Below are 68349 nucleotides of genomic sequence, written 5' to 3'. Positions count from 1 at the left end.
CATGTTACATCTATTCGTCGACCCAGATCAAGGCAATCGTATATCTGAAGCGAAGAAAAAGCACAAATGTAATATATCGTAAAATGGTCACACTTGAAATGGAACTGTTTTCTCGCCCAAACTCTTCCTTACCTGCGTCGCATCGACAATAATTACTTTCTTGTTGAGCCCGATTGTCGGAGGCGAGTGTGTGAACCAGTGAAGGTTCGATTTTGGATCCTCTGACGACCCCTCCGCCATTGCAAACAGGATAGGACCGTCGTCCAGCGGTGGCAACGTGAACGTCAGTGTACCGGGCACCCCAGGAATGCGACTTCCCGCGGCCAGCCCACTGCCACCAACGAATGCCGAGCTAAAACCTGACGCACCACTAGAGAGCATGGACGATGGAATGGGTGGCTTGTGAACGAAACCACTTGCTAGGCCAGAAGTCGACTCGACGCTTCCCTGAGGCTTCAGCGTCGAGCAAGGACTGCCACCGGCAGTACTCTGGCTTTCATCGTCCGCCCCAGCTGAGCTGTCGTTTCCGCTACCACCGGCAGCTGCTGCTATCGTTTCGGCCAACACCTCCCGGAATGAATCACGCTTGTTTATCTGCAGTGCGGCCCAGTCGATGCGATCCTTGCTCGTGCTGCCAAGATTTCGCTTCGCTATTGTGCTCCGTTCACGGACGCCTGTCGTCCCCATCGCCATGGCTTCCCGTTCGGCGTCCCTTTCGCGTATCAGAAAGCTCGCTAGCAACGTCGAGCTGGTCGGTTTGTTGATGCTGGCCATACTGCCCCGGTTTGCGGCGGCACCGGAAATCGATATGTTCTGGCTACCGTACGAGAGAGTGCCAGCCGTTCCTGAAAGCGTATTATTCGGTGTCGGAGTGTTGCAGTACACACCCTGCATTTCCGTCATTTCACCATCAATGACGGCACTACCGCTGCTACAACCTTCCCGGCAGCGCTGTCGAATGCGCTTCCAGCTGCGAATCAACATTAACTGGATTTTCTCCAGCGTTATCTCCCCGCCGATAATGCGACACAGCTGCTCGTTTGTCTCGGCATACGACGTCGTCAATGGTGACACGTAGATGGGGTAACCGATCGGTTGATCGCACGACGAATTGATGATGTTTCGCAACGCCTGCTTTGCATTTTGTATACTGCCTCGCTCGGGGTTTCGATTGCGCAGGTAAATCAGCTCCTGCTGCTGTCCAGCCCACAGTCCTCGCACGCACTCTCGGTTCAGCTTGATGACTCTGAACGTCAGAAAGCGCTTGGTCAGCCGGATCACACGATACTCATCCGATCCATCGTCCATCACGTGCCGCAGGGCAAGCAGATTCGGTGTCCCTCGAAGCACGGCGTTACGCCAGAGCGGATCTGCTTCGTGCGATATGACAAGCTCCTTCGTGTGGAAATCGATGGCATTGTACAGGGTGTTGAAATCGTCGTACTCATCCGGACAGAGGAAGTGATCCTGGTGGAGCTTTAACGACATTCGTACAGCCGGCGCGACGACACCGTGTAGCAGCTCCATGTCTGCGAATACCCATTCGTCGCGGGGACATGTGATTCGAAAATCTCCCTTAAACAGCGCATGCAGCCCATGCAGGAAAAACTCTACGCCACACGACGAGCTGTGACTTGCTGTAGCCAGCGTACGACGAGCCAGTAGTGCTAACGACATACACAACGACGTCACCAGCGAATCGCGATTCTATCGAGAAAAAAAGGATATCGTTTATTACCGTGAAGAACCAAAACCGCCCGTTTTTTCATCGCCCGTCATAATCTGCAAAAGCTTTGTTGAACTCACCGATTTAAAAAACGTCGAATTATTCGTTGAACCATTCGTTGTTGTGTTGGAAGGACCAACACCATTCGCCTGCGATTCACCAGACGCTCCGTTCGAGAGCATTCCCGCAGCGCCGTTGTTGCCATTAGTTCCACTAGATTCGCCACATTCGGCCTTATTGGCACCAGTTTCCATACCCGTTTCCATCCAACCATCCAACATTGTTGAACCGGACGCAGCCGTGTCTCCCGAAGATGGTTTATCAGCCTGACTGTTACTATTGTCTGCCTTACCGCCGTTAACGTTCGTTGATGATGAAACGGCACAGTTCATAGCCGATGTTGCACTCCCAGTAGGGACGGTAGTGGTCCCTCCAGCAGCTCCAACCCCAGTGGCCGCAGACGAAGCAGCACCAGTCGCACCTTTTTTCGGTGTACGCTCGTTCTGTGCCGCCTGTAGCTGTTGGCGCTTTTTATCACTGCAAAATTGTATCCAATCACCGTAAACGCACCAGAAGCTGAGACGCGTAATGCCAGCCGCTCGGGAATCATAATCGTCGTCTAGATTGATGTTGAAAACCGGATCCAAATCCACAAACTGACGATCTGTTGTGTGTTCGAGCGCTTCCTCAATCGCCTGCGATTGCAACCAGCTCATCAGCTTTGGCGACCGGAGTGTATAATAGATGATGCTCTGAAAAATAAATACGTTAGTTAAAAATGAAACAATCGAGACACACAACGAAGGGAACACGCCCAAAGGCTTACCTTAACGTAATATGAGATCAACACCTTGCGAAACTCAAACACCTGCATGGTGGCAGTGGCCGAGTTATCGGAAATTGAGTAACCCTCTAGCACATACTTTGACGCCATCACCTGCCAAGCTAACCAGCGCGTCGTGAACATGGCATTGGCACTTAACATACGCGGCAAGTGGCCGATTGTGCAGCAGCAGCATCCTGTAGAGAAACAAATAATTAACAAAAAACCATTCATTTGAGTAGACAGTCAAACCAAAGATACGGATAGAAAAGGACTACAAGTGTACCTATATTTTCTTCCACTTCCTCCGAGATTGCTTCGACTTCACGCTGTTGGCAGTAGGTGCCACGGAATTCGAGCCCACGCATTTGAAACGTACACAGTCCGTTGCCGAGCTCGATGATGTGCACAAGGCAGTTTAAATAGTCTGAGGCAAGCACTAAAAAAAGAACACGTAACCAGAACGTTTAGATGCATTCAAAACTCGCGCAAGCACAGTTTCCTTACCGAAGCAATCTCCTTGGCTCACGTTGCCCCATCGACCCATAAGCAAATCTCCGCACAGTGAATGCTGCAACGATCGGGTCAGGTGCTCGTAGAATATGCTGTTCAGATTATTGTCATCCGCACCGAGGTCGCGTTCTAGCTGCGAGCTCAATCGAGTATTAGAATGATCAATACGGCGTGTGTTATAGTCGCGCTCCCAGAACTTAATCGGGCGTACGTATGAGGTGAGAAATATGGCACTTCCTGTAATCAAAGACGGCATGAGAGTTAATCGAAATATCGCACAAGAAACAACCGGCCTTACCAAGAAATGGATTGAGTGGTGTTGAGAGTATAGCACTGATTGCCGTCTGCAGGAACAACATAGCCGAGTGTGGAACGCTGAATGGTTGGGCAAACGCATGGAAAGCTGAGCCCCACGTTATCTGCCACGGTGCTATGTACGTTACAACGAATTGTAGCTGCAAAAAGGAGAACGAATGGAGATAAAGTGCATTTAAAGCATTAGTGTGTATCACAAACGTACAATCAGGGGTGATCTTGCACTTACCTTTAGCAAAAATTCCGCAATCTTTCGGAACAGTATCGAAATCAAAAAATAATCCAAAAGAAACGTTTCACTTGACATTTTGTAATCCAGTCGAAAGAACAGCACAGTAAATATGAGAATCACATACTGACTGCCAGTGTCGGAGTACGCGTTGCGGACACCTGTTGGAGAGATAAAAAAAAGTTGTTCAATCATGTTCACAAAAAAAAAAAGAAACAGCTCGCATCCCACTTACATTTCAGGCTGCACATTACGATCAGGATCGACCCAAACGTTAAACCGAACTTTTCCACAACCAAACCACAATCGGCCGTCAGCGCACTGACGAATATCAACGGGTAAAGTATGTTGCGCTCGAAGAAACACAGCACCACGTACATCTTCTCGAACCACATGATGTTGGAGATTTTGTGCACCTCGAAAAGACCGAACTCTTCCGGCTTGAGGATCGGTTTGGCAATGCAAAGCCATGGCAAGTGTTTGCGCAGCTGCGGCACGATGTAGTGTATCAGAAAGCCAAGGATACACGCACCCGAATGCAGCACGTGATTGATCTCCGGTTGCAGCACCGTGAACACCGTGCTACAGTGCAGGCTAAACATGGCCACCGACAGCACCACGCACACGACGGCATCGTTCTTCAGTCTAGCTGTCACCGTATCCTGCAGCTTCCTTGGCAGTGGATCATCGAGTTCTTTTGCGTTCGCCTCACGGCCCGCTTCCTCGTCGTAATCGCGGTTCATCTCGTCAGTCGAACGGGCCGATCCGCCAGCACCTTCCCCGGTCGATTGCCGCTGTGCTTCGTCCTTCGCATCATCACCCGAGTCGGATGATATCTTCGAATCCTCCTTGCTCGAGGAATCATCATAGTCGGAGTGGGCCAACAAGCTCGACTTGATCACAGCCCAGATGTACGTGTAATCGCTAGCACACCGTGACAGGTGATAGGATACCATCACCAAAAACGCACAGTACATCGAGAATAGCACGTGTTGCGTTCCGGTTTCCGATAGTGCGCCATACACCAACCCGAACAGCAGCGTGCAAGCGACGAACGACCGCACCACGGATAGAAAGGATGCAAGTAAACTGCAGGACGCGTTGCTGCCGAACAGATGCATGTCGATCTGCTCCAAGAAGTACATCGTGAACGTGTTGATTTGTGGAAATAATCCCAAGCTGAACAGGAACGGAAACGACAGTATCACGACCGAAAGCACGCTCTGGGCAGACTGCAGGAAGGCTACCACCGAGATCGGAAAACCAAACAGCACGATCGAAGTGCTTTCGCGGTCAAGCACCAGCTCGTACTCCTGCAGTAGCTGATGTACGCCCAGCAGCAATCCACAGCACAAACAGAAGTAGATCGGGCGCGAATAGGTGACGGTTTTGTTGAACCCGTGTATCGGAGAGGCCGCATCCGGCTGCACGCTCTTCAGCAACGAGTACTGACTGCCGGCAATCACGAAGCAGAATATGAACGCGTACAGATCCTCGTAGAACTTCAGGTACAGCACCAGTGAACCCAGCAGGGACACGAGCGTGCAAAGGGCGATCGCTAGAACCACCTGCACCCAGCTTGTATCGCGATCGAACAACGCCAACAGCTGCAACCGGTTCATCGATATGTTCAGATGCTCCCGAAAGCACAGGAAGTTCAGCGAAAACTTGTAGTACCGCTTTGGCCGCAGCTTTGGGCCACCCTCACCGAACATGGAGTGTGGCACCACGTCGATGGTGCTGTGGGCCCTCGACAGACTGCATTCAGTGGAGGCGACGATCGTTTTATCCACGATGCCACTGCCCGAGTTGATTGAAGCCGTGTTAAAGTCATCTCCCGTGGAAGAGATGGTCCCTGCCGTTGGACCACCTGATGTTAATCCACCAACACCACCGCTACTGCTGCCAGGCATACCGCCAATCGCCACACCCGATACACCAGCACCGCTCGTCGAAGGACCACTGATGCTGATCGTACGACGATGCAGATGATGATGATGCATGTGGTAATGAGCATGCATGTGGTTCAGCGCACCAAAACGCTCCTTTATCACATTCGCGGCACAACGCAGCCAGCGGTCGGAATCATCCGTGACGTAGAAATTCAAAGGCACCTCCCCGACGGTTCCCGGCATCAGTGCATCGTTGCAGATGCCACCCCGAGCTCCACTCGATCCGTTTCCGGTGGCCCCGCCGATGGCATTTCCGTTGCTTCCGGCTGCTGCCGCTGCCGCCGCTAGGGACTGCAACCGAGCTTGCTGGTGTTCGAGCGCATCCAGGCAATAGTTGCAGTTGTTATTGTCGTCATCCCTCCAGTAGTCACCTCCGGCAGTTCCGGCGGAAGTCGCCGCACCGGCATGCGACAACGACGCAGTACCACCGTCATTCGTCGTTCCACCGTCGGTTGATTTAAGCATCCGTAGGCGACAGTTTAGCTGACGATAAGGGCGTGCTGGTAAGGGCGCCGGCCGACGAAACGTTAAACTGGCCGTTTGCTGCTCGGAAAGCGTTCGGTTACCAGGCAAATAGATCGGCGGAATCGGCACGTCCGAGCGATAGTTGAGAAACGTGATCAACGGTGCGGCCGTCGAGTTTTCCGGTATTCGCTCGGCCAACAACCGCTGGGAAAGCGATCGGTTGTAGATCTTGCTGCTCGTGGTGGGATAGTTTTCCTCCACGCTTAACCGGCGTGCACTAGCACTCCGTCCGGGAGGTGAAGTTTTTGGTATCGCGCCAAGATTCCGCTGCGGGGGTTGCTGCAATTGCGTCACCGAAAGGGAACCGGCTGCCTCTTCCTCAGACACACCCGCCGCGCTCGGCTCATCGTGCGTCCTCGTTTTGCTGCAGCCGGGAATCTGCGGATCGGATTCACTGGCAGCGACCGTCTTCGGTGGAGATCCGCTCCCGTCGGTTCCACTCTTTGGCACTTTGCTATCCTTGGTGATGAGCAGATCCTTTGAGCTAGCGCTCGCCTGCTCCCAGTCGCTTGACGAATGGCAACCGGTCTCGTCGAACGCTTTCATCGGCGATCGAAGCAAATGATGGTGTTGATGAAGATGCGCCGTCTCGCTGCAGCTGATCGTCGGGCTAGAGGACGTTTTCTTCACCTCGCTACCGATCATCTTCTGAGGCACTATGGTGCAGCAGGCTGCATTACGCGCTTCCACGATCGCCGACATCCCGACCGTGCCAACCTGCTGCTCGGAGTTAGTACGATGAGCGCGTGGTTCCAGTAAGGGCGATCTCGATCCGGCATTCGTTTCCGTGTCCGAATCCGTCGACTGCAACCCACAATCCTGGTGCTCCACATCCGACTCGATGCGATCGTCACCCGGCACACCGTCCGCTTCCGAAACTCTCCGTTTCTGTTCCGCCTGCTGCTGATGATGCAACCGGCGAATCCGATCGTGAAGCGTCAGATCCTCCTCACTATCGCCTATCGTTCGGTCGTCCTTTTTCAGGTCTTTGTTGGCATAATACGCGTCACTCGCTGGTGCTACATCCTCAACAGTCAGACTGGAACGATCGTCGTCCAGCTCGCCATCGTCCCCTGCCTCTTCGCCATCATCATCTTCGTCCACCACCTCGTCATCTTCATCCTCGTCCTCATCGTCCTCATCATCGTCCTCGTCGTCCACTAGGCCACCATCCTGGTCGGAATCGGAATGCAAATCAAACCGCTGCACCGGTGGAGAGTTCTCGTACACACGCCCACCAGCGGCACCTCCATTTCCCTTGACCGGAGTGCTCTCATCCGATTGTTCCGCAATCGGGTACACGGGTTCACTCCCACCGGCTCCCGTCGTTCCGGGTAGCGTCAGCTCATCCACCACTCCTTCTTCAGTTGCGCCACCGAAACTGGTTCCACCACCGCCACCGCACACATCCACCAGACCGGTTCCGGTGCTGCCATCGTTCGATTTCGTAAACAAGTTCAGGTACGGATTTCGTGATAAGCACTTGCTGGGCGGGGGTAGCACCGTGTGGCGCGGGTTACGCAGCGTCTGGCCTCCGATCACCTCCACGCTGTTCGGGTGTGTTGGTGTGAGGTTCGGGATCGAAGCTGGACTGCACGTCTCCAACGCGGCACTCTTTATCCGCCTCACCGACGTTAGCGATCGAGGAAGCGGTCGTCCTGTGGCCGTTCCACTTCCACCGTTAGTGGCATTCGAATGCCGGCGTCGCTTTCCGGACGCATTATTACTACCCCCTGCGCTACCGATACTTCGTCCCATTCCTGTCCTCGTTCCCCCGACGCTCTCCCCTACGACTCCACTCGTATGATTACCACCCACCGCCCCACTGCTGCTACTAGCCATCGTTGGCAGCTGCAGCGCGGACATCGTACTGCTGGAATCCCGTCGAATGGGTGTAGCTTGGTGCAGATGGTAGGTGATTTTGCCCGCGGAGTCGTTTCCACTACCCGTGTCCGCTATCGCAAGCTGGACGGCCGATTTCGTGTAGCTGTGGTCCATGTACATGTCCGGATCACGGTTCTGCATCGCCAGCATGTGATGATGGTGGTGATGATGATGATGATGCAGCTGATGGTGGAACAGCGACCCAGCCGATTTGTTATTCTGGTCATCTGAGCTAAGGTGCCGCTGCAGCTGCACTGCACCCTCGAGTCCTTCCGTAGCCGGGCCAACTCCCGGCCGGCGTCGATTGCGCGTACCTTCCGTCACCTCACCACCGATTTGACCGCCCAAATTTAGCTCATCCGCAAACACATTGCTGCCACTCAGCTTCTCCGAATCGAGCGATATTTGCCGCTGTAACTGGCTGTTCATAAAGCGCTGCTTTCGCTTCGATTTGTACTGATGCCGCCGGAGCGATGCGTTCGATTGTGCTTCCAGCATCCGCGAGGGGATTCCGGCATCGCCCCTCGCTCCACCGACAGTCCCCGCGAGCGGCAGATCGCCATACTCGCGCGTCATTTCGCGCATCACCGTCTCGAACACCATCTCCGAAAAGCGGTCCTGGTTGGGTGTGGAAAGTGACCGCTTGTGCGTCCCGCTACTACAACCCTCGCCCGTGTGCGTCGGTACCGAACCCCCAAAGCGTACGATCGGTACTCCAAAAGGTGTCTCATTGTTTGCTTCCGCCACTCGATCGCTCCGGAAGCAAGCATCACTGCAAGCGGCCGATGCAACGACGGTACTAATGTCACTGGCTCCTCCATTGCTTCCGCCAGGTGCTGCTGTCCCCGTACCGGAACTGCTCCCAACCGGACGCGCTGCAGCACCACTCAACCCGCTGTCACTCGACTCGGAGCTATTCTTGCGGTGCACGTCCACCTTCAGATCGATCGTACTCGTCACCTGCTCCTGGTAATCGATCGAGATTGCACTGTTGGCGTAGCTGTTCTCATCGCTGTGATGTTCGACCGAGGTGCGTGAGGACACGTTCACCGGGGGCGTTCCACCGACCACCTCCACCGTGCCAAGGATTTGCATCTCGATGCCGGGTTCGTCGTCCCCCGAGCCACCAATGCCGGCACCTGCCTCACGGGGTGCCTTAGAACCGGCACTGCCCGGTTTTTTTAGGTTCGTCTCGGACAGGGTACGTGCCCGGTCGTACATTCGATGCAACGCCACATTCACCATCTTGAAGAACGTTATGATGATGGCGATCAGCACGCAGTAAATGCTCCACACGGCCACAGTGGTAGGGAAGTACTGGAATAGAACGAAACGTTAATTGAGGAAGCTTTCATACAAAAGGTAAGCATAAATAACGTCAAGATTTGTGTTGGAAAACCATCCAAAGAGGAGCTGTTTTTAAAGCCGGAGAATTTCATATGAATTCTATGCTTTTCATGCTTAATACTGATGTTTCTGTGGCACACCATCATGATGGCAAAATGGCAAAAGATATCTCGCACTCGAGAGGATGCTAAAACATCGACTTTCGGAATAGCCCAAGCGGTATAAAGCATCCCCCAGCAGGCTGCTTTGTTCGACTCAGCCAATGCAGCATCCTGTTGCACTTTCCCGCCCGTGCAAGTGCTATTGAAAAACTACACCTGCAACGTAAACAAGAAAAATCAACCAACAACATCTAGCGTGTAGCTGCCGAACGGCTGTCTAGCTCTCTCACTCTCTCTCTCTCTCTTTCCTTCAGCTTGCTCTCGTCTGCTCTCCTTATCACTCGCTCTCCTGCAGCTAAAGGCAACACGGAACGAACGGTCGTCGGTAATGCGGTGGCCACAAATAACGTACACCAGGATGCACTGCTGCTACGGCACGGCCCCAACCCAAGAACGCAATGTTCGGCACGAGTTACAAAAAAAATGAAAGTGCAAACAGGTCCACACAGTGTCGAGTGAGACCTGCGAGTGAGGTGTAGCCCACCCGCGTACCGATGGAAAAACTGGTCAGCGTACGAAACGGACGGCAGACAGGTTTTCCCCCTGTTCGTACAGCGCGCGGACATTTTGCTCATAAATTGAGACTAGTTTTCCACCGGTTCGGTGTGTCACCCGAACTGCAGTGCGTTTTATTTCGCGCAGCATTGGGTGAGAAGAGAAGCGAAGCGACAAAAAAAACTGGCCCCAAACCGGACCGGCAAAAAAGATTACAATTGGCACAGATGAGAAGCAACAGTTCCGAAAAACAAAGAAACCGGCATTTTTACGAGCTTGTGCCGTTGTTAGGATGCAGCTCAAAGGTGTGGAAAATAATAAAATAAATTGAGTGAAACCAGCAAAACAGCTAACGGATAATGCAGCGTCATGTTTGCATTGGTTCACACCTGTTCACCATGCCACATTAGCAGCTCATCATATTCGATAATCCGGCCTTTATGCAAGATAAAAAAAAAACAAGGGAACCATGGCACGCATCGGAAAAAATGGCAAACCCCAATGGGCGAAGGGCTGCTGTCCCTAATGTGGGTCCACATCGGGAAGAAGCGTGCGCTCGTCTCTCAAAACATCATTATGAAACAAGGCCATGGTCAAGTGTAATAACGTTTGCCGTGGACTCCGCTTCGCAAACACCAGCCCCCGTTCGGTGGTGGAATCATCTTGAATCAATCGGCCACAGAAGCGCCCGTCTGAGCGCTGCGTGTATCTTTGTTCTCGCTCGCACTCTCGTGCTTTCTTTGCTTTAGCGAAAACGAGGATTACGTGAGCCCTTAATCAAACGGAAGGTGCAAACGCGTAATACTCCCTCCCGCTGTCATATATGTCATAAAGCCCGCTTCAAGCCTACTGGATGAGTTTGAAATGCACACACGTTCTTCGTTCGAGCTATCGGTGCTGGCACGTTACCCATGATATCAATGCGTGGCCTACTTCGCAGAGGGGAAAACTAATTGGGCCAAGATAAACAAATCAACCACGTTAGTGTGGCGCGCGTTCCCATTGAACGGGGCGGCTCGTAATCGGTTTTCATTTCGATTCTTCCGCATCACGTGAAGAAAAAAATTGTCCCTTCGATGTGGTGCTAAGTGATGGAACCAACCAAACGCTGCACTTCTCGCCGACAATGTTTATCAATTGATTCGATGGGAGGCGATTGTTCAGCAGTTTCTTCCGCGTGTCATGGTGGATGGGGGAGTACCCCCAACGGCGACACATTCTCTCTCTCTCGAGACGAGGCGCCGAAGCGTGCGTTTCTATTAGGGGACGGATGATGATTCATCCATTGAAGGACGTACGTCGTGCAGGCGTGTGGGCACTTACCATGTAGATGATGAACGGAAGAAATAACAGAAACAGCCAGATGTACAGATGTACGGCATTGCAGAAGACATTCTGATGCACGTCGTAGTACCAGCCGCCGGTTAGGCTGGCCAGCACCCCCTGGCGCAGGATTTTCAGTGTCTGTGAACCCATCGTGCCTGCGTGCTCATTTCATGCTGCCGTGGGAAGGCCACCGCTTCTTCGCTGTCCTGTGGCCGCCGTTCGGTGCCGAACTGACTGGACTAAGGCTAATGACCAACCAGCGTTCGCAGGCGTCTACCATTCGAGCATTCCTTCGCTAGCGCACCAGCCTGGGATGTGTGTGATGTTGCCGCACGCAGATGGTCGCTGGCGGACACCATGGGGAAATGGGCAGACGGCCCTGTTTTCACGCACAAACCGTGCCGATGCTTCCGCTCTCGATTTGGCCTACGGTTGTGGCACTTGGTTGTCAAATCAAAAACAAACTCTTCCCGCAACTCGCAAACACAAACACGCGCCGTCTCCTTTTCACACCCGCACCACTTCCGTGAGCACGTCGTTCGAACGCGTGCCACCTTCTGCTTCCGCCCCAGCTATTCCACTTTCTTTCAATGGCTCCTTTCTTTCTGCTCGTCGGCACCGTTCATGGTGCAAACCGTGGATGCAGATCGCGCGCACTTCACTCGTTTACGCTTATGTGTTTTTACGCTGCTCGCCACTTGCCACTTGCCACTTTCGAGTGATGCTTCCGAGCACTCTCTTTCTTCGAACTCGAGCCAGCTTCCTTAAGGAAACGGTCGGTGGATTGGCTTGGCCCCCGGGAGCTGCCCCGGTTCCTATCCGATCGCACACCGTGGTACGTACGGTTGGTTTACTTCACGTGAGTCACGGATAATGCGCCCCCCAGCCAAGAAAGAATTCCGTAGCTGGAGGAGAACCGTACGAACCTGCACGAAGATGTTGTAACGCGCTGTTGTGCTCCGATTTAGAGCAAACTAAACCCCCGAAGCAAATGTGCCCTATCACCGAATATTGATGCACCTTTGCGAACACGTGGCGAGGTGGAAATATTTCTCGTTTCACTGTGCGTCGGACTGTGGAGTATTATATTCCTAACAATCGCGAAGAATTACGGACTATTTCGCACACGGTTTCAATTGCTCGCGTTTTACTCCTTTCTTTTCTTTGCTTTGCTTTTTTCTTCACTGTGCTTTTCTTCGAACGCCCTTGACAGCTGCAACCGCTGACAGTTATTATGCGAGTTGCTGTCACAGGAGCTATTGTTGAGCCCCTTCAACAGTCAAATCTGGTTCCAACGTTTAAAATATGTTTATTTGTTTCACAAGCTAATTTCAATTACTTCTTTCATAACCGGATTGTTAATTTTTTAAGATTTTAATTCGCATCTCACTGTTTAGTGTGTTTGAATTTGAAATTACACTAAACACGTGCATCAAGTTGTTTTTATACCATGTCACAGGTTTCTGCCGATTAAAACGGGATTCTTACTTATCATCTCTCGGCTAATACTATTTTCGTGTATCAGTGTCACTAAATATTAGTATAACACCTCGAAATGCAACAGAATATCATCGAAACGTACAGAGGCACCACGTGCGGCACAATCAGCTGATTCACGATGTGCCGCTGTAAACAGTTTCTCATGACCCAAACGTAAACAACTGCCGTTTGCTTACCATTCCACTTATCTTCTCATATCAACAATATTCTGCCAAAAAAAGAGGTTCATCGTTTCACACGTTCGAGCGTGTGCTTAATTCAGTCAAGAATTTGATACGTAGCTGTTGTGCACCTTCAAACGATAAACGATAATCTTAAACATTGCTCAATTGCTCTTCAACGTAGTTTCTCCGTGTTTCATTGCGAGGAAATAGAAAAACAACGTTATTGCAGTATTAAAATTTGCCTTCACCTCACGACGTGTTATCGTGTATTTTGTTTAATGTGTTCTATTTTTGGTTAATCTTCATCTGTGTCCGATAAGCTGTAACCCAATCTGTGCGTCTAGCGTCCAGATTGACAAATTTCATCTTCATAAAAGGTACTAATTTAAGCCAATCATCATTAATTAACGTGTCTAAAAAACTGTATTCATCATTTTGATTCGATTTCCAGAGCGATATTATCTACAGTTTTTGGATTGCCACCAGAGAAGGTCATTTAAAGATCAATTGAGTAGATTGATTGTACTGTATTTACGAAAATGTCTTCCGATGTGAAAGAGTTTCTACGCCAAGCCGCGATGCAAGTTGGTGCGGGCGGATCTGCAGGCTTTGTGGAAGTTTGCATAATGCATCCGTTGGATTTGGTCAAAACTAGGCTTCAACTGCAAGCTAGTCCTGCATCTGGTGCTACAAAAGCAACTGTAAAGCAACAGACTATTTTCGTGTTTGAATTCCGTTGTTCCAATTGCTGATCTCTTGTTTCAGACGTATTATAATGGCGTATTTGATTGTATCCGGAAAATGGCTAAATCGGAAGGATTTTTTTCACTGTATAAAGGCATTCTACCTCCTGTGCTGGTCGAAACTCCGAAACGTGCGGTAAAGTTTTTGACCTTCGAGCAGTATAAGCGTTTCTTCATGTTCGGTTCTGACAAACCGACGCCCTTGGTAAGCCAAACATCGCTATATATATACTATATGGCAATAACTTCAATGGTAATCGTAGTAATAATGCTATTATGTACTAGACATTCTCTTTAGCTGGACTAGGCGCGGGTGTTACTGAAGCTATTCTTGTCAACCCATTCGAAATGGTTAAAGTGACCTTACAAGCAAATAAAAACAAGTAAGCAAATACACAGCATTTTATTGAAAAATATATCATTTTACAGAAAAATAACCTATGTTCCCTTCTTATTTTTAGGATGGGACAAGTACCCAGTACATTAGCTGTTACCAAGCAGATAATCAACGAGTCAGGGTTTGGACTGAATGGATTGAACCGTGGTCTTACAGCTACCATCGGGCGGAATGGTGTTTTCAATATGATTTATTTTGGATTCTATCACAGCGTTAAAGGAATAATTCCCGAATACAAGGTAAGATGAATCCAGCTCGGTACACTTTCCACATCGCTATCGACATCGAACATGTAGTACACAACATGTTTGTGTTTTATCAACTTAAACATTTGCATCATTTACATATGTTTCATGTTTCGTCCGCTTTAACACAACAGCTGCCCATAGGGTATGGTTAGGGAGGAATGGTAAGTGGGTTGCTTTGGTTTGTTAATATCAGTAATAGAATAGTTATGTTGTTGATTTCTTCCCGCCCCAGCTGGCTCTAGCGCTCTAACAAGTTTTTGTATGTTTTCTGCTTCAATGACCCATCAAACCGGTGTTTGCCTTTTGCAATCAGATTTATGTAATGGCTAAATTATGGCCTATGTCTTAGTCACTTCCCGAGTTTTGCTTCCATTCATACGTCCAGTAGCCATCTGTAGCATACCACTTTTGTTTGGTCCACATGCATTATGCACTGCACGAATTTCTCTAGCTTGAACGAAATATTATTCCATTATTCCTGCATGTCCACCACCAGGATCCTGTACAGGAATTTCTGCGTAAAGTAGGCATCGGGTTTGTCAGTGGAACGCTGGGATCCATCGTGAATATTCCTTTCGACGTAGCAAAGTCTCGAATCCAGGTCAGTGTGACGAATTCATGCTGTTTCAGTGCTTATGTGAAAGTGCAATAAATTTGTCTTTATTTTTTTTTTATTTTTTATCTCACAGGGACCTCAACCCATACCGGGACAGGTGAAGTACCGCACCACCTTCGGCTCGATGGCGATCGTAGCTCGAGAGGAAGGTTTTGCTGCGCTCTACAAAGGTCTCACTCCCAAAGTGATGCGCCTAGGGCCGGGAGGTGCAATTATGCTCGTAGTTTATGACTATGTGTACGCTTTTCTGGACGATTATTTCAAGTAGTTGCGTAATCTATCAACCCAACGAAAGAAGAGAGAATCGCAAAGGAAGACATTCACACAACATGCCATTAGACAAAACCATGCGACAGCGACGATCGTCCGTTTTTCTTCGCTGTGCTTTTGAAGCGTTCGCTTTGTCTCATAATAACGTATAATCGCATTTATCTTCAAATTCAGGTGCATTTGCAACATACGGGTTTTGATACAAAACATATTATTGGTCTTTATATCGTTTTTGGAAGTAACTTTCTATCGTTAAAATTTCGTACGAATCATCAAAAGAGTATTATTCTGGTATCCATGTGTGACATGTCGAATTTTTGTTGTTTTTTTACATTAAAAGTTGATGTATTGTTTAATAAACATAAAATTGTGTTGATAAAATTATTGAGAAAACGTTTTGTTCGAGGGAAACCAAAAAAACACCATTGCCTACCGCAAGTAAAATGACTGAACAATACTTATTGAAAGAATTATTTTATTTCAGCTTTTGTACAATTACTCTAACATCACATGCATGCACAATTCTTTTAACGATGATAAATTAGATAAAGGTTCAGGCGGATTTGTTCGATGCCTGCTGATGGGCTCCTATTTACAAATGATGTGATGAGGAGAAATTTCGGATCATAAAACACCCCCTTCCCGGGTGTCGATTCATTTCCTAGTTGATGAAACAAGGCAATTGGCTAATGCACCCCCTAGCTAATGTGGCAGTCAATACCGATAGTTTCCAAACGACTGCGACTGGTAGTTCGATGCTGCCGCTTCCGAATCGTCGTGGTACGTCACAAAGTCGTAGTGATTGTCGTGCAATTTCACTCGACTATGGGATTTCGGTTGAGCAACTGCACCAGCCCCTACTGTTGGGTAATACAGTTTGTTGTCGTACACCGGCTGGTTGGTGGGATAACCTTGGCTGAAGGTTGCCACAGGTTGTGCTTGGAACGCCAGACCAGGCTGGTGTTGTGGCGGGAAGAACACGTTGTTGCCAAAGTATTGGTGCATCGGGAAGGAGTGCTGGAAACCCGCTCCAGGCCAGACGGCTGGCTGCACGTAATGTTGGTAGCTCACCAACGGTATCGGTGTTGGTTGGAATCCTTCGTCACGCACGTCATTCCGTACGCTCAGCTCTGTATCGGAAAGCGTGTTCACGGAGGCCGGATCGATGGGGGTTGCTTTTGAGCTTGTAGAAACCGCAGAATCGTCCTGTGGCGTATCACCCGTTACTGGTGCATCGGTGTTGGGCTCTTCGGCTTCAGAGACTCTGACTGTAGGCTCATGGCCATCGAGCTCCAAGGGTTCGGTTGGGGCTACTGGAGCAGCCTCGGGTGTGGTCGTTTCATGTGCCTCAGTCGTCGTTGTGCTGGTGGTGGTCATCTCTTCAGGCTCTTGCGTACTACTCAACAGAGACACCCGTGTCGGTTCCAAGGATTCTGCTTCAAGCGCTTCACTCAAAGGATTCGTTACTTTTTGCGGTCGATCCTCAATCCACGTGGGTAGATCGTGCTGTAACGTGGGCTCTCGTTCGGAGGACATTGGTTTCGGTTTGCCCCCACTAGCGCCGGAGAACTTTCCCGCCGATGCCTTCAGGATACTCGTCAATGGCAGCGCAAAGGCATTGTCCTGCTTAGGCTCGATCTTTTTCGTGCCACCGCTGAGCCCGAGAAAGTGTACAAAATGGTTCACCAAAAACTGAATCGTCCGTCGGTTCCGCCGCAGGACGACCTCCTGCTCGTCGGATTGGTCACACATGCCGCCCGGAAGCAAGATGGCCACCGTGACCAGAACGCACAGAAACACGGCACACCTCATGGTGGATCGGAATCGTTCAATTTGTGGCACACTCACGCACAGCCCATTCAGTTTGCTGACAGGACACCCACGATCCTCGATCCTCGCAATTACACGGGTCGGCGTCTGATCCGGAGCACGGTCACAAGTCGACTGATTAAACTACTTCCAGTGCCCATAGCTTAATAGAATGGTTCCTTTGGGTCGCTTCAGTTGCAACCCTCCCATTGCCGTGTCCCTGGCCAGATGCTGTCCATCCGAATCATTTCACTGGTTAAAGCCCACTTTTTAGCTTCGGCCCCCTTCACTTTGCTGCCCTCGTGCTGCCGGAGCATATATACATATGCTCGCTGGGGCCCCTTCGCACCGGTGCACCAGCCCACCCCCAGGTCGCATGTGTGCGACTTTGGGATTACTTTTATTGCTTGCGGTTTGCTTTTTTTTTTGTTTACGTTTTCGTCGGAAAGTAAAAACCCCACCACTGCGAAGGGCTGTATGATTAAGCTGACCGGTGAAGCGTGCGCTGGTCCTCAACCAAGAGAGAACTGCCGCCAAGCATACCGTGACCGGGTTGCGTTTGGAGGTGGACCTGGGGCCACCGCCCATCTGGCCAATTTCATACAAAGTGGAAAAATTACTCCCAATATCTTACCAGAAAAGCTAAACCATCGGTGTCTCTCGTTTGCTCACTCACTCGCTATCGGCTTCACGCTGCTCCGTGCCAACATTATTCTTTCATATGCTGGTCTAGAACATAGACAACGGTTGGGTGAACGCGCGTAGGACCAAAGTCGAAAGTTGTCCTGTCACGAGCAATTTCCTGCGGCGACCTGCATTCGGCGTAAAAATTTTGATCCGAATACTAACCGGCTTTTAACTGCCAGAACAGCAGTACCTGCGCGACGGGTATTAGAATTAAACATGCTGCGAAGAGATCGTGTGGCCGAAAACTAGTTAGATTCATTCAAGTTGATTACGAACAGCAGAAATATGACCAGAGGATTTGTCGAAGTTTTTACGAAATACCCGGCTTCATGTAGGTCATTTTACGATCGCAATCAATTGCGGAATCAAATCGGTATGCTTACAGTAGTCGTTGTTGCATCCATTTGAACATTTTTATGGATTTTTTATTCCAATCATGGGTCTATAGTTCATTTTTTCAATAAATGTCTGATTTATGGTGCCATGGATTTAAAGCTTATACTCATTTTTAACACAATTCCGTTGCTTAATAGTTCATATATTCCTCACTCGTTTACTGTGTTTCCGTTTCTTTTTAGGATTTCAAATTTGTTTTAAATCCTGTTCTATTCACATTGACTTCAACATATGTAACGAATGCTTGTTTTATAATATCTACTACAACCGTTTTTGGAAAGCAAACTATCTTGTAAACATCCTCTAATCTTTTGCCAACGAATGATCCTGCAAGTCTTGCACCAGAGTCCGCGCTGGTATATAAGATAATGAACCGCACAAGCAATTATAGGTCAGCGGGCACATAAAACCGGCTCTGAAAGATGTGTTTTAACCACCGTTAGCACTCTATCACGTAACTGCGTCCCAAATTTATTCACAGCAAATTAGGAAATGAGTAACTACTAATCTTGTGTGAGGGGAAATAAAAGACTTTGAACGTAAACGAAGAAACAAAGTGGTTCAAAAAATGTTGTGTCGTTAATCTATTTTTGTTTATTTTGATGGCAACGACAACCAGACCATCTTTGTTGGGACACTTGTTTCGATCTAATATATTCCGTAGCACAAATGTATTTTTAAGTGAAATGTAAATTATGAATCATACCTTTATTCAGCTCCATTATCGTCTAAACCTACATTTGCTAATGGTTCTAACGCAGCGGCCAAAAAAACGCCTGTCGCAACATTTAATGTGAGATTGTTGCTATGGTGACTAGCAGGAAAAGTTCGCCTACAACGCATCTTAACACCTTTGAAGTTCTTACACCAGAACCTTCGTTCGTGATAAGTGGTTGCTTACATAATAGGCATTGGAAGCTTCACCCTGTCGACTTTATCTCCTGGCGCCCGCTTATGCTAGGAACACTGCCGAAGTAAACAATCATGCCAGAATCGCGCATAAATGATTTATACATAAAAAAAGTGAATGTAAAACAATTTTCAATGGTCCCACCGTCACCTTCGTCAAGTCCAGTCGAAAGGAAACGTGTGCCCCCAGAGATATCGAGCATGCAGAGAAACGAAAGTGTCATTTTTAGCGGAGAATTTTGAACATAAATATTTGGTTGAAAATAAAATGAGCTTTTTTCATACTACCATCAAACGCTAGTCAGCCACATCCGTTTGCTCTTGCCGGCTAGGTGTCTTTTCGTTTCACCCTCCCAACAGTTCGGTAGCGCCCAAACACTAGTCGAGCCGGTCAGGCTGCACGGTGGCCACCGCATTATGTGTCAGATCGATGCAAGTGCGTTGCACGCGGGCGTCCACCCGGCCAGCCCACCCTGGATCCGGTTTTTATGCGAATTCATGGTCAACCACCAGACGCTCGTCAACATCGATCCGTAACGACCGACGGAGGCGTGATTTTTTCTGCCTTTCTTTGCATATACGCCTCACGGTTGTAGAACTAATTTCGGGTCGGCTAAACGTTCAGATCAAATCACCTGCACGATCACGTCCCTGATCGGTGTCCCGCTTCACCGTGATGGATTAATGAGGCTCTTGCGTTTTTTGTTTCTTTCATTATCACTCCCTATCTAGCGCTCCAAAACGTTTCCGAGCCGGGCACAATTTTAAACCGGCACGATAACTTTCACATCCCCAACCCGACCGTTGACGGGCGCGAGTAAATAAAGCAGCAAGCAACGCTCCAAATCGAGAGAACCGTTCTACCATGGAACACCCGGCAAGGACTCACCACAGTGACCCTGAATGCACCGGTCTGTTCCTCGGGCCAGGACAGGAATTGGTTCACCATCGGAACCCGCACATGACTCACGGAGGCCAGGGCAAATCCGTCCATTCAAAGCGAGCGTGAAAGTGAAAGCATACGATTTTTTGGGCGATGGTTTCTCTTTCCTCTCCTTGAAACCCGCGTGTCTGTGTCGGCGGAAATGCATAGGAAAGGCGACGGTGTTGGTTTTTTTCTGGCGCACAGCCTGGGTGAACTGCATTCTGAGCGATCGGCATGAAAAGAGTTGGCTGCAGGTTCTGGAGCTTCAAGGATGCGGAGAGACAAAACGCGGCGACAGCAAAAAAGCGCATGAAGTGACGTGAGGCGATTTTGTATTCACGTTGGGAAACAGCCCAAAACTTTCGGTTTTCTTCGCAAGGTCTTACACGTTTGTCTAAAAATAAAAGCAAACAGGAGGAGAACCGAATTAAGGAATGTCGTCACACTGACTTGCAAAATTTGTGGTAAGAAGTCGATCAGTGGAAAAGGAAATGCGGATTTGTGGCTATAAAGAATTCAATTTTCACGTGTTCAACGCCTTTTCACAGAGCATTGCTCACTCTAATAGCTTTCTATTGTTCCGATCGGTTGATCAAATGGCCACTTCGAATGACAGCAATGTTTTAATTCCTCTAATTGAGCGCTAATCAATTGATTTAAAATTATCAAACCGTCGTACGCAAGCCATAAAACATTGGCTTATCGACTGCTTGTTTTATTGCCGTTTAAAAAAAAAGCCACGCCGGGAGTAGCTTCATCAGAGCCATACATAAATCTGACATTGATGGCGCGCCTGCTTAATGTTCGATACTGCACGAGTAACTGCACCTTACGCAACGTTTCGACAACTTGCCATCGGGATAATAAACTTGTGACCTAGCCGTGGTCGAGGCGGAGGAACTGTGGCAGTCAATCTACCCGGCGTGGTGAATCAATTTAAATATAAATCACTTCCCAACAGCCCAAACAACGTTGCGAAATGGCCGAAAAAACGAAACGATTCCGCATGCGAGCGATCACCACCGCCTGAAATCGATCGCTGCTCGCAAGTGGAAGCGACCAGCTGATGCGCCAGGGCGCTTGTCTCAGCAACACACGATCGGTGTGCGGAAATCGTCACCAAAATGCAACTTCAACATTACAACATCCCCTTCCGAAAGGTGGTGTGATGGGATGAGCGAGTTTTGCACCTTCCAGACACGGTTTTGGCCGATGCACCGGCCGATGCACCCAACCAAACACGCTGCCGCTCCATTCACGGGTATGCAAAGTGTCCGTTCCGTCCGTTTATGCTACTCCAGCTGGAATGCTTGCCGAGCTTGATCCGGTTGCCGGAATGTGTCCGTCGAGCTCCTTCGGCACTCAGGGCACGTACCAGCGGGCAAATGGGCGGATTCACGGTGAAAATTAAACACACACGCACGTCCACCCGCACAACCGCCTGTGTGGTTCAGTCGACGGCTAAACACTTGGCATGCACCGAACGGTCACTTTTCTTTTCGTTTCATATCGTACAGGGTAGAGCAGAACCGGGGACTCGCGAATGAGAAGGGAAGATGGTCCCCGCTTGGTAGGGAAGCCACCCTCACGGTTCAAGCAACACCTCGGGTCCATCTGATCGCAGGGAAAATGGTGGATCGCGTTATAAATATGACCCACCGGGAGCAAAGCCGGCTCACTGTGCAGCTGGCCTTCGGGTAGGTCATCCAATTTTCCACCATTTGCCACTTGGTGTTTTTCGGGGGTGTTCGTCTACTCCTTGCGTGCGTGAGTGATCGTGTGCGTGTGTGTGATCGGTGGTGTGATAAGTCGCAGTGTTAGATTCTACTGTATTAACTCATCCGACAGTCTGGGGACTGGGCCAAAATGAGCCGAAAGTTGGTGCTAGTGTTGCTTCTGGTCGCGTTGGTCACATTAGACCCGACGTCCGCTTTACAGAAGAAGAAAAAACGAGGCATTTATCACGGGCTGCACGGTTACGCAGGACACGCCGTTCTTCCTTTCCACGCTGCGCCAGCACTGCACAAAGGCTATCATCCTAGCCCGTACGCAAGGTTCCCCGGACTACTCCACAAAGGCTCGTTGGGTGGTGTTTTGCCACCCGGTTACGCTCTCTTTCCGGGTGGTGCAAGTGTCACCTCCTACCAGCGTAACTTCCCGCGCTATCCTACCGTTTACGGTGCGGGTCTTTATCCTGGATTTGGTGTTGCACCGGTTAAGCCATTGGCCGGGTTTGCGCCACCCCTAGCACCTGGATACACCCCACTGGCTCCTGCACCGGTGGCACCGGCTCTTCCTGCATACCCAGTCCCTGCTGGACTCCCAGCTGCTGCCGCTGCCGCTTACCCACAGGCGTACGTGCCGTTGGGACTTCCGGCCGCGACCGGAAACACCCAGCAAACGTTCTTCGCCACGTACCCACAAAAGCCGCTCATCCCAGTGGCGGTTCCAGTGCAACCGGACGTATCCGCCAAGGTTCCGGTCGTCGTGCAGAAACCCTTTTATACGGCCTTTTCGACGGTGGTTCCGAACGGAGGACTACTTCCGGCCGGGGTGTACAATCCCGGACAAACCATCGCCGTTTCGAACGTGCAGCCACAATTCGTAGGTGTCCCCGTGGCCACCGGAAGTGCAAGTGGCGTTACACCAGCCATCGCTACCACACTGACCACTGGCACGACACAAGTGACGCAGGCACCGTGGCGTCCCGTCGTTGTGAATCAACCCGCTCCACCAACACCGACACCACCATCGAACGCGTATCTTCCATCGTACGCGACCCCTCAGGGACAATTCTACGCCATCAGCAGTACACCAGCACCGATACTGCACGATCAGCAGACATCCCATCACCAGTCCTTGCTGGATCTCGATCAGGGTAGGTAGCGACGCTGGTTGATCTCATCCCTTTGACGAGGTGGATCACTTATTTCGGAGACACTGTCGTTTTTCGCAGGATCTCTCCACCAGCAGGATGGAAGCGGTGCGTTTAACGGACAGCCGTACGATGTCGCCTCGAACCACGGCCGATACACGGGACCATCGAGCTACGACGTCGACATCACGCACAACGGATACCAGAAGAAAAAGAAGTAGACGGCCCGCCGAGCGCCATTAGTCGTAGGTTAACCAGTATATTGTTTTGTTACGAGATGTGTAGTTTAACTGTGTGTTAGAAGCGTGTGCGCTTATTTAAAACGAATAAATTATTTTCCGACCATTAATTCGACATAAAAGCGGTGTTTTACTGTGCTATTTTGAGTTAGTTTCGTTCGTCGATTCAAAAGACTTCAACGAGCAAAAGTAAGCGACGAACCCCAATTGCCTGACATTTTTCAACACACGGAAGCGTTAACCTTGCGGGAACGCTTAAAAAATTGCATGTGAGAGGTAACCTGAAACTAGAAGATGTGCAGGTCCTCGTGATCAATTTCACCTAATTTTTTGGACGGTCAAATTAAATAATTTTCAAACAATAAGCGATGATCTCACGCACCCTATGCTAGACGATGCGGAAGTGGGAAAGTTAACGAAGCGAAAGGGCGTGCGTGATTTCATATGCATGCGGCATGCTGCATAATTTCCTCCCCATATTCGATAGTCACCTCGATTGCATATTAAATTAATAACTTTTTCTCTTCCGATTAGTTATTTCCGTCACGTGCGCGTGCGAGTTTGGCGTTCCGTTGTCAAACGCACGTTGGTTAACATGTGTTTGCACTCCATCGTAGGATTTTATGTATAGTTTCGAACTTAAAAAAGTTGTAACATATATTTGTGGACAATCAAACTGCAAAGTAATCACTTTGAACTGCTTGGTGATTAAAGTTAACATTTATCAAAAGTCAATGAATCGATCTAAAGCTACATGTGATGCTTATTGCATACGTTTTGGGCGTTTTGTAATGATATCTGCAAGCTTGCGTTACACGACGTAACATCCTTAGTTTGTTCATCGTTGGAGCATCGTTAGTTCTACGTGTTTGAAGCCTAATGCATCTCAACTTGTTCTATATAGCCTATTAAAATTACAATAAAATCTATCACGACTTTAAATGACCCATTATTTAACCTGCAAAAGCGTCTAATAGGTCTCGTTCACTTGCTTCAACCGCCTTGAAATGGTATTACATACAACATCCGCACTCTGACTCGACTAGCATTGCTACAACCCGATTCCGATCATTTGATGCTTCCTGAGAGACTTGAGAGAGAAAATATCTCTCCCCTTGATCACCGTATGCCACGCTACACGCGGAAAATGTTTAACGCAGCAATTACGACGCAATCTGCATGCACAATCTGCGTACGGTATTTTTTTCTTCGCTTTTGCACAGAAAGTATGCACCCCTTCATTCATGAAACAGTTCTAATTATACTCCCAATCAATCGACGTTCGACGGTTCGACTCACTATTGTAGTAATAGGAAGAGAAATTGCACATTTTTCCGGTTTATGCAAACGCCCTCTAGAATGATGAAAGAATTCTTGGGAAATTAAAGTTGGTTATTAAAATAAAATCAAATGAAATGAAAAATAAAATACGTACACTATACATTATAATTTGCTTGTTGAGTATAGTTATCGAAAAGAAACATTTTTGTTGTCGAAATAATTTATATTTTCAATTTCAAGAGTAGATTAAATTGAAGTATTGCATGCAAGTAGAAAACAGCTTTGTATTCATCATCGTTTTTCAATTGATTCGGTATAACCATGATTTTTTTATTAGTATTAGATTTACATAGCTATAAAATGCGATAAATAATGAAAACAATGGCTGAAAATTGGATGTTGATCTTAAAAATTACTTGTGGAAAGTATTTCTCAACGCTGCTGCATAACTTTTGAGTAAATGTATACACCAGTTTGTTTTTACGTAAAAGTTTTTGTTTCCTTTCGTTTATTGTACTGTACAAACGCTAGAGACTAAAGTAAAAAAAGAGTAGTTGTAATAACACAGTAGAGGCAAAATAAAGTAGAATATAAAACACGCATAACGGTAGTCGTATACTTTCGAAAGTATTCACAGCATTCGGTCGGGTCAAGAAAGGAATTTTGATGGGGCCGAAACTCCACCAGTGGTGGTACCACGGGGGAAAACAATTGCCAAACCACCCACCGGAACCAAATCCCCCCTCCGCAAGTGATCACAAACTGCATCCAGGGAAGGCCATCTGAAGGCCAGGATCCTGAGCTTCCACATAGCTTCCGCTCTCACACAACACAAGATCAATGCATGATCCTGCGGTGGCTAAGGATGCACTCTAGGGGGCCACATTACCGGTTCCGGAGGAGCAGTTCATTAAGGCGCTTAGTGGAATCCGTAGCCCACACCGTACGGGTAGCCGGAGTAGCCACCGAGGTATCCCGAGTGGGAACCGTAGTATCCCGGGTACGATCCGTAGTAGCCGGCGTGCGATCCATAGCCGAGTCCGTTAGCGTATCCACCGTATCCACCGTATCCTCCCAGACCACCGTAGTATCCGTGACCGGCCAGACCCGGGTAGCCGGAGTAACCGTAGCCAAGTCCACCGTAGATGCCACGCTTCTCGGTCACCTTCGACTCCTCGGCACCATAGACGGCGGCGATGGCCAGGACGATGAACAGAGCAATCTGGTCAAGGAGGGAAATGTATCGTTAACACACACGCACACAACACACTGGAAAGGCACTTGAGCACTGGATGGAGGCAGTAGCGATGGGAGAGACTTACGAAGGACTTCATGGTGATGTTGAGTTGGTTGGTTGGTTTTTTTGGGCGAGCTAGTCGAAGTGGAAGACTGTGAGGGACAGTTCTATGCGCTGTGATGGCAAGCTGCTGTTTGATGCCGTTGTTGGAAATTGCCATTACTTTTATACGAAAAACCAGGCACCGGAGCTTCCAATGGGGGGTAGAATTTTCCGCCCGAACCCCCCTCGCAAATAGGGTCTCGTTGCACCGGCACCCCAGGGCACCCTTTTGGTTTACTCGGGCTTCTCTCATCCCATCTCTCGCTTTCGCACACATGTTACGAAGGCACACTTCCCACTCCCTTCGATGGTTCGTCTAGCCCTCGGTCACACCGGCGCGAGCGGGATCGTGCGAATTTTCCCCAACCCTCGAACCCCCGTTAGTGCATCGGTAGTGCATCGACAAATGCAGATCGTTGTTGTTTGTAGCACCCCTCAACCCGGCCCAGGCTGTCTGCCTGCGTCATTCGCTCTTGGGTCACCGCCGAGACGGTTGACCGGCTGGGGCGGTTGTTCTGTTTTGCACCGATTGCTGCGATGAAGAATAGGCATCTGGGCAGCATAATTCGCGCGTATTGAGCTGGTGGCACCACACCACACAGGCGCAGCAGCAACAACAGCAACAAAAAAAAACCCCAATTGTTTCCTAATTCCCGGCACACCAAAGTTCGGAGGGCGGTGGCGAATTTATTCTGTCATTCTCTTCGGTGCGGGTGTGAAAAAAAAAGCGGCGTTTGAAAGACATCAAAATTAATGGCTCACGAAAGGGGAGAGAAGAGAAACAGATGAAAAAAACACGATGATAATAATAATAGACGCCACACGCACCCACCGATTGTGTGGAACGGGCGGTCGAATCCGCGGAATCGCGGATTTATCGCCTTTATCCGCCCATTCTCCCATCGGAAGCCCACCCACGGGTGTTGGCCATCGAGGGGTTGCAGAAAAGAGGTCATCGTGTAAAATTGTAAATGGCGTGCTTAATGAGCATCATTTGAATTGCATTAATTGTTCGGTAATTATTTATTGGTGTGCCTGGGATTGGGTGCTTATTCAAAGCTCCCAAACGGCTGGCCGTTCCACAGTGTGTTGGGTGATGCAGCATCATAACGCGCATATTAAGCAGCAGCATTAGCCACTCAAACAAATGCTTACACTTGAGTCTGTATGTATGGTTGGTTTTGCTCAATTATTCTAAAGCATACTTCCAGTCGGGCATTTGAGATAAACAATCGATCATGTTTACATCGTGTAATATAGTCATAATTGCATCGCGGTCATTGATATAACAAAGTAAATATTTTCACTCTCCTTTATTTCATTAAAGATAACATGTATCTGTTCATCGTTTTACTTTACAAGATATATGAAAAATAAACATCGAAACAGAAGTATCCGATATGAATCCTTCAGGTGCTTTTCATTAAAGCTTTAAAGCTTATTTAAAGCTTCGTCTTCGGCTAAGGCCATGGTAGTAGCACTTTGGTGATCTTAAACAAGGCATATTATATCGCGAACCATCACCACCCAATATTTTCCTCTCAATGCAACGAACCGTTCCCGCGGCCATGGTCCAGAACGCGGTGGCTTAAGGTACAAAAAATAACGCCTCATGAGTTGAAATAAAAAACCACCCCAGCTAGAACGGAGCCGCACGACCCTTACGAACGCGCCCGGATTGCAACCGCACGTGTGAATGGAAAATATCAACAAACCAATAAATAACCGACCAATGTTCGCGCGGTGCAGCCGCCGTGAGAAACAGACCAACTCGCAAGGCGTCGAGAACGGCTCGCTTCCTGCCAAACATCGCGCCACCCAATGGTGGCCACATCGCCGGTCGAACCGGCTAAAGCTGGCCAACATTTCGCGTACCAAACCCCTTTCTTAAACGATGATCTAACGCATGGAAAGTGCGTCGTCTAATCGCTCTAACGACGGTGCATTGGCGCCCCAACCAATCCGACGGATGAAAAACGCACTCATTCTCGGGTGCCACGTGAAAGTGGGTGAAAGAAAGAAAAAGTTAGCAGAAAAACAAAAAGAAAACACTGTAACACGCGTGTTGACAACGGTGACCGTCGGTGTCTTGGGTGGGTTAGTGGCTGAGAAAATTGAACCGGGAGCTGTCGTAAAGAGGTGACCGGCTGGGCCTTCTCGCTGGCCACAGCCCTACCCGGTTCAGCGACCAAAACGCCGGCACATGATGCAACGCATTGGAGCAACCTGTTGGAAACGCAACGCGCGTGCCAGCCGGTTCCCTCAAAATGCATCCCACCACCCTTGTGCGGGCTGAAGGGCGAACACAAATCGTTCACACCACGGACCGAGGGCCGATCCTGGTCATTTTTGGAAGCGCTCGAATAAGACGACGAGACGCACCCATGAATGCCCACGCGAGCTGCCCATATTAAGTTGTTGGAAGTCTCGCTGGAAACCTGGCGGGTTGGATTTTAAGTAATTTTCGATTTCGATTTACAACGCCCGATCCATGCCGGTCACGTGTATCCTAGTTCGAGGTGAAAACCCCTCCGACGGGTGGTGGGTTTTTATGCGGTTATGTTTTTTGTTTTATTATCGCACTTTCTATCCATCGCGGGGTCGGTGGTTGGGCAGGATAAAACACCCCACTTGTCGTGTGATGGCAAAAAGCGTTACTAACCGATCGCTTGGTATGCCAAGCGGCACCCGGGAAAAGGACATTTTCTCGCGTGCTTTCGGACATGCTTATAAAACAGTTCGAGGAGAAGCTAAATACGTCGCAGTTCGATACCGGGCAAATGTGATGGAGCTACTGTATGAAAGCACGTGAGAAGGGTGTTTATAAAACCAAAAATTTCAAATCACGCCTTATTGCTCACGCCATTTTTTTGCGTCATTTTACTGAACCCCATAGCCTACTAAGCTTTTCGACCTTTCCGAGAAATTAGTGGCTTTGTGTATCATTTCATACGAACTACTCACTCGCCGTCACACTAATGGGCAACATCTGTAAATCTCCCCAAGTGGTTCTGAAATAAAACCCCTCGAATCCCGAAAGGGGTCAATTCGAGAGGCTCGGTGACATTAGACATGATGTGTTGATGCAAAATTGCAGTATGATATGCAACGATGCACGCAAATTTAGCGTTTCACCGGTGGGTCCTCCTCGCAGCAAACAATATGCCGTTTGCCCTTGTCACAGGGCCTCCTATATCGCCGGGGTCACACTTTAACACCCGCCCGTAAGCTAAACTAAGCCCTAGGGCTAACGAACCACACGTAAGTAAGCTCCTCTATCCCACGGTACACGGTTCCCTAGGCGGGAAGGTTGCTAATCACCCGTACTGACCGTACTGGCCACCCAACCAACCATCCAGACGGCCAACAATGGGTGGCAGACTGGCTGCTGGTAATTATCGGACCTCAGGCAAACCGTGAACACGGCGTGTTCCGTCACAGCGCCATTCCGAGTGCCAGTCTGCATCGTAATCGTCCGCAGAAAGCCCTCTGGTGACGTACCGGTGACGTTCACCGTGGCTGTTAGATGGCCACCATTCCAGGGAACCTATCCGAAACCGTGCGGGCATTGCTGATAAGAATCCACCAACCACCCAGCAGCCCGGTTCAGGGCCAATTCAGGGTGGGAATGGTGCAGATTTTCTCGTTCCGTTTTTGCTCCCTTGCTTGGGTTTTTTTTTTGTGGCGCCTTCCACGACATCGACATCTCGGCAACCGCCGGAAGGTGTGAAACCGTGCGTTGCATTTACGCGGTTAGAAGGCCCTTTGGCGGTCGATTGTTTCCAACGTTTCCAACGGGGGCAGCAATGAAAGCTGAAGGACAGCCTCGGCCATGTTCTAAGGCGGCCGGAACAGACTTAATCTTTGCTGGAAGGTGTCGCCTGCGGGCCGGATCTCGGTGTTTGAGATTTAAACATCTAATCGACTGGGAACGGGTGCCGTTTCCGAGCCCATTGATCAAAGGCACAGAGACTCTTGAAGTTCTTGGGAAGGGATGATTTTGGGCAACAAATGGAGAGCTCGGTGATTGAAGGATTTAAGCACACACCCCAGGGCAACCTTCTGGCCAGAAAGTCAAACGGAGCGATGGACGATCACACCGGGTGCGATTAGACGCGATTTGACATGGAAGACATTTGCCTACGGTCGCCATTTATCAGCTGCCGTGTCAGAAAACGGTAACTTAATTAACCTAGATCGCGTGCGCGATGCAGAGAGGGTGATCTCCATTAGCCAGCAGCGATGGTGACGTTTCCCACCCAGCTTCTGGGAGTGGGCAATGATTAATCATCAGGCTCTCGGACGTCGATCGTGCTGGGTGGGGCTCGCCGTGGAAATCGTGGCATTTTACGGGCTCTTAGCAGGACTCATTTGCCACACACCAGCCCCTGTTAATGGGGGTTAATAATCGAATCGAAAGCATTCTTGATCAAGGATGTTGCAATAGGCAGAAGCAAAAAAAACACGCATCGTTTCATGGCACCTTTTCGGAATTGGGTGGGAAATTGATAATAATAGTAATTCATTTGCCACGAGCTCAGATGGCAATCAACCTCACGAGCTATCGTCATTTAAAACCAACAATTGAATGTAAACCACACCACACATTACCGATGCTGGCTTGTATCGTAACAAATCAATCGCGCACTTGCGGTTACCAGGTTCCCTCTGCGTTTAAGCCTGCCAATAATCGAGAGCCCTCAATGCCAGCTTGAGCCTGCTCATTGGCCATGCGCAAATCACCTAAGGATACCACACAAATCAAACAAACGCTCTGAACCCGGGGCAGCTGGGCGATAATTTCTAATCAAGGAAAAGGTGTCGATCGAGCCACGGTCGGTCTGGAACGCCAACGCCGGCACAAAATACACTTGAGCGCCATTTAGTAAAGGTGAAGGATAGTGGCCGCACGGATGGGCCGTTGCTCCACATCACCCGCCACGGCAGGCGCACATTTGTCTTTTGCCGGACGCCATTTTAGATCCACCGTCAACGTGTCGGAATGATCGCACAATCGATCGCGCGGGCATATACAATTCTATTCACCGGTGGCCAACGTTGAAGCCGTTGAAGCTGAAGATGGCCACACCGTTGCCGTAATCCGAAACTGGCGCTGGTCTGCCCTTGCGCGGGTGCGAAATCCGAGCTTTGTGGCCCCTTGTTCTAGAGGCTGAGGTAGCTGTTAAATGAATAAAGCACACTCGGCGTGCTTCGGTAACCGACACGCGGTGGTAATTGAAGACCCGGTGGCGTTTCGGCCGTGTTCTAGCGTTCATAATGGCTACCCTATCTTGCCAAGGTTTTTTTCCCGCTCGCGCTCGAAGCGAACCGAGATCACGATCCCGGACCCGCTGCACTGAGGCTCATTTCCAACGGTCTGCGCCACGTTGGGCCGACGTTTGAACGCGATTTCGGCGCCACAATCGGCTATCTATCCGGAGGGGACCGTCGGTGGATGGATCAGGGCGTCGACGTACGGGGCACGATTGTGCCAAAATGTTTGCCCATGTTCGTTTGGAATCACATTTTAATCACGACAATTATTTATAGCGCAACCGATCGAATTGAAAATGTAATTGCCGGACCGATCGGGGGTGAGGGCAACTAGGGTGGACGTTGATGTTGCTGCCGGGAATCTGGACGGGTGCCCTGAAAGATGTCTGGGGGCTGTGTTTTGGACCCTTTGGATGGGAAACTCTTGCGATTAGTTTAGCCGAGAAGGCAGCTTTAAGCCCCTTTTATGTTGGTTCATCTGCATGAGCGGTTAGTGATCTTTTCCACACATTTGTTACACGAGCTGGAGTGAAAAGAATATTAGAGACATGCGCATTTGATCGTACTTGCTCTAACAGACAAACCGCGGCGTTCTACGGAGTAAGCAAACGAAAGCTCTAGAAATCAATCAATTGGGTAATTCAAATTACACCCTCACCCGTTAGACCGTGGCAGTAATTAAGTTACTCCATCTGGAGGGTACGTTTTAAATGTTAATCCTCCTCATCGTCAACCGTCAACTGGACGGGCGCGCTCGTTCGCAAATAACTGTGACACTGAGAAGGACAACCCACGTCATTAGTTAACTCATCTGGCGGCAGATCTTGCTGTGCGTTTCCTCAAACGGTGCCCCAAGGAACAAACGCCATTTGTCAAGCGAGTCATCTGTAGATCCGGCTCAAACAGGTAATTGTTGTGGGTAATTAAAATAGAGAGCAAACCGTGCGTAATTTGAGTTGAATTTTCGTAATTTCAAACTTCGATCAAATGCAATTCTTCATCAGGAGATACAAAATCTATATGAAATAATGATACTTCTTGGCGTGTGGGTTTAAAACTTGCACCCAACGCTTACTGAGATACAAATACCAAACAAGGATTTGATATAAATTTATCTGATCATCCACTGAGCATGGTTGAACAAAGTGTAACATTTCTCCGCACATTGCACTGTAGGAATTCTGAATCTCTTTGGTGCATCAGGAAAATGGTAGCAAACGGTCAAAGAAGAACATGCTTATAGGCTTGCACACTTTTGCCACATTGGAGAGCATTCATTTATGGACAAGCCAGGCTAAGGGCTCTGATAAGACATGGAGCATCGCTGGACTTGGAGCCTCGTGGTAAGTAAACCATCGATCGAGCCTACTTCTGACCGAACGGATCAGTTTTTTCGGTCGATCTACTACAACCTGAACCTCGCCCTGCTTTGAACGAGCTGAACTAGTTTTCCAGCTCATACCGCTTAGAGATAAAAATGAAGCAGTGTAAAAGGGCCAACGGACCATGCATTTCTTTCATCTGTTCTGCGATGTGTTCGATTTGGCGGTCTCTAGGTAAAGGTAGGTTCACATTTCTTTGAGTGTGAAAGTCGCGCTTGATTATCAATTGAAATACAGGTTTTCAACACAAGTAAAGGAGACATGAAATGATTAAGCTATTAAGGCGTAACCCAATTCACGTTCTACACATAATATCGCGGCGTTGCCAGTGAATTAGTCTACCTGGGACAGCATCCAAAAGGACATCCTGAGCGTCCAGCGTGCTTGGTCGAAGAACGCCCAAACGATTGGTTGGCACAAAATGACATAATCAAAGCGGTTCTTAACCACTGTTCTTGCGTGGTCAGTTGGCTCTTTGAAGACGCACTTTCGAGTTTCAAGACTGCAGAAACCGTAGGTTAGTGTGACGACAGGTGGCCAGTGTGTCCACCGGATACATTCCTCGGCATACGTTGTCACTTTGGTTCGCGAACTATGAGCGGCGGAATGCAACCGTCCGGACGGTTGCATCGCTGCATCGCAACCCGGCCGCATCGACCGTCGTGTCCTAATCTGCCACGCTGATGTCATAGCGGACTTGCCGGCCCGGTCGTATTTGCACAATCGATGAAATCGAGAGTGGATAATGACCGGGCGCTTCAATTGCAGGCTATTAATTCGCAAAACCGATGCGACCGATACCGCCCTGTGAGTTAGGTCAATAATAAATATATCTCCTTCCCGCGAGGAAGGGGTATCATTTTCTTCTGCCCATGGTGGTGACCTTCAACCTTCGCCGGTGTCCGGAACCGTACGTCCGTCTGGAGACTACATGAGGTACAGTGGGTACCGGTCCGGTGAGATGATTTTAGATGAGAATATCGATAGATTGATTCCTGGCTCGCGAACAACGATCAATCACCATGCGGTTGTCATTAGCTCAAGGGAATTAATAACTGTAGTTTTTATTACCCTAAGAACGATGATCGGTTGATGGGTGATCCAAGTGAGCTGTGATGCGATCTTTAAGGGCTGCACTTCACTACATGAAGAGTTTTGCAATCGAAGGCGACAGGGTTTGATTTATTGGGATGTGCTACGTGCTGGCTATTCGAATGACGGCATCATTAATGCAACGTAACGGGTGCAAAATTATGTAAAGGTCGGCAGTGTAAATCATGTATTCAACCAAATGGAAGCGAAAATGAATGCCAAAATATGTAGGTTATTTACAATAGATAGAAAAAAAAAACGTGAGCGCGGTGCATCAGTGCAATTGCAGTTTCTCTTAACGTTGTCGTTTTATGTATGCCATGCACAATATTTAGTACATTCATTCCACAGTGGGCAATTGCCGGCATAAAAGTCAAAAAACAAATTTAAGATTTTTAAAAAATTGTTAATTTATTCTGAAACTAGAGTGTTAAACTTAGTTAACACCAAAATATTATAGATCGTAGTTCAACATTAAGAATCTTAGTTCAAAAGTTTTTTTAAGTTTTTGATTTTTAGTTCGGGAGAAAAAAGATTAAAATTAGCAAAAAAAATTGATAATTTTTCGACACATTTTCGATATTGACAGGCTGTTACCAGAGAATGTTGAACTAAGATGCATAATATTTTGGTGTTAAATAAGTTAAACACTCTAGTTTCAGAATAAATTACCAATTATTTCAAGTGGCAGTTGACACAACACTTTGGTAAGACATGTGTTTCGCTGTGAAAATTCTTCTCCGGATACGTGCAACATATGCATATGATAATTTGCAAAAAAAAATAATTCGAACATGCCAATACCATCTTCAACAAGTGATGGATTGTAATATGTAGGAACGTTATATGTTACATACATCCCTGTTACTTATGATGCTCATTCGATCGTGCTCTGCAATTCCAATGCAGTATGTTGGCACACGGTTCGAATAATATATTTTAACATCTACGTGAAGATTTAAAAAAATCAACATAAAACGAAGCAAGAATCATACCAAAAACATAGTTTTGCTTGTGAATTATGTGGCTATAATGCGGATGGTAAATAGAAATAAAACGTAACGATCTCAAACCACGCGAGACAGACTATAATAAAATTCTACACTAAACTAAACCACGTAACATGACTGTTGTTTTATACAACGCGAAAGCGCTGTTTTTTATTAATACCCTTCGACGGTGTTCAATTTTGGAATAATTTATCGTTATCGTTCTCCGTACCCGGAAACTTTCCGATTAACGCTCGTCTCCGCTATGCTTCCCACAGTACCGGCTATTGTGTCGTCTGGTGCACCTCAGATCAAACTGCCCTGGCTGGAAATGCTGTACCGTCATGCAATGCTTCAGTTGAGGAACGATGTCAGTGACGTGAGCTTTTCGTTCAATTGAAGTTGAGTTTTAATTAGCTGCGACAACGTGACCACCATTAGCAAATCCTTAACGTTCGAGTTGAACATTTGCGCAAATTGATCTCCAGTCATGTTCGGCACCGAGTGAATCAGATCAAGCAAGGCACGGCCAACCGTGTTCTCTGGCTGCTGCTTTTCGTTCAGTACATCTTCCACGTATGTCAGCACATCGCCAAGCAGTGCTAGCAGTTTGTCTGACGCATCGGTCACTTGCGCTAAGTCAAGCATCGGGGAAACCGTGCGTGGACGATTCGGATTTGACTGCAGACCGACCGTTTTCATACACAGCTGCAATCCGACAATCTCTGGCTCATAGCTTGTAACCTCGACATTGATCGGCGTGAACATACACCCGCTCTTGCCACCAGGCACGCCAAGCGACACGCAAACGTACGCCTTAATGCCCATCCTGGCACCGGTGAGCGAAGTGTCCAGCGTTAGATGCACCGGATTCTGACACTCACGTGTATAGTATTCGTGAATGACCGAGCTGTGGTTAGTGACCTCTTGGCCAGTCGCCCACCAGCCTATAAACAATACCGTATAAGTCGTATGCTACGATTTTGTCATTGGGGACATTGTCCCCCTTCATAGCGCATACTCACCCACAATGTTTTCGGAAGCATTGACCCGCTGATTCAGTTCGTACAGATCGGAAGCATAACCCAGCTCTGCTTCTACCTGATCAGTGTGCTCCTTGTGCGGCAAGCAGAAACAGTTCGTCACTTCCACGACACCCTTGTCGACAGAGCCTACGGAAAAGGAGCATTATGTTTTTGAGGTTATGATTTTGCATCGGTGGCGATTGCGGTAGGTTGCAACCGTATCCTACCGAGAAGGGTTCCGATAACACGTTCCGAGTCGGCATTTCGTCGCTCAAATGCGTCCACAATTTGAAACAGCACTACCGGATGAACGCGAACGGTTAAATTCAGCGGCAAATTGATCGTCGACATGGTGGTAGACTGTTGAAGAAAACACACGATGGCCAATTTGTCTTGATTTTGACACAAGATGGCAACATTTGACAATCCCATATGTCTTTTATGTTGTCAAACGACTTGTTCACTGAATACGAATCCTAAAGCATTGCGCACCTTATAAAACGTATGCATGGCACATACAATTAGAAGAAAAATAAATAAAATGTAAGAAAATTGAATATTATATCGCCTCAACACTCGTATTTCATTAAAACTGATATACAAATGTCCTTAACCCTTGCAGATGTAACACCAGATCGAGTTTGAGCTATCAGCCGCTAATGGCGCTAGCGTCTGAATAAACAATTTGTTTTATATTATCTATTCTATATTAACAAAAGAAGCATAATTTTATGCTTGATACGAAATAGGGTATTCTTTGCATTATTTTTTTTAGATGGTAGCAATATAAACGCATATTCTCCCGTATAAAAAACTATTATGTCTGTCATGCGCTTAAGATGTGCCAGTGGCCAACCTTGTGCGGGCTGATGATAAAAGAGGTTAGTAAAAAGGAATAATATAAACAAAGAAGCAATAAAAACACGTTCAGATTTACTGAAAGTCGCAAAAGCGATGTTGTTCATCTTCGATAGGAAGTTGCGAAATCGGGAACGGAAAAACAGTTAAAATTTTGTAAATAGTATTTGCTCCACGTGGTAAACCCATCGCTCTTCTTATTGTGGGTTATTTCATGGTAGGTGAAAAATGTGGGCTTTTGTGTTCAGGACAACATAACCCGAGTAGCTCTCGTTCAATTGCGTGCGTGAGAGAAATTACGTTTGAAAAAAATTCAGAGACCGCGCTATCGCTTCCATTGTGCTTTCTTTGTTCAAACAAGCTAAGGTGTTGGCTAAGCGAAAAAAGTGAGCTATTGGAAATAGGAAGTAGGAAGCAGCCTGGCGAGACTGTGCCAAACAGACGGTGGCCTACTACGCCATACGCACACGGTTGCTAAATCATTACCATTCGCATTTCCTCATTCAGCTGATTCCATTCGTTTACAATATTCCGAAGGTCGTTCAACTGGATACGAGAGAAAGAAAATTTAACATATCAACAGTGATGCGAAAATAACTTGTCCTACACGGGGCTACCGATGCAATTGGTGTTAGTGGGGTGCAAGTCGAAATGTCGTGGTTCTCGCCTGTACGATCGAAAATCAGCTGGTGGTGCGAGCATAACAACATCTGTACGACGAGTGCAAGTTGTTTGTGCGCGTGCATGTTAAAACAAAAGTCGCACCTGTACTGCGCGTCGCCAATCCTCGGTAGCAATAGAAGCCCTACATTGTGTCCATGCCCTTCCAACAATCGAAGTACCAGTTCGATGCTGCTATCCTCTCCTGAACTGGCGTTTGAAAAAGAACTAGTGTTTTCGTACGGTCAATACGTGTGGGTTAAATGTAATTCAAAAACCAGGCTGTGACGCACTCGCGGACAATCGCGCAAATAAATCACATCCCTTTCGGCGGTGCGAGCGAGAAAACGCGAGGTGTATTGGCTACGAGTTGCCCTCAATTTAGGGCTGTGTTTTATAAAAACCATTTTGAGGCAAGTGATTAATATCGAGTACTGAACTTGACTCGACGCAACTCAAAACATTCTGCGCTTCGTGGGCTTTGTGCCATTTGCAAAACTCCCCAATGTCTACTCTACGATGACATGTGAACCTTGATGAGCGTGCGATAGTGTACACAAAGTAACCTTTGATTGAATTTGTATGAGGACAGCTAAAGTGCTACGTTTGTTTGACGTGCCATCGGTAGATTCGGAACTCCTTCGTCAGGTTTCTACTTTGTAGGCCTCCTCGACATGATGAGATGTGTGATTAGTCAATTCACAGCGATGTTGCGGTTCGTCTAAACATGCATTATCAATGAAATGTTACCAGAGCTGAACTTTATACTCCCCGAAGCTTCCTCATTAGTACTTGTTGCGTCGGTGCAATGGCGTTCCAATTTTCAGATTTCCAAGCGAGCAATGCAAACAAAAGCCTATTCGGTACCTTTGGCGAAATCTAATCTACCCTCTGTACTCCTCTTCACACAGATGTTTCTGATGCTGTTTCACCACGCCTTTATGTGAATACACCGTCATCCGTCGGCTCCTCGTTAAGCAGGCTTCAGACTTCTTGAATGTTCGACAAACCGTAACGGAAGCCGGTTATACCTTCAGTATCACTTGGTCTTTGTTGGTGGCAAACCGAACCGACATCTCCAAAATGACGACAAGCCGACAATTCGACGCTAAAACCTACGACACACTGACGAACCAGGACACAAACCCGTTCGCGGACAAACGCTCGCCGACGATCGAGGAAGAGGACACACCGCAAGTGATACACGTCGTCCCGGAGACAGGCAAAGGTGTGCGAGTTGTCGGCAGCGATGGTTCGATGTCGTCATTTGCTAATCTTCTCATTTTTTTCAGCCCGATGGAACCATATTGAGGATTTGGATTCCTTCTTCACGCGGGTGTACATTTATCACCAGAAGCATGGCTTCAATGTCATGATGCTGCAGAAAATGTTCGAGCTGTTCCAGTTTGTTTTTGTCGTACTGCTCATCACCTACCTATTCAACTGCGTTCAATATGATGTTCTTTTTCGGTAAGCTATGCCCCAATGAAGCCTTGCTAGGTCCGTTTCACGGTGTTTCGCATAATAAAACTGTCGTCTTTACCTAATCTCTTCGCAGCGACAAGCCGACAAACGAAACGAAAGTGTCATTGGGCGATGCCATGATCGATATACCCCAGTGTGCCGCCAATCTCGGCATGTTTCAGTGGCTGACCCTAGTGTTGGCCTTCTTGTTTTGGGTTTTTAGATTGTGCAAATTTTTCTACCAATTTTTCCAGTTTTTGGACATTAAAATGTTTTACAACACAGCGCTGAAGATCAAGGATGTAGGTTGAAAATGCTGGAAGGGTTGTTGATTGGTTTTTAACATAAATTGTTATTTCCTTCACATTTGCAGGCGGATCTGGACAATCTTACATGGCACGAGGTTCAAAAGTGCATACGAGAAGTGCAATCGGAGATACAGATGAGTATCAACAAGGAGCAACTGACTGAGCTAGATATTTATCATAGAATTTTAAGGTAGTATACCGACTCATTTTCCGTTTACAAAATGCTAATGGGGTATGCATATTTTTATTGTTGTAGATTTAAAAATTATATGGTAGCCATGATGAACAAATCACTGCTACCAGCCACGAAGAAGCTGCCATTATTAGGAGATGTAGTTCTAATGAGTCAAGCGTTGCGCTACAACATAGGATTAATTTTGTTCTGTACGTACTCCTGCGCATTAGTAAGCTAAAAATCGAACGCATAATTAAATCCTTTGTTACCGTCTCATTTAGGGGGACCTTGGTCCCCGTTCGAGAACAACTGGCATCTGCGGGAGGAGTACAAACGGCCCAACATGCGGAACGAGCTGGCAGCGAAGCTGTCTAAGCAAATTCTATGGGTCGCCGTAGCAAATGTTGTCCTTTCGCCCTTCATCTTTATCTGTCAGCTAATGTATTTCTTCTTCAACTACGCCGACGTAAGTTAATCTGTAGATTGATGGAAATCGGGATAATAATCAATAATTGTGGTGTGAATTCGATTCGCCTGCAGCTCATCAAAAAAGAACCCGGAACCCTGGGTGTTCGATGCTGGTCGCAGTATGGCAAGCTTTATCTTAGGCACTTCAACGAACTCGACCACGAACTGGACGCACGGCTTACACGTGCCTATCGACCGGCTGTGAAGTACATGAATTCATTCTCATCGCCCCTGTTAACCGTCATAGCCAGGTGTGTTACCTTCCGGTTTGCAAAGAAATACGACAGGATACTAACAGTTTTTCTCTCCATTCCACAGAAATATTGCGTTCGACGCTGGCGGTGTAGCTTCGCTGATACTGTTGTTAGCTATATATGACGAGGACGTATTTCAGGTGCAGCACGTCCTTACGCTCTTTACCGTGCTAGGAATGATCAGCGTCATTGCAAGGTGCGATCTTCAAATGCGTTATCAAGCTGTGTGGTTTCGAATTAGTAGTAACAATACGTTTGACTATAACTTTGCAGATCTTGCATACCGGACGAGAATTTGGTGTGGTGCCCGGAGCAGCTGTTAAGAAATGTGCTGGCCCATGTGCATTATCTACCCGCATCCTGGCGTGGCCACGCGCATAGTTCACTCGTACGTGATAAATTTGAATTATTCTTCCAACTCAAAATTGTAAGTAACAGAGATTGTAACGAGAAAGGTGAACACAGCAAGCACAGGAAACAAATCCTGATAATGGGATACTTTTCATCGCTTTACAGATGTACATACTGAACGAGCTCTTTAGCCCAATTGTGGCTCCCTTCGTGTTACTCACCGATCTACGCCCAAAATCCCAACAGCTGGTGGATTTCTTCCGGAACTTCACCGTCGACGTGGTTGGTGTCGGTGACGTGTGCTCGTTCGCCCAGATGGACGTTCGCAAACACGGCAACCCGGATTGGCAGATACCTGTTGTAGTGGACGATAAGGACAGCGAAAGTGAAACGCCACTTGTGTCCCCCGATGACGTCGGTGGCCATGCTACGAGATCTCCACCAGCCATGGGAGAACCCGTGTCCACCGGCCAACAACCAGCGGTTGGTGCCACACCGTACAACCAGGGCGAACACGGTAAAATCGAGCTGTCGCTCGTGCACTTTACCCTCACCAATCCCACCTGGCAGATGCCTCCAGAAGCGAAGCAGTTCGTGCAAGGCATCAAGCGACACGCGATACAGGATCTAAATCGCCAGCGCGGCATGCTATTTGGCCTACACAACCCTACGGCCATGGGGCAAAGCCTGCTGTCCATGGAAAGCATGGGCGTGGAGTATTCGTCGATCATCCAACCGATCCTGCAGACGCATAATCTGTCGAACTCGCAACACCTCGGTTTGTCGATGCATCTCGGTGGGTTCGGTTCCCCCGTGCCACCCGTATCAACCGCCTTTGGGCCGAGTATGGCGCCATCGGTCATGGTACATCAGCAGACAGGGCAACACGGAGCAGGAGTGCAATCGTCGAACCAGTACCACTTCGCGCCGCAGTCGTACGATTTTGAGCGTATGCTGCAGCAAAACTTAACCGACGCTAGCACGGTAGCGCCAATGCCGGGCCGTAGTACGTTCCTAGCAGATATCAACGAAAATGACGATGAAACGGGCGCACTGTCGCTGTCACCGGAGGTACCTCCTGCAAGCAGCAGTCGTGTCCAGACCGCCAGCGTTGTCCACGGGTCAATGGCAGCCGAGCTGGAACTGGACGGAAGCCGATATGTGTCGCACACCGACGGGATGGTCTTCAGCACCCGTGGTGGGATGTCCCGACGTGAGGGACCGGCAGATGGATCCCGCAATGGGCTACTGTCGAGGTACGTACGCTGCAGTTTTGTGGCCCCTTGGGATAAGGATACATCCGAAGGAGAAGAATTAATGTTACGTTCGTATGTTTCTCCTCTTAGCATCTATGGCGAAATGCCATCGAATGTTGCGGCACCGTACGAATTTACGACCGCTGACATGTGTCTTAGCACGCTGTACCTGCACGAGTTGCATCACAATCACGTAAGGATCGTGAGAGGCTACTGCCTCAATCGCATACTGTTTATCTCTAACCGTTTTGTGGTCATTTGCAGTTGCGACGACAGGGTGGTGGCAGCTTGAGGCTTGACATGGGCTCACCGGCACCCAGCTACTTCCAGCGCCCATTTGGTGGCGGACGGTTCCGGCCGTTCGGCACGACGGCTCAACCATCGCTAGTCAGTCATCCATTACGTACAATCGGTATCTCCGGTAGCGAAACGGCAGGACCATCCGGTACCAGCGGATCGATCGTGGCCGCCGAACGCACGCCTTTGCTTGGAAGCAAAAAATCATAGCACCAGGCGGAGTGGGTCTAACGAAGAGCGGCGGACACTTAGCTGGGTTGTTGTGATGAATGAGATATGAAACGAGAGAAAGGGTATCGATGAACCAAAAGCAGACAATGTGATCTGGTGTTACTGGTGTTAGGTGTGTAAGGATTGAAACGTCGAAGAGTACATTTATCTTACCGAGCCGGCTTCGTGTGTGCGTGTGTGTGGATGCGCATGATTCTGTAAATAAGTTCGTTACGGCACGAGCAGGATAACTAACGCAGGCCAACATAGCCAAAAATCTTACTCGTTAACGAACGAATAGGCAACTATCCTACCAACCTGGGAACAACTAAACATGAGTACATTAAGCTCGTTAAGACAACGTTTTTGCATCAAGCTTGCTGTGCTTACGTAAGCCACGCGATCGCCCGGATGTGTGAAGCCTCTGCTTGCGTTTGTCCTTCTTTCTAGATACTTTTTGTAAATTATTGCAAACTGTAAAAATGGCACGATACCACTCTGACGGCTCGTAGGCGATAAGGGTTATAATGCAATAAAGTGCTACAGTGAAGAAAAAAATTGTACATAGAAAATCCAATGTATCCTACGTAACGAGCTGATGAAATGAGATAGTGAAATGATTTGAACATTGGGGTGTATATGACACACCCCCTTAAAATAATGAAGAATCTGTGGAAATAAATGCTGCGATAAATTGTTTGAATAAAATAAATCGAACCTTTTAAACATTTTATACGACAATGGTATTATTTTTCCACGCTTTAACAGTGTTTGCATTGCCGCAGACAGCTTTCGCAAATTTCGCTTATCGAAGGACTTTCGGACGTTCCACCCAAACTAATTCGGACATTCTACAGCTTTAATTGATCCCATGAGACTGGTTTTATTTTAACTATTGGTACAGTTTTTATTCGTGATGCGATTCCCTAAACATTTCATTTGTTCACGTCCCTAGTCTAACTGCGGCACTTCTCGCGCCCCGTCATCCTGCACAACAGCAAAAGAAGCGCTGTGTCTCTTACGCATAATACAGATTAATAATATGGATTTGGGTTCGCAAATGTTAGCCGGTACACGGGTTCGTTCCGATTTCATCATGTAACGAAAAAAAAGATAAGCAAACCCTTGGGGGAAATTCCGCATCGTGGCGAAAATCAGGTCTGGTCGCGAACGCGACGTAACATTGAACGAATGTTCCTAAACCGTTTCGCAACGCGATTACGTCCTTATTGATGCTAGGCTATCAGCTGCATAGTGGATTTCGAAAAAAAACAAAATTGAAGGGAAAAGATTGTACGATGTATTCTTTATAAGGGCACTGAAGCGAATGTTTTAAAACTGACATTGTCTTTGCGAAAGAGTTAATGTTATGTTACAAAATTTTATCCTATATTCTATGGGTCTGCCACTGTCTGCTTCTTCTATCGGTTTGTGTTCGTTTAAAAAATCTTCAAATTTTCAGTGTTCTATCACCATCGCGCTGCGATTCATTTATTTATTAATTTTTCTACTAAAAGGAAATGGAGTTAATATTGTTCTTGTGTTTTCTCTTGTCACGCGTTTTACAACATCAGCCACGAACACGATTCCATTCTGCTATGCAGTCTTATGCGGGATATTTTACGAGCACGGAGGGCAGAGGCCCAATATTTGATCGTGGCTAGCTTTGCATAATTGTGTTCCGGTAACATCGGCTCTACAAAATAGCAGCTCATCATCGATGTCAACACCGTAATATATATATAACGATTTTGTTAATCAATTCAGTTAGTTTATACTTTGGTAGTGTGAATGAAACTACGTTGGAAATGTTCCTCAAAACGAGCGAGAGATCATTCGTCGGATTGGGAAGGCTTTGCGCTTTTCGCCGGTCGTGTGTGCGAAGCAATGAGAATGAAGCACACACATAAAGCGCATCGATCTCCGTTCCGTTACATCGTATTGTTTGTTAGAAAGGTGTTGCTTACTGTTTCACGAAACTAATCACTCACGGTTAACGTACGCACATTTAAAAAGGTATGAATAAAGCAAATTCAAGATGTGCCACATTGCCACAACAACGAGTATTTAAACGAATGTGTCGAAAATCACAAAATTGTGACATTTTGCTTTAAACAACATCTCTTAATCAAACCACGGTGTACACGGTGCTGATTTCAGAACCAAATGTTCACTTACCTCTTGGCTGCTTCAACGCTTACACTTAGATGAGCCATGCTTTATTCGTTTGGCAGCGGCTAGTGCACGTTTTATGGTGCCAATTTCCGTTTTCGCGCGTTTTATTAAGGCGATGCATGATCTTCGACAACGTGATGGCTTCTGATTTGGAGTGATGGAGTTGTTTGAATTTACATCGTTCTCTCCACTGCGCAAACAATCAATCTCCTGTGCTACAAGGACTCATCCAAGCGCAAAACAGCACGAAAGCAATTCGTGTCACATACGTAGTACGATATTTGGTGCGCCTTTTAGCGATCAACATGCCCGCCGAAAAGGCCGCCGTTTAGTGATTTTTGCACGATTTATTCTCGCAACAGTGCCCATGTCCAAGCCGTTTGTTTCAACTCAAGCTCGAGTCCGTCTCACGCATACTTCCTTCCCGGAACGATCAGCACAATCTGCCTTTGTTCACTCTGTCACCAAATTCACTATTACTATTCGCTCCGTGCGTGAATGCTCGCCTTCTCTATGTTTCACTTAGCTAATAAATACTTATTTCTAGCTTATGCGATTTCAACTTCGATCTGAACCTCCTGTTTCTCGCAATCTTTCTAATGCGCTTTGCTCGATAACACGAGCCTCAGGCTCTCCTTGGGAGGACTCGTCGTCTCCCTTTTTGCTTCCCGACAAAAGGGATGCTCATCAATTGCGTTTACCTATGATCCTAACGCTTAACTGAACGCTACCGTAAAGAAATGAACAAACGAAATAAACTGAAAAAATTAACTGGTTTCTCGTACCCTGTCCAAACAATGATTCTATCCTAATCTGTCACGCCCTGCACCTGTTCGTTCTGAATCGGAACCGTCGTTTTGACCTGCCTCAAAAATGCGGAAGGGTTATCGTAACGAGTCAATCCTCCTTACTGCTTTTTCTTCGGGGAAGCGGTCACACTGGCCGCCGTGCCGTTCTTGCTCGGTTGCCTTTTTGGCGTTCCACCGTTCGTTAGCACCGGGCGGGAGTTTTCCGAGCTGTCGGATATCTCATCACTGGAGCTGGACCGTACGTCTCCTTCCATCTGTGAGAGGGCCAAAGGAACAAAGCGAAAGAGAAAGAGAGAGAGAGAAATATAGTGCACATCCTTTCATACACCTCACGGCACATTTGGATTTGATTGTGCGCCACATACCTGACCCGATTTGATTGCCTTGATCGCGATCTGCACGATCAGGTACGTCCAGCACACGTGCAGAACGAGCAGGAGTATGAGCAGCGTGTTGAAGATGTAATACGCCGGGAACATGGGCAGAATCTGTGGCGCTTCGACGGACGAACTGTAAATCACTCGCGGATACAGGATCAATCGCGTAACGATCCACACCACGGTGAAGATGGCAAAGATCGTGTCGCACACCTTCTGGTACTGTGCGTACTTCGTCAGCTTTGCGGACTGAAAAAAAAACGGTACGGAAAAAAGGGGCACATTAACACACTTGCACGTTGCAGGATTTTCCCCCGCAGGTCACACTTACCTCCAGGAAAATATCGGCACAATCGTGCACGAGCAGGACCAACGAACCGACACGGTGCAGATTGCACACCCAGCTAAGCGCCATCAGCAGAATCGTAATCATGTGGTGGGCAAACATCTGCCAGAAGTCTTTCCGCTTCACATCGTAGAACTGAGAGGCGGTTAGCGACCAGTAGAAGGCCATCGAGATCATGTAGTACCACCAGATGTCGTTCGTGACCGACTGGTGTGGGTAGCCGTACCAGCAGTTCTTGATGTCCCACAGCCACGGTTTGTCCCACATCACGATGCAACCGAAGATGAAGCTGTATGTGTAGTAGATGCATCGCCAGGAGGTTTCGCAGAACTTTACCAGTGTCGTCGGTTTGTCTTGGGCCCGGCGGCGACGCCACCAGTACTCGATCTGTCGCTCGGAAAGGTCCACCTGTTTCATCAACCGTACGGTCTGGGGAGGGTGAAGGAAAAAAAAAACAAAAATGCATCATGTTTTTCTCCCGTTCGAAGCGCCTCTAACAGCCCATGTAAAAATTGAATGTACTTGGGTCAGTGTGTAAAATTAAAGTTGGGACAAACTGAAACTGAACCCTGCTGAAAGCCTTCAGTCCCAACCAAATGGGGAGAGCAGAAAAAACCCGCAAGCAATGCGATTACTTTCGATGTTGGCTTTTACTGCCCAAAAAGCCCCGTCCGTTGGTTGAATTTCAATCAGAAACCCGGTGGTACGCAGCCGGATCCAAACAGGAGAAATCGGAAGCAAAAAGAAGCGCACTAAGAGAAAATGCTAAGAAATCGTTCGACATTGTGCTATGCTTTTCGGTACACTTTTCGAGGCGTAAGATTTGCTTTACTTGACGATGTGGTTAGCCGGTAAAAAAAATATAGCACACCGCCCATATGGACAAATTAGATTGTCCAATTGGGCATTTGTACGGAATCGCTTCTAGTTTGGCTTCGCGAGACCGAACAAAACGGACACAAGCCGTGTGTTTTGGGTGTACTTGAATTGAGGATACATTCACCAATGCTACCTAAGAAAAAAAAACAGCAATATGCTAAATTAAAATATCACATCACGAATGCGCTGATTGCTTTGGAGTCATTCGTCTTCGTCTCCAACACGAGCTTCTTACGCCAAACCCGCTACTACCCATACATTCTTGCAACTCATCTCGACTGCCACCAAATTGTTTCACAAAATCAAGCCCTAAATCAACACTTTCTCCTTGCAGGCGTTCGCTTCCATCGTATTGAGCTCTCCAATTCAAATCGTAACACATTTCTCAACGGTTCGCGGTCAGAATTTCGCCACGCTCTAAGCAATCGGAACGCACCACACACCTCTCCACGATCTCTTCGTCCCAGTTTAACCACCGAGGGGGTTAAATTTGAGAAATAACACAGCAACAACAAAAAAAAGCGTGCTAGAGTGCTAGAGGTCAACAAGCGCCGATGGCAAATAGAGCAGCATATGCAGTCCTTCATGATAGCACACTTCCCACCTCCATCGTGGTTGTTCTTACGAGCCGCGTTACGAAACGACCTATCGATGTGTGTATTTTTGGCATTATGAATAATGAAACGCCTTTCAGTGAGTGTTTGGGAGCGAAATTCCGCATCGCGCTATGGAAACACGCGCTTGGGGTCGGCAACAAGATTATCGCAGCGACGCACAAATCGTGAGGACAGCCGCCAAGTCCGACCGGGGAGAAGTGCCTTGTGGCCATCGAAAGTGGCCTGCCAAATGGATAATAAACAACGTAACACGGAGAGGAGCTCATGCTTACGGACGTACACGAGAAGGGCCCGCAATGTTTAAGTGCACCCTTAGTGCGGGTTTCTTTTTTTCTTTTTTGCCCAGCAAAAGATGGAAGATCGGCAGAAAAAACGTGTCAATATTTGAAGGAGAGATTTTTTGTTCGCTTCAAAATCAAAATCAGCATCTAGACACCCTGTGTCGCAACGTAAATCGACTACCCATTTACCAGCATTTATTGAGCGCGATCGTTTCCCCGTGACATGCGCCACCTAGGGTCATCATGCTCCTGCGGTCTGTGCAAGGAAAAATCAAGCTCGAGCACCCCAATGCATGATAATTTCATTAGTACCCTCTCTCTCTCTGGCTCCGAGGGTGGGTTCCTCGGGGTGTTGGGCCTCTAACCCGCTGGACGGGGCCAAGGAAATAAACTCGCGCGCCATTCGCCATTCAATATTCATGCGTTACTACCCCCGTGTGTCCGAGGTGGTACACCGGTGTGAGTCTGAAAGCCAACGTTTGTGCGTTACACGATTGATTGAATTTTAGCAGTTCACGACCCAAAGCCAACCGTTGCTGTTACGGCTCAATTGAAATACGAACACGTTGCTTTTGCATGCTAGCATTGACAGCTCAGAAGAAGTGATTTTTGTGTGCATATTCGGACGGAAATTCGGACCGGTGTGACCCCCAAAAACGAATACACACGTGTGCCGATGCTGAGCGCACGGTTCCACAATGTCAGATACCAACGGAACGCGAACGTGCAAGTTGACCATCGTCGTGTGCACGCATACACACGGTTGCTTACATAATCACCATGCAAACAGCACTAAGTCGCGCGCGATCGAGAGAACCTCCTGCTGGAGTGCAGTTTTTCGCGTAATTCCCCCGCCGCAAATTCTAAGCGAACCACACAAGTGTGTGTGTCTGTACGAGACGAAGCACTCGGGATTGTTGGTTCGCGTCAATTTCATTATCGTACCCACCCCACGGGGTTTGGCGACACTATGGTCACAAATGGGCCTCTATGGATGCGAGCAATGCTACTAGTGAGGGAAAGAAAAAAAAGAAGCAAGAAGTCAGTAAAAGATACCCCCTTTCAGATAGCAGCTCCATACCGAGGGAGACGAAGTACGGACACCGACGTTAGAGTCCACGAAAGGACGGGGGCTCAGAATACACACATCGACACGGGACGCGGCTGTCTAACGCCCCATTGCTCGCTCCACCGTTCCCGGGGTATTCGCTTCCTGATTACGAGCTGGTTGTCCCAATCGAGAGCCGGAGACATAAGATTAAATATTCCAGCCGCGTAAATTCCACGTCTTCCGTCGTCGTCGTCGTCGTCGTCATCGTCGCGATCACCAGCGATATCTCCGTGACGGTGGTTTAAACCCGGAGTGTCGGGAGCGGTTCTGTTTACTGTGGAGGCGGCTTCAACTCTTCGTCTACTTTTTCCCAGTGGTTGCTGTTGCGGCTGTCGCAAAACGCAGCAAGTGCAGTTTCCGTGCCCATCCCGAAGTGGGGGATATTAATTTGTCCACCCTTTTTCAATTCGTGCTGCACATGGTTATGCAAACACCGACATGCTAGCGGGCCAGGATCATATGCACACAATCGAAATGAAATTGGTCCTGCGTCAAATTGGGAAACCGGACGTTCCGTGGCGGTGTAACGAGGACAGCAGGAGCTAATTTTTATAGACAGATCCCAATGAAGAGTGACTAAAACATGGTGCGGGATTAATAAATCAGTATGAAGTGGATTTCTTTGAGCAGAAACCGCCCCCACCAGCAGCACGTTTAGTAATCAATAATTCATCATCTAACGCTTGGCGGGTTTGGGAGAATATTCTATTCTACATCCAAAAAAATGAGGGACAGAAGCAACTCAAAGCTGCGTATTGACAATTGCAGAAGAAACGCCAAGTTAATTTGTAAAGAAAAAACGGAGACCTGAACACGATCATACGTTATTGTTATTGTCCTTTTCAAATAGCATTTGCGCATGCATTGCAAATGCAGCACGAAAACCGGACAAAAGGGCAACGCAGCAGCATTCGTCACAAGCCTTGCTGCATTAGAATACAGCTAATGGGCCTTAATTTCGTGCCGCTGATGAAGCGGGAAAGGTGGGCGTGTGAAAAGCTAGGGAAATATTACCCCACAACGTGAACAAAAGCCGCCAGTGCAAACGCGTACCGTAGGATTTTTCCTTCCCGGCGCAGGTTATGGTCGGAAAATGTATCACATATAAAAGGCCATGTCCAATTTGGAGCCACCGACGCCACCATTAATGCACGCGCGCGGTCTATAACAAACGTAGTAAAAGGGGTGAATAATGTAACTTTCGATCGAACGATAAGCGAACCGACCCTGGACCATCAGGCACCTAGCCTTTCCCAGACGTGTGGGCCCCGAAACGATTCATTTCGAGCGACATTTTGCGTGATTTACCTAGCAAACACGACGTATCGATCTACACCACCGGTGGCCATTATCGTTTTCCCTGGTGTCGGTTTGTTAGCTCGAAGTCCCGTCTGGGTGTTTGCCCTTTGGAGCATAACCCGGATCATAATTTTCTTTCTCTAGATTATGTGCGCTACATAGTGGAAAAGTTGCAGTGTGGAATAAGCACACCCAAGGCACGTTTTAGCGTTACAATTCCATTCGATTCGTGTGCGTAATTACTGCCACAGTGGAGGTCCATTTGTTTCATTCTGTCTCTCCGATCCATGCGCATTTTCACCATACACTCCAGCGATGAAATATACAGCGCATTGCATTAATTAACAACGTCCACGTGAAATGGCACCGCGTTATCAATCAACAAAACACCAACGCCACGTGGGACAGCACGGAAAAGCGCGATATTTTCCGTTTCGCTGCACATGCTCGATCCGTGTCCGGACATCCGGTGCAATTTCTTGTCGCTAATCTTCAATCTCTTTCGCTTATTACTGTTTACAGTACAGCTTGAAGACCAGCAAGGCCGGCAGAGATAGTCGCAGCGGCAGCACGGGGGGCTTATCACTTCCGCTTCGAGCGATTGCTTCAGAAATTGATTCATACCATTTTGGGATCGCTGTTCTGATGGCACCACGAGACACCAGCATGATTATTGGTAAAAGCAGCAGCAGCAGCATATAATGGTTATACTGGTTGAAACTGACCACATTAACCTCGCTTAACCTCGGCAATATAGTGCACACCAACTAAAACGTCGATGATATTACGCGAAATAGAGGCCAGTCCTACGTGAAATGAGGGTTTAACTATTTTCGGAAGAGTTACTGACCCTTTATTGGACGATGAAGGGTGCTTTAAGGCACAAAGACTGACGATAAATATTCAATTAACCAGTCGATACATTAGATTCCCTACTGTCGCTCATGAAACAGGGACGCAGCAGAAAAAAGAGAAGACCATTACCATCGGGTTAAGGGTTGTATGAAAACCCCGAAACAATTCCCTGACATTACTCATTAGCTCGTACTGTAATGAATCACCATTAAATGGTTGTCCATCTGCGAAATAATGCTTACCGTTTTGTGGCTGAGCCTGCTGTTGACATTGTACGCCGCTTCTAGGACTTTGTTTGGTTTGGGTGGCTTTGGTCCGGTGCTTTTAATACCGATCGCTTTACCGATCGGGGCAATCCAGTATCTGCAACAAAGATAAAGATCATTCAAAATTAACGTCAACTTTAAGTGAGTAATAACGTGCATTAATTTGTTTTTTAAAGGAAGCCAAAACATGCTTTGTCCAAGATTTTATTCATCGCATCCGACTTTAAAACGTTCCGCTTTACCCCACTATTTCCCCTTCAATTAATGTGTTTTATCGAGCAAAATAGAAATTATTGATAAGACTATACTAACAACACTTTTCGTACCATCTATATCATCCGAATTTGGCATAATATGTTCAACTGTTACGTGGCATTTATGGTCACAATCTAATCGAATATCTTTTGACATACTACCGACAGATTGTGCCCGTCAAAAAGTGCTACATTTGATTTCCAGTTCTTCTTAATCCACTCTGTGCTATTAGACATGTCGTTGAATGATGTGCTGGTGGTATATTGAGCAATTCGAGCAAGCACCTTTACTGCTATTTTAAAATGATTCAGCGAAAATTACCCTTTCCGAATATTGGTCGATGAAACGAACCTTCGAATCATTTTATTGCTATCGATAACTTATCAAAATCGGAGCCTTAAGCGCGCTGTAGTGACTAGTTCACGGGGCGAGGCTTTGTATCAGGATCTGCCTTGCACAGCCTTGCTAGTTTGTTAACACATTGTAGTCCGTTTCATGGACAAAAATTATCAATAGTCATCGTGCTGTCGTGGTTCCAAGCTTTACCCAGTTCGTGTGTAATTTTTGGGGAACAGATAAGTAACAACGGTTGTGAGATGCAATCAACAGTGATCTTCAGCGATGAAATCAACTTTTTATGAACTAAAAGACAAAGGCATACCAAAATATCTGCGGTTTGCAAATCTTTACAAAGTAATGGAACCAACAAGAAAAACCTGATGCACGAAAAGTTCATTCAAACATAAAAATGCGACTATTAACGGGAGTGGACAATAGAAGATGCAGAGAAGCCAGACAGATAAGAACGATCGTCATGAACAAATAAGATTAAACATACTTGAACGCCTGTTGGTACCAAAACAAACGCAGCGTCCACACTAAATCACATTTTGTACCTAAAATATATACATTATATGAAATCGATCAAGATATAATCAGTTTTTCTGTAATGTTTCGCTTCTGACGTAATCTAATCCTGCTATTATTAAATGTATTACAAAATTTAACAAACAACATACAAGAAATTGTGTGTAATATGTTGTATGTAATGTACCCACTATTCAAAAGTTTGTCGTCTATGATAAGGCATACACCTGGGGCAAATAAAACGATAACGTTACCGAAAATGGCACGGAAAGATAAGACCGCGGAGTTGGTAGATTTGTGGAAGTATTACCATACGGAGAAGATAAAGAGCAACAAGTATTTGAGTAATGCGAAACGGTTTTATGGAGAATTTGCGTAAAATGCATGTCGCTAAATGCAACAAAATGTATGTACAATACTTGGAATCTTAAGAAGCACACGTAAAAATCTCGTAAACTACTTGGTGACAAACAAAAACCATCAACGAGTTAAATAAAGTAACAGAATTTTTTCAGATCAAATAAAATCTTCAACCCACAAATGACACCATTGAAACCATGAGACCATGGGTGATGAGAATGTTTAAGCTCTCAATAAATTAAACCTTTTCCTGTTTGCATAGGCGTATTTCCACTAACGATAAATGAAGAATGCTGTGCTGCTACGTAGTTGACTTTTTTAAGTGTTTTTAATATAGCTCAGATACGGTAAGTGCATTGTCGATCAAGATAAACAACAGAGGTAAATATCGCGAAGATATTATACACTACATTGTTTTTCAATAACCGTTTCGTCAACGTATTCAACAAAAGGCAAATGCCACGAAAAACGTCCACAAGCAGTATTCGTTATAGTATTTGTTAAATAAGAAGCCACGATCCATTCATAGACCAAATTTAAAGTAATTTCCTCAAAAAAAGCAGGATGATCAGGATAAAAAAATAAAACGCCCGATAGAAAATACTTCACGTTATCGCGATCACGTTTCTCGGCCTACGGAGTCCGGAAGAAAAGCCGAAAGATATAACTAGTTTCCAATCGTAAACCAACCGTTCGAAACATACGCCCGTCATATATTGTTATCTTTCCTGTGAAACTGAGAGGGAGGGAGGGGGACAAAATGACAGCACACAATCGCCACCCCCGGATGAGTTGTGCTTAAGTCGAAAAAAAAAATAAAACGCCAACTTAGATGGCGATGACGTGCGATGGCTCAGGCGATCCATGAGTCAACCGTTGTGATTCACGGAAAGCTACAAAACAACAACTGCAACAGCTGTAAGGAATGCACACAAAACACACATTTTGCTAAGAATTTAAACACGCCTGGATGTGGTTCCAGGATCGTTAAATTGCACATGATCGTGACCTATTGCACTTTTTGGTTCCCCGGAGCCATTCCAGTGTATCACGCACGGCAAAGACATGCTCATATTACGTAACCTGCCCCCCTTAGCATGCGATTCCTCCCGTAGGTGTGTATTGTTGTCGTATACCAACTTGTTGGCAGGCATTTTGCAATGTCTAGCGTGGCTTCAGGCTGATTAGATTGCTCATTATCAGTTTCCGCCTAATCCAGCGATAGGCGACACATAACTGCACCAAGGGGTACCGCTGTTTTGCTGAAGGTTCTCTTTTTGGGTTCAAACGAACGGTGGCATCGGACATCGGTTACAAGAACTGGGAACTTGGACACATCATGCGCGCATGACGACGGTGACGAATGATAATGAACTGTTGGAGGTCGAAGTCAACGATTCTTATCGCGACCAGAGCGGTGATGGATCATGCCTTCAAAGTACACTCGAAGAAACGTGATTTTCGGTTTTCCATCATGCCTGGAAAGTGCACTTCTTTCGCAACAAAATGTGGGTTGTGAGCGTTGGGGAAAAAGTACAAATTAATTTTACTAAATTCGCACGTTATTGAACGCATTTAAATCATAAAAACTTCTTTTGAACAACCCGAACAAAGCGATTATGGCTTCAAGAATTTCAACGGACCCGCTTTGCGTAGCATCGACACCTCTCATCGATAGTTCCGTTAAAAAAACGGCGGCAATCAAAGAATGCTACGACTCTCGACTGGCTGCAACCATAAACATAAATTATGCACTTGATCATTGACTGCATGCGCGTGGAGCGAACATAGTGCAGAGAGCGCGTTTAGTTGGCACTTGCGGAGAATATCGACGAAAGAGAGTGAGAGAAAATCCCACACGGATGACCGGTGAAAGTAGGCACAAAAAAGTGGAGGAAAACCATAACGAATTCAAACGGCATTTTTAGGCGAAAGATTCGTGTGTTTTTTCTTCAAAACGTAAAGCGATCCCGGTCGGTAAGATCAACATTGGCCATGATTTTAAGTTATTCAGTATGAAAGAAAAACTGACAATCGCTTGGAGAACAATGATCACCAAGAAAAAATCGTATCCCGTGTGGAAAATAGAGTACAATTTCAGGGTAAGAAGGTGTAAGCAACCAGCATTTGAACCATCGTCGAAATACGCCACTGGCTCCCATATTGCGCTAATGAAGAGCGCGACAAGGAATGCACACGCATTGATCATTCCTTTTTCCACATTGATTGTACCCGTTTTCGGAAGTTATAAGGGCGTAACCGATTTTTTGCCTTCCATAACGGCCACCACACAGCAGAACGACCACACAGCCCCCAACCAATCCCTGTCCAAACAATGCCCCGCTACAATGGCTCGGACCGATGATCGAGCAAACATTGGACCGAATTTTGCGTTACTACGCGCGCTAACGGAGAAACGGCGCTCTCTCCTCGTCCGGGTGCACTCCAATTGAGGTTATGTGTACGCGGCGTATTGCTAATACACGTTCGTCGACGGGAGACGACGGGAATTGGGGAGGATGATATCCACGTTTTCTTTGCCATTTGCCAGCTTGCTTTTACCCGCACACCTACCGTTCGACGACCCATCGCAGCAAGATGATGACCGCGGCCAGCGGAATCGGGTAGATCAAGTGCCGGTAGTCGGCGTGGTTTACATCGGGACGTACACCCGGCCGGATGTCTTCCCAGGTGACGTTCGGTGGAAGCCACACTCTGGTCGACCAGAACGTGTTGGAAACGATCCGAAACATTTCCATGGTGCAGCCGGTCCGCTGGAAAGCTGGGTTATTCCGTTACGCGCACTACGATTTCACTTAAATATATTTTTTTTCGGGGAGTGGCCACACTCCTACCCTGACACAAGAACACTCAGACACGTTTGGTTTCAGATTCACAAGATTTTCACTGGCTAGAACGAAGCGAACGGGATGATAATTAAAACGCACTCTCGCACAGCCCTATCACTGCTCACATTCACGCCGACGTCCGCACAATTCCACGGGTGGGCGGGTTAGTAAATGGTCGCTCTAGCAGAAACAATCAACAAACGGCAACCAACACATGATGCGCACCGATTGGGTGAAGATTAAAAACGATGGCTGCTTATCAGAGCTGCATGACACGAACCATCCAGTGGACTGAAAGTAAATACCCGAAAAGAATAACCGGCAAAAGGGCACAAACACGACCTTCGGCGAGAAGGATTCTTTCTTAGCGTAACGTTTTGGTTAGCAGCCAGCTTTGGGACGGGCGCGGCGGTGTTCGTACGCCAACGAATCGATAATAGGACGGTCGATCGTAACGAGGCCGTAGCACTTCATCCACACCTGACTGACCCCGTGCAGTACGGCATACGACACATGCCTCAACCGATGAGCTCACGCGATAAACGATGGCGCCGTATCGGGTGTACTCCGTTCCGGTGGAAAAATAATAACAGCAGGCGCAGTGTCTCTATTGCTTTTATTGAAGGTGTTTTTTGCTCGTAACAATTGTACGGGTTTCAAGTTGACCATATTTTGACAGCTGTGGGTGCTGCTTAAGCCACCAGCTTCATTTCTTGCGTGCTCCCAGAACAGAGCTGTAGCACCGGAACGGGATGCAATTCGCAATTTCGAGAGTACATTGTAAACGCGTGACTCTACGCAATATTTAGTACAACTATTAGAACACACCGCTGAAGCTACACATTTTTCCTTTATTTAACCGTAGCAATGTTAAATCATCGAAACCTCGTTTCTTTTTCATTTTTCTGATACACATCCATTCCAATGGTAGCAGTGAAGAACACGATTTGAGCTTAAGTTATTCAAAACTTTCGTTGAGATTAATTATATTTTGTCTTTGACTGAGCTAACCTCGCTGGTTAATAATGAAAGTAGAAGCGTTTGTCAACAGCTCTCGCATTCAAGAAATGCCAAATAATCAAAGTTAATGCATGCATGACTTATCGTGTATAACTATTGTCAGCAGTTTTAGTGGACTGTGTATAAAATTTCGCAAACATGCCGTCTAAAAAGAAAAATGCTTTTTATTATTTCATGATGGAGTTCAAAAAGAAAGAAGAGGCAAAGGGTCGTAATTTTAAGTCGATCCATGACGTTACGTCGTTAGCTGGAGCTATTTGGCCGGTTAGTGAGAATGTAGTGCGCCAAATAAAAGCACGATCGTGCTATTAAAATTTTGCATGTATCATGTTTCACAGAAAATGAATCAACACCAACGCCTACCCTACGAACAAATGGCAAAGCAGAAAATCGAATCTACCCATGGCGAAAAGTTCACGAATCTGGGCATACCGTTCTCGAGAATAGATGCTGAAAGGCGTGAAAAAGAGTTGAAGGAGGAGCAGAAAATATCACGCGTCACATCATTAGTAAGCGACGCTGTGGCTAAAAATGGTAAGTCGAGGCATTGAGCAAATAAGAGACATGCTTACAAATGGGATTGTTTGTTCATTTCAGCGCTTGAAAGCCAGGACTTTTACATAATCTCGATGGGATACTTCTGCGTCACCTCGACCGGTAGCTACATTCCTGCCGAGTTGGGTGTAATACGGTACAGCCTGGAGGGTGGAGTGAAGGACAAACTGCATATGTTAATTAATCCCGGTCCGCTTCCTCTCGGGATGGCTTTAGAGGCGCAGACACATTCAGACGAAGATCATCAGCTTCCAAATCCACCCAATGCGATGGGAGAGAAAGACTTTGACGAAATTGCCATGAAGCTGTTGAGCTTTCTGCTGAAGGGCGAGAGCATGCCGTTGCTGTTCACGAACCAGGATGAAGTCGCGGGTGTGGAAAATATGCTTTGCGATATTTTAGACCAACATATGGAAGGTTCGTCGCTAATCGTGTGCAGGGTGTCACACCTATTCTTCCAACTCAAGCAAAACGCGGAGAAGTACATGATGTCCCATGTTAACTTCCCTTCGGAACACATGGCCCAGCAAATAATCACCCGAGATCCTTACGATTTCACAAAAGGAATTAGCTGTGATTTTCACGAAGCAAAAGATAACGTAAAGCATTGTGCTCTTTCGCGGTGTGTACGATGGGCGTACGTTATTTCGGATAACTGCTGCGTGGAAATGGGCATCGAACCGCTACCGGGCGTTCATCTTCCGGCCAATGCCAACATCAATCCAACTCCGTCCACCTGCGACACGATGTCGTTCGTGTCACAGTGTTCCTATATGTCAAGCTCGAATGTTAGCCAGCTCACCCAACCGGTGATTGAGAGGCGGGCTTCTAGCTCCCTCAGCTCCCAAATGCCTAATGAAAGAGCCAGTGGAAGTGGTATTGCCAACCCGCACACAAACCCATGGGGTTGGCAGCCAGCCGGGCTATATCACCAGACCCAGCCTGATGACGACAAAACCGAGCTGCAGGAAACCATTAAACGTGATGCAGAAACAAGCAGCTCATCGTTCAATAAGAGCTGGGGTGAGTCAGCACAGAAGCAAATGAGCTATGGTCGGGGCTCAAGTGTGGCATTGAAGCAGGCAAAGACCATAATCGCGAACATTCGTGGTGCTGGTCGAGGCCGAGGAATGCTAGACCAATTTCCACCGCTGGGTGGAACTGGCCATCGCTAACGGTTCAAATGAGCTTAAAGCATTTAACTTTTTGATATCGTTTCGAACTATTTTTTTTTGTTTTACACTAACGGTGTTTGAATACTAAAATTATATGTACGTTATCCTTATTGGACATTTAACATTTTTAGTATCATGTTAGAAATAAGAGCAAATCATTTGCTTACATTTTCAACTCGTACATGCAAAATGAAAACGTACAGTGATAGATCTTTGCGCATACTGATTTATTATCGATTATCCCAGGCCATTTAGAGTACATACGAACATAAAATAACGAATTATAATAAAACGATGGAATGAAATGCCGTAATACGGTGTACTGTGTCAACATTTGTAAGCCTCGTGGACGGGAGACTTCGGGACTGTTCGAATATAATGAAAACATTTGAGTGTACGTCGCACCGTAATATTTCTGTACAGCTGAGCTAGGAGATGATCCTTTTCCCAAAAACGCGCTTTGATCGGGTACTGCGTCATCTTTCTAGCTCTCGTACCACCTAGTGAACGTTCGAAAAGCATCATCTTCGGAGCAAAGGATTCTTTTTACCATTTGCGATTTTGAGGGTTTTTTTTGATTACGCTGTATCACGTTATTGGTACACGAGATCAGTTTGAACATAACACAAAATCCGTGGCTCTCATTTAAACAATCAAGTGCAAAACCCCGTATTCCTATGGTCGCTCGTGCTTCTCCTATCAATAATGTTAAAACAAGTAAGAAGAATATTATAATAATTTAATACAGAAAAATATCAACACACACATACACACAGAAGTGTTGCGCTATTCAACGGTTCCGTGTGTAGTTCTTATAGCCTTTACACGAACTTTTTACATTTGGTTAAATGAATAAGAGGTGACTTGGGAGATGGGGAATGGGCTTTGGAGTGTGTTTTGTGTGCCTTCCTTCTTCGATGGCACTCAGTTAGGCTCAAGTTCTATCGTGTCAGCAATCGCAATCCTTTTGTTATATCTTTTCATAACCTTTTCTCCGCACCGCACATTCAAATCACGTTTCCGCCTTATCTTACAAGGTTCATGCAGTTGACAAGGCCTACTTGTTCGATCGCTTTTTATCTTCTGATCCGATGAAGACATCTACACGTTTAAAACAAAGTCAACATTTTGCTACATAATTATCCATCTCGTTTTATACTGTTCTTATATGCTCTCTAAGAGAGTTTTGTGAACCCGAATTGCACTAGAATACGGGAGGAACAAAAACGTGGTATCGGGAATCAAATGCACCAAAATCCAGTGATGATTACTTTACGAAATGATTTGCTTAGTTGCTCTCTCTCTCTCTCGCTCTCTATTTTCTAGCGACCATAGTTAATAGAAAATGATCACCATTGTGTCGCAGACACCTCAGACGCTCCTCTTTTTAAATTGCAAAAAGCCATGTTACCGTTTTAAAAGCCTACATCTGACCCCTTATCACTGTCCGGCAAGAGCCTGTCGTAATCAGCGCCCCTAGTACAACACGAAATCCATCCGACGACGGCTCATTAGTCCCGTTGTACATCCTTGCGCCGGTATGCGGTCGGTTCCTTTATGGGTGATGCGTCTCCACCCATCAGCGATTCCACCTTCCGCGGTTCTGCCTCGAGAAGGGAGCAAGCACCCGGTGTTCCTGTGCCGGCCGTTTCCACCTGACGCGGTGCTTTCTTTGCAACCATCGACGGCACAGCGGCCGCCAGACGAGAGGCTACGGTCGACCCTTTCGCAGGGGCCATACCGTGTCCGCTCAGATTGAACCGGTTCTCGACCTCCTTCGTCGTCGCTTTAAACGTTTCGATCATAACGTGACGTGTCCGTTCGATCAGCTCCGGTATGTCGTCGCTCGTGAGACCCTTTGTTTCGATCGGTGGCAACGCGGTCACGATCACGTGTCCCGGATTCATGATCTTACTGCGATCGTCCAGGAACGTGTGGTACGAGCTGTAAACAACCGGCAGGATCGGAAGTTGCGCCCTGACCGCCACATGAAAGGCACCCTTTTTGAACGGATGTATTTCGTTCGTCGTGCGGCGCGTTCCCTCCGGAAACACCCACAGCTTGGTGCGCTTTTCGATAAGCATTTTGGAGGACTCGTTCATGGCCGTTTGCGCTCGCTGAGCGTGCCGACGATCGATGAAGATCAGCCCAGACAGCCAGGCGGCCAAACCGAAGGGCCAGGCAAAGAACAACTCCCGCTTCGCGATCACCGTGCACTTGTCCATCAGGTGCCAGAAATCGAACATCCCTAGAATGGGTGAAAGTGAAGTGATTCGTAGATTATCTGACAGCTCTGCGCGCAGGTGTCCTTCGGAAGCCATACTTACCCAAAATGTCCAACGAACTTTGGTGGTTTGCCACCATCACCATCGCTCGGTCTTCCCCCATGTACTCGGCCCCTCGCACCTCCCATTTCATGCTGATGATCGGCGACGCCACGCGACAGAATTTGCTCGCTAGTCTGTTGTTTATAAGAAAAAGAAAGAAAGAAAAGGAGAACGGTTGAAACCGCAGCTACTATTTAAATTACCGCACGCTTAAAAGGAGCTCAATGTCATTATGGACAAGGGAGGCCCTAAGCTGGCGGGCATATACACGATCTGCATTAATTCTGGTTCCACTTTGCATACACCGCGCTCACAGTGTATTGATTCGCCAAAAGGCTCCTCAGTATTACGGGAGGAGGTCAATGACATATGCGTCGCACATGTGGGCTCGCTGACATATTGCTTTCATCCGTGCCTGTTCTTGGCACGTATTGACACATTGATAGCGCTCTTTGCGATCGTTGCTCTACCACTGAAACTGAACACTTTGACATTTGTTCCAAGTGTGGCTAGTTTACTTCGCCCCCGAAAGGTTGCTAGGCCAACTAGAATCAGTTACCGGTCACGGTGAAGCTGCTCCTACATACACTAGCTCGCTAATTGTTTGGTGGAGAACATTCAAACACACCCGACCGCATGTTGATAGCCGCTAGACAGGTGAGACCCCAAAACAGGCTGCCAGTGATCGGTCGGTTCTAGGCGCGCTTGCCTTGGCCTAGGATCAGCACCACTTGTTGCAGCAACACACCAGCGCATCTTGCCAGCTGCAGCTCCGTCTATCGAGAGCCTTTCGATCGAGCTGGAAAATCGGGGTCAGATCGCCTGCATAAGGCGGCTTGTCGTATTTTGAGAGCGCGTAATAAATTACGGACGCTTACAAGGTAAGGCACATTATTAACGCATGATTAAGAGGTAAGATCTTGTTGGTTTGAAAAGTACGTACGTGAACATGTTTGCATAAACCCACCCAATAGGTTTGAATTGATTTAAAAAAAAGGTTCGTTCGTCATGAAACAAGTACACTTGATAAGGAGTTGATATTCATCTGAATTCGGCGCTTATCGCATCGTGCAATATTATACAAAGGTGGCTCAAGAGGGGCGGTGGGTAAGTGATAATGGATTAATTTCCGTCACCGTCACGCGTCGAGTTCCGAAAAACTTAAAGCCTCGAAGGAATTATAGTAAGCCTGTACTGGAGCATGCGTGGATGATTTTATTAATAGATATTCCTAGATAGGTGGACTGTGGAAAGCACCCAAAGACAGGCCTACTGTGATTACGTTCAAAGTACAACTTTTCTAACCTTGTTGTAATGCGTTTCGAGCCGATGATGACGTGTGCCGCGTGGGTTGCCCTTTTATGACACAATATCTATACAAAAAAACCATCCTTCTTGCCATGTTCCAGACTTTGCCGACGCGTACAAATCGGCTTTAGTCCTTCCACCGGTGATAAGCCTCAAGCGCTGATGCTCAAGAAGCAAACCTACGCATTATTTCCGTTGTTTATTTATACTTCTTCTAAATCGCAATAAGGCAAGCATTTAAATCGGCCGGTAGTTATCCACGATATAGATTCGATTTTATCGAAATTACAACACCCACCGGTTTTATTGCTTTGACCTTTGACCGCGGATAAAACCGCCCGATTCCGATAGGAAGCATTCGCGGGTCAGCAACAAACACAAATCGGCCAAGTGTCTGGCCAGTCTTATCGGTGGTTTTGCTTATGTTTGTCCTGCTCCGCTGGTCCACCGATTATCGATTATCGTCGATTTCAGTGAGCCACCGTTTGTCCGTATGACGACGAGGGGACGGACGAAAATCGCAACCGTGCGCTCGGGCGGGTGTTAAAAAGTGCATTGTCGGGCTAAGCCAAGGATAATGCATCGATTATTTGGGCCTGGACGGATAAGGCGATCTTAATGCGTTCGTTTGACGCAAACACGTCAGGCTTGCGTCAGCCCGAAGCGCATGGAGGATTCGAAACATACGCCTTTAAAGCTGTGGGACGAACATGGCAAAAAAGGATGTTTGCTCGGAAAGGATAAGCTTTGTGTGTGTGTGTGTGCGCGCTTTTTGCCCTCCGCAGCCCTTTGAGCGTGGGTTGACAAACAAAAGCAACCGAGCCACACAAATGGCCAAGGTTCTTCGTTCTCTGCGTTGCAAAGCGGTATGCAAAAACACGGTGAAAACGCATTTCTTTCGTGCCGACAGGGCCCTGCAAGAGTAGGGGTATCATTTATGCTGCGCAATGCATTTCTCCCCCCGTTTCGCATCTGCTTTTTCACTTTCCCGGCGTGGGTGAATGAGAACGACGCGACATCTTGTTCCCTCGCTTATGCGTGTTTATGTGTTAGCGCACGGATTTTTTGCTGTCTCCACAGCGGCCTTGAGCTAATGTCGCACGGCAGCGATGAAACTCGCAAAAAAATAAAAAAAGAGACACATTACCCGTTGGCCGTTCTCGCTCGTGCAATCGCTGCCTGTAAGGACGCACGTGTGCACCAAAAGCCAGACACGGTGCACGGGACTTTCGCGCGACATTTGTACGGATTTAGCTAGAGCCAAAGTAAGGGAGGGTTTTTTGTTTGGGTTAAATAACATCGAAATTTCTCTTCTTTTGATCGCTTCTTGAGAAACAACAGCAAAAAATGCACGTGATGATGGTTTTTTTTTACAGCTGAGTTGCTTAAACACAGCCGCCATGAACTAAATTAACATTAACGATCGTACTTTTTTTCTCTGCTATGGTTTCGACCAAATTTCCCACCCAAACTTTAAATTAATGCTCGCAACAACCTTCATTTTCTTCTCCCAGCAGACCCGTATACGTGCATGACCGTAAGGTATGGGTAATAGATAGGGCGCAAATGATGTGTGAATAGATAGGGCGCAGACATGTGTGCAAATGATGCGTTTTAAAATGCATCAACAAAAAGAAAACAAGATAACGTTCGTAGGGTTTAGAAAATGCATTTTTTTCCATACAAAAAAGCACATTTTATCTCGCGATAGCAACAAATGTTATCGAGGATACTTTGCTGGCTGTCCTCCTTCGCATAAGGAGAACGGAAAGAAGCACATTCTTTGCCCCTTCGAACCGTCTGGGGAGAGTTCTTTCGCCCGGGCCCTTCCGTGCGTTATCAGCCCCGGGAGCGATCGCAAAAACCGAGCACTTAAAGCTAATTGAACCGAATTGAGTAAACACAGCACCACCACCACAAAAAGCAACGCATTCGGTTTGAAGAGGAGAAAAAAAAATCCAGCGTCCAACGAGATGCGACCCAACATACCACGCAATGGAGTGTGCGATCTTTGATCGTTTCTCGCGCACATTTGAGCCACATGTCGCGATTTTTGCGTGTGTCGCGATTCTTTTTGTGATCGCATGGTTTTCGAGTGTGTGTGTGCGTGTGCCCTGGCCCGTTGGCGGATGGTAAATCCCGACCGACGATCACACCCTGACGCGGGAGAACGACCGGATGAATGGAATGGAACGCGAACGGAAAGTGATTCCACATGATTCGGTCGGCAATGCTGCATGCAACGTGTTTCGGTTCGTGTGGTCGTTTTGTTTGGAAGATGAAGCAGACAGAATGGCTCTCGTACGGGCGGATTTCAGTGACGATGTTGGCGGATGTTTCGTTCTCTTTGTATTGGCGTAAATTTCACGTCTGCCCACCCATCGGCTTCACGGATCGCTCTCGTACTGGGTACTGGGTGATCTATTCCACATTAAAGCCGTTCAAAGGATCAATTAACCTTGCTTTTTTGTGGGTGCAAAAGGCGGCTGCATTGATGCACATGATATGATGCATGATAGGGGATTGAAGGCTTGTATTTTCGGTCCGATGTATTTTATTTAAAAAAAATCCAACACTGCTCTAAAACCATCTCGAAATGGGCAAATATTTTCCCATCACACACCCACCGAGTGCAACAAATGAAGCGATCCTCTCGAGCTGTGTTGTCGCAATAAGGCATCTCAAGCATGATAAAGCACTAGCAGTTCCGCGCCACATGGAACCGGAATCCCGGCCACGCGCTCTATCGAACGGAGAATAAAATATCAACTGATAAGTGTCGCACCGTATCGCTCGAAAGTGGCCAGAGATCGCGCTGTTCATGTGCTGTTGCGGGCACAGGTATGCAGGCCAAAAAAAACCAATACGCATACACACCGGTTGTGTGGTTGCGCCTATCAATAATAAGCTGATTCATTGCGTTACGATCTCGGGGAGATGATAAGATGGTCGGTGCAAGAAGGCGCCCACAGAAGAAGAAGAAGAGAAAAAACACCGATGTCACCAATGGAAACGGACCAACGGATTTGTCCACCGGTTGTACTGGCGAGTGGCGAGGCAATTGCGCAAAAAATATGCATTGCGCGCGAAAGATTATTAATAAGTTGCATTTGAGCGAGGGCCCACGCGAGCAGCATGATTTGTGCTGTGTAGTTTAGAAAAAAAAATATCCACTCCATCCACGCGAGAGAGGGCAATGAATTTATCGCGTAATGGTTTTATTCGCACCCAATAGTCCCGGCGCGGCGAACCACGAACCACTTGCGTAGTCGCGAGCTGGCTGGAGGTAAACATTGAGAGCGAAATGTTTTACAAACAAGCGATTATTTTTAAATTCGCTACCGTGTCCGTTTGAACTCCTTTAATGCGGTTGGGTTGGAGGCGGAGTTCGGCTTTCGAGATTCCCTGCACTTCAACACCTCGCACCAGCAAAATCCGTGCCGCTGTTTAGGTAATATTTTTATCGAACCAAAAAAAAGTGGTTTACAAACTGAATGGTAGAAAAAAAACCCTACCATGGTGGTTCGAGCCTGCTGTCTGTTTGCTTTCCAATAGAGGACCGCGGGCAGTACACCAAATTCAATTAGAACCATTAGCCACTGGCATGGTGTCCTTGAGCGGGACACACGTTCCACCCACTCCCACCCCGTGCCAAAGGGCCACTGTTAAATCGATATTTGGTGAGGGAGGCGTTACAACGCAAGAAGTGCTCTGTTTACGATACGCCAAACGGCATTATTCGGAAATCCGTTTATAAAAACACGATCAAGGCGATCAATATTTAAAAAGAAATGCCATCGAGGGTGGGGAGTGTACTCATCTTTACTCATAGCCCCCCCCCCCCCCCCCCCCACTCAAGACAGACTGACCGACAACAATCGCTGCGGATATTGATCCTGTCCACCTCGAAGGAAAAAGGAAGCCGAGAAAAGGATTCGTGGAACCCACCGTCTTGCTTTTATTTTCAAATGGAAAGAAGAGAGAGAGAAAGAGAGAGAACGAGAGCAAGGAGCTCGGGTTGATGTAGCCATGTGTCGCCCCTGCAAAATATCGATTAATTTGCCGCGGCGCGTCCGTGTGTCTATTTTCCCATCCATATTTTCCCGCAATCGTTTCACCGGCCGTATGATTTCGTTTCTCTCTCGTCTGTCGGGAGGGACACGTGGTGGCCAAAAGAAGCTAGCGCAGGAACAGCCCCTTCCACGGAGGGTACTTACACAAGGTTCCGCACGTTGCAGGGCCGGAACAGGAAGACGGGAATCAGCAGGAACGAGTTCAGGATGACGACCCCATAGTAGACGACGAATTTAAAGTAGTACCGAAAGCGGCTCGACGTTTCGTAGCATATTGGCATCAGGATGATGGCACAGATGAGAAATAGCTCCGCATAGTTCGATATCATTTTGGCGGTGGATTTTGCTCACTTTTCGCTGCCTAAATACCACCCCGGGTGGAATGCGCAGTGAGCACCGGGAGCGAAATGTTGCACGGATGTATTTTCCGACCTTTTCGCCTTGTGCTGGGGTTTTCGGTTGGGAGGCGTTTGTGCGCCACCGGGATGGATTCACAGGGGTGATGTTTTCACAGCGCAGGAAGATTGGTATCGCTCGCACAGTGCACTAAACGCCAACACATGTTCACTTTTGCGTTTTCCCGGATTTGCCGCAGTCGGATGCAGATTTTCCAACCAACGGGGGTTTTTCACGGGCGAACTAGGAGAGGTTTTTTTTCGCAACGTTTCTCGCGCAACACTACATTAGGCTCGGAAAATGTGGCCGCAATCTTTGGCAGCGGGTGGAAACTCCACACCGACGGACACTTTTATCGGGACAGAGTACTGAACGTGCTCGCTGCGGCCTGTTTATTTACAGGGACGCGCAGTGCTACAGCGTGCAGCTGCACCGGAGAGAGAAGGAAGGAAAAATAATAATTTGCGCCTGGCGAGGCAAACGGTCGACTCGAGCGCGAGCAGCGTATAACAGATTGCAACTAACGGCCCAGCTGACAAGTTTGATGATGGAAATTGTCAACCATTCGTTGGGACGCTACCTTTCTTTTCTAAACTTCGTAACTTCTATTCCAAAACAGCACGAAATAATAGGATTGAGGTTATATTTCAAACTGTTTCAAGCTTTTATACGATAAAAGTGTTTAGTATCGATCTCTCAAATACGGCTGATTGAAATTAGATTGTTTTCATAAAATTTTGTTACTGATGATACTCATTTATGGTACCCTATGCATACCAAATAATCGACTCAAATAGGCTTATATCATGATAACTAGCAAAACGTTTCTACTGTCCCATAAAATTTAGCAAATTCGGGTTTCATATCCGAAAAGGTTGTGCAACCAGAAACTTCCACAAAACATTGTGTTAGGAGAAACAATAAATGTTTTCCCCATATGCTTTTCTTTATATTATATAGTCTACTATTAGTTTATATTATCTCATATTTTTATATTATAATAAATGTATACCATTGAGCTACGTATAATTGGCTCTTGCACAATGAAGTACGAAGCTGTCAAACTGAGTACGCAGTGAAGTTTTTCCTTCACATAAAACATACGACAGAAAAAACTCTGAACGATGGCAGCGTTGATCAAGGGTATCAAATTTGCAGCCCAAATTTCCAACCGAAACCCTGCGCTGCTATACACAAGTGTAAGAAACCGTAAGTATTTGAAATGACCTGTGAATTTAATCAATAATCGGTCTTGTTTTGGAAGTTGGTGCGATATTCTAGCCTTTCCAAATTTACGTAACTTTCCGGACAGTGCTGTGCCGTGTCCTGTCAGTGCACTGCGCTGCGGATTTGTTTACGTTCAATTGGTGCCAGTGATTCTATTGCGCAGACAGTAAAATTCTCGCTGATTAATGTTTTTTACGTCTCCGTATTGTTACAGATGGGTGGAACAAAGATTTCAAGCCTAGCAAATTTCCTGAAACGGAAAAGGAACGTGAGACAGCTGCCAAAAAGTACGGTTTAACTGCCGCCGAATACCAACCCTATCCCGACGATGGTCTCGGTTATGGTGACTATCCAAAGCTGCCAGAAGTGCCGGTAGAGGCGCGCGATCCTTACTATCCGTATGATTTTCCGGAATTGAAGAGGAACCTTCATGATACAGTGAGATAAATTATTTGCATCGATTTTCGCGCTTGTGATTCACGGTTTGGTTGTATGCTTGGTTTTTAGCTCCACGCGGAAACTGACTTCTGGTCGGAAGATCGATTCGGCTCGGCTGAACCGCTACGCTACGAAATGAAAACCTATTGGCTAGCATTTTTGGGTGTTATGGCAGGTTGCCTTGCGGTTTACTATTGGCTTGAAAATTACAAAATGTTCCGACCAGTGCTTGCCAAACAGTACCCATACGAAGGCAAGGACCATTACACTTTCGACAAGAAGTAGATCCACAGCACGTTTGATCGGAAACATAGACCCGGTTAACCGATTAGAAATTGTCTTGAATTTCCGGTTACAACAATAACAGTAACTACACATCCGGCGAGCCTGCGGTTCCGGACCTTGATTCTGGTCAAAATAACATCGTAGATTGCAACAATTGTTTTTCGCGCTATGTAAATAAAAAAATTACAAAGCCCAGTCGGAGCCCAGTGTTCGGAGTAGATCAAATAAAATCAATCATATTTGAGAAACGTTAGGGCTCTTATTACTGTAAAGATGTTAGGGTCAACTACAATTATATGTGACTACAGTTGGGTTGAGTTAGCGATCCTTTCATTTCTAAATCGTTGTTATTGGCTTTTGAACCAACACTGGTAAAGTTTGAAAATATATAAAATAATAGATTATAGTTATAAACCTTATTATTTGCCTTTATTATGCTTTT

At 47.2% G+C, this 68349-nt stretch overlaps 10 protein-coding genes across 10 annotated transcripts in view; 5 read left to right on the top strand and 5 right to left on the bottom strand.

Annotated features, from left to right (window-relative positions):
- LOC128722795 (protein pecanex) overlaps positions 1-11446 on the bottom strand; it is an 11945-nt gene extending 499 nt beyond the window's left edge. Inside the window, exons 1-10 of the mRNA XM_053816480.1 lie at positions 11294-11446; positions 3842-9284; positions 3607-3767; positions 3361-3517; positions 3057-3299; positions 2836-2988; positions 2553-2746; positions 1807-2478; positions 133-1707; positions 1-44 (exon numbers count right to left, since the gene is read on the bottom strand). The exon at positions 1-44 is cut by the window's left edge and continues 499 nt beyond it. Of these exons, the coding sequence (XP_053672455.1) occupies positions 1-44; positions 133-1707; positions 1807-2478; positions 2553-2746; positions 2836-2988; positions 3057-3299; positions 3361-3517; positions 3607-3767; positions 3842-9284; positions 11294-11446 (8795 nt within the window). The remainder of the gene's footprint in view (positions 45-132; positions 1708-1806; positions 2479-2552; positions 2747-2835; positions 2989-3056; positions 3300-3360; positions 3518-3606; positions 3768-3841; positions 9285-11293) is intronic.
- A 2010-nt stretch (positions 11447-13456) lies between these two features.
- On the top strand, positions 13457-15544 carry LOC128731755 (mitochondrial 2-oxodicarboxylate carrier). The gene is made up of 6 exons (XM_053824895.1): positions 13457-13661; positions 13726-13908; positions 13989-14086; positions 14165-14339; positions 14845-14949; positions 15038-15544. Exons 1-6 carry the CDS (start codon positions 13500-13502, stop codon positions 15230-15232), a joined length of 918 nt encoding a protein of 305 aa, XP_053680870.1. The 5' UTR covers positions 13457-13499; the 3' UTR covers positions 15233-15544.
- A 6282-nt stretch (positions 15545-21826) lies between these two features.
- On the top strand, positions 21827-23056 carry LOC128721117 (calphotin-like). Its single transcript, XM_053814840.1, has 2 exons — positions 21827-22838; positions 22917-23056. Exons 1-2 carry the CDS (start codon positions 21827-21829, stop codon positions 23054-23056), a joined length of 1152 nt encoding a protein of 383 aa, XP_053670815.1.
- A 1782-nt stretch (positions 23057-24838) lies between these two features.
- Positions 24839-25741, bottom strand: LOC128720315 (keratin-associated protein 19-2). The gene is made up of 2 exons (XM_053813979.1): positions 25678-25741; positions 24839-25577 (listed from the first exon to the last, which is right to left on the bottom strand). Exons 1-2 carry the CDS (start codon positions 25687-25689, stop codon positions 25275-25277), a joined length of 315 nt encoding a protein of 104 aa, XP_053669954.1. The 5' UTR covers positions 25690-25741; the 3' UTR covers positions 24839-25274.
- Positions 25742-34577: 8836 nt separating this feature from the next.
- LOC128730731 (eukaryotic translation initiation factor 3 subunit F) lies at positions 34578-35807 on the bottom strand. The gene is made up of 3 exons (XM_053823810.1): positions 35684-35807; positions 35457-35603; positions 34578-35378 (listed from the first exon to the last, which is right to left on the bottom strand). The coding sequence occupies exons 1-3, from the start codon at positions 35805-35807 to the stop codon at positions 34786-34788; spliced, it is 864 nt and encodes a 287-aa protein (XP_053679785.1). The 3' UTR covers positions 34578-34785.
- A 2250-nt stretch (positions 35808-38057) lies between these two features.
- Positions 38058-42473, top strand: LOC128722000 (autophagy-related protein 9A). The gene is made up of 12 exons (XM_053815810.1): positions 38058-38202; positions 38267-38444; positions 38533-38740; positions 38812-38936; positions 39003-39130; positions 39203-39387; positions 39462-39640; positions 39708-39839; positions 39917-40070; positions 40160-41250; positions 41341-41443; positions 41515-42473. Exons 1-12 carry the CDS (start codon positions 38058-38060, stop codon positions 41755-41757), a joined length of 2871 nt encoding a protein of 956 aa, XP_053671785.1. The 3' UTR covers positions 41758-42473.
- A 166-nt stretch (positions 42474-42639) lies between these two features.
- Positions 42640-55013, bottom strand: LOC128722042 (ceramide synthase 6). Its single transcript, XM_053815856.1, has 5 exons — positions 54829-55013; positions 50749-50869; positions 45450-45893; positions 45107-45367; positions 42640-44995 (listed from the first exon to the last, which is right to left on the bottom strand). The coding sequence occupies exons 1-5, from the start codon at positions 55011-55013 to the stop codon at positions 44840-44842; spliced, it is 1167 nt and encodes a 388-aa protein (XP_053671831.1). The 3' UTR covers positions 42640-44839.
- Positions 55014-56261: 1248 nt separating this feature from the next.
- LOC128722784 (protein maelstrom homolog) lies at positions 56262-57853 on the top strand. Its single transcript, XM_053816468.1, has 3 exons — positions 56262-56387; positions 56462-56657; positions 56721-57853. The coding sequence occupies exons 1-3, from the start codon at positions 56262-56264 to the stop codon at positions 57851-57853; spliced, it is 1455 nt and encodes a 484-aa protein (XP_053672443.1).
- A 148-nt stretch (positions 57854-58001) lies between these two features.
- On the bottom strand, positions 58002-65890 carry LOC128730326 (1-acyl-sn-glycerol-3-phosphate acyltransferase alpha-like). Its single transcript, XM_053823367.1, has 3 exons — positions 65706-65890; positions 60181-60314; positions 58002-60101 (listed from the first exon to the last, which is right to left on the bottom strand). Exons 1-3 carry the CDS (start codon positions 65888-65890, stop codon positions 59365-59367), a joined length of 1056 nt encoding a protein of 351 aa, XP_053679342.1. The 3' UTR covers positions 58002-59364.
- A 1175-nt stretch (positions 65891-67065) lies between these two features.
- LOC128731125 (NADH dehydrogenase [ubiquinone] 1 beta subcomplex subunit 8, mitochondrial) lies at positions 67066-68102 on the top strand. The gene is made up of 3 exons (XM_053824222.1): positions 67066-67166; positions 67399-67622; positions 67692-68102. Exons 1-3 carry the CDS (start codon positions 67082-67084, stop codon positions 67905-67907), a joined length of 525 nt encoding a protein of 174 aa, XP_053680197.1. The 5' UTR covers positions 67066-67081; the 3' UTR covers positions 67908-68102.
- Positions 68103-68349: the final 247 nt, after the last annotated feature.

This window comes from Anopheles nili, chromosome 2, assembly GCF_943737925.1.
Source record: "Anopheles nili chromosome 2, idAnoNiliSN_F5_01, whole genome shotgun sequence".
NCBI lineage: Eukaryota > Metazoa > Arthropoda > Insecta > Diptera > Culicidae > Anopheles > Anopheles nili.
The sequence above is the reverse complement of the archived record's forward strand: the minus strand, read 5'-3'. Positions and strand labels throughout refer to the sequence as shown.

Excerpts from the sequence above, each read along its gene's own strand:
- LOC128722784 (XM_053816468.1), top strand. The coding sequence starts at position 56,262 with ATGCCGTCTAAAAAGAAAAATGCTTTTTATTATTTCATGATGGAGTTC. Across the intron at positions 56,388-56,461 it reads TAGCTGGAGCTATTTGGCCG|AAAATGAATCAACACCAACG; the intron begins GTTAGTGAGAAT and ends CATGTTTCACAG. Across the intron at positions 56,658-56,720 it reads CGACGCTGTGGCTAAAAATG|CGCTTGAAAGCCAGGACTTT; the intron begins GTAAGTCGAGGC and ends TGTTCATTTCAG.
- LOC128731755 (XM_053824895.1), top strand. The coding sequence starts at position 13,500 with ATGTCTTCCGATGTGAAAGAGTTTCTACGCCAAGCCGCGATGCAAGTT. Across the intron at positions 13,662-13,725 it reads CTGGTGCTACAAAAGCAACT|ACGTATTATAATGGCGTATT; the intron begins GTAAAGCAACAG and ends CTCTTGTTTCAG. Across the intron at positions 14,087-14,164 it reads TTACAAGCAAATAAAAACAA|GATGGGACAAGTACCCAGTA; the intron begins GTAAGCAAATAC and ends TCTTATTTTTAG.
- LOC128721117 (XM_053814840.1), top strand. The coding sequence starts at position 21,827 with ATGAGCCGAAAGTTGGTGCTAGTGTTGCTTCTGGTCGCGTTGGTCACA. Across the intron at positions 22,839-22,916 it reads CTTGCTGGATCTCGATCAGG|GATCTCTCCACCAGCAGGAT; the intron begins GTAGGTAGCGAC and ends CGTTTTTCGCAG.
- LOC128722000 (XM_053815810.1), top strand. The coding sequence starts at position 38,058 with ATGACGACAAGCCGACAATTCGACGCTAAAACCTACGACACACTGACG. Across the intron at positions 38,203-38,266 it reads CGTCCCGGAGACAGGCAAAG|CCCGATGGAACCATATTGAG; the intron begins GTGTGCGAGTTG and ends CATTTTTTTCAG. Across the intron at positions 41,251-41,340 it reads CGCAATGGGCTACTGTCGAG|CATCTATGGCGAAATGCCAT; the intron begins GTACGTACGCTG and ends TTCTCCTCTTAG.
- LOC128731125 (XM_053824222.1), top strand. The coding sequence starts at position 67,082 with ATGGCAGCGTTGATCAAGGGTATCAAATTTGCAGCCCAAATTTCCAAC. Across the intron at positions 67,167-67,398 it reads ATACACAAGTGTAAGAAACC|ATGGGTGGAACAAAGATTTC; the intron begins GTAAGTATTTGA and ends GTATTGTTACAG. Across the intron at positions 67,623-67,691 it reads AGAGGAACCTTCATGATACA|CTCCACGCGGAAACTGACTT; the intron begins GTGAGATAAATT and ends CTTGGTTTTTAG.
- LOC128730731 (XM_053823810.1), bottom strand. The coding sequence starts at position 35,807 with ATGTCGACGATCAATTTGCCGCTGAATTTAACCGTTCGCGTTCATCCG. Across the intron at positions 35,604-35,683 it reads TGTTATCGGAACCCTTCTCG|GCTCTGTCGACAAGGGTGTC; the intron begins GTAGGATACGGT and ends CCTTTTCCGTAG. Across the intron at positions 35,379-35,456 it reads TGCTTCCGAAAACATTGTGG|GCTGGTGGGCGACTGGCCAA; the intron begins GTGAGTATGCGC and ends TATTGTTTATAG.
- LOC128730326 (XM_053823367.1), bottom strand. The coding sequence starts at position 65,890 with ATGATATCGAACTATGCGGAGCTATTTCTCATCTGTGCCATCATCCTG. Across the intron at positions 60,315-65,705 it reads TGCAACGTGCGGAACCTTGT|ACTAGCGAGCAAATTCTGTC; the intron begins GTAAGTACCCTC and ends TATAAACAACAG. Across the intron at positions 60,102-60,180 it reads AAGTTCGTTGGACATTTTGG|GGATGTTCGATTTCTGGCAC; the intron begins GTAAGTATGGCT and ends CACCCATTCTAG.
- LOC128722042 (XM_053815856.1), bottom strand. The coding sequence starts at position 55,013 with ATGGAAATGTTTCGGATCGTTTCCAACACGTTCTGGTCGACCAGAGTG. Across the intron at positions 50,870-54,828 it reads CTGCGATGGGTCGTCGAACG|ATACTGGATTGCCCCGATCG; the intron begins GTAGGTGTGCGG and ends TCTTTGTTGCAG. Across the intron at positions 45,894-50,748 it reads GCAGGCTCAGCCACAAAACG|ACCGTACGGTTGATGAAACA; the intron begins GTAAGCATTATT and ends CACCCTCCCCAG.